Source organism: Pinus tabuliformis, chromosome 4_1, assembly GCF_031772625.1.
Source record: "Pinus tabuliformis cultivar Carrire ecotype Pingquan chromosome 4_1, CPIR1, whole genome shotgun sequence".
Classification (NCBI taxonomy): Eukaryota; Viridiplantae; Streptophyta; class Pinopsida; order Pinales; family Pinaceae; genus Pinus; species Pinus tabuliformis.
Genome location: NC_142303.1, coordinates 654314669 through 654386757, shown reverse-complemented (window position 1 = coordinate 654386757; position 72089 = coordinate 654314669).

The following is a 72089-nucleotide window of genomic DNA, read 5'->3' as shown; positions in this document are numbered from 1 at the left end:
TCATATTACACTTGTTTATGTGAACATTTTTGAATTAATCAAAATAATTAAAAGGGTATAAATGACATAAGTATTTTGGAGATAAATCTCAACCTTTAATTTGTGTGTACTATTAAAAATATCCTAGAATATTTTGCAAAGGTAAAATGTCTACCATCCACCTAATAATGATTGGTAATTAAATTGAAATATTAAAACTCTATTTGAAAATGAACACTCAATCTAATAACATAAACTAATTGTTAATAAACTATTAGATAATTGATTTTTTTTCCTTTACTGTGATAATAGTTAGGCTATTGTGGTTAAAAAATAATGTAAACTAGTTCAATATCATTTAATTGGAGGGGGAGTTGACCTAGATGGTGGACTCCAAGTCTGCAAGCTTTTTGCAAGCAGAATGAACTTTTCATCCTGTTTTCTCAAGTGTAAAAGAACATTTTTCTATACATAGTGACATTTCTTATTGAGCCTCAAAGTGATCTATTATTATCTTCCTTATAATTGTTTTAGTTGCTAGTAAATGTCAATTATTCACATGTACCTAGTTTTCTTGGTCCTTGTGTTTCAGGTATTGGGGATCCATCCCCCAATCTCCTCCTCTCCCTCTAGATATGATATGAATCTTCTTTCTATTCAAGCTTCCCTCTTAGCATCATGAATTTCCCTTCCTATCCCATGAGGGGATAATTGGAAGTACATTGATGTTGAATGTTCTCTTCCTTGTTTTCCTATGGACATTGAGGGAAGCCATAAGCTTATTCTTCTACTTCTATCGGTAGATTCGAGAGTTCAAGGTATGGTGAAACATGTGCTTTTGAGAAGGAGAAAGGAGATATATAGTGGTATAAAAGCCCATAAGAAGGTGACTCTACTAATTGGGAAGTACCATGGGATGAGAACAAAGGGGTTGATTGAGACATCCACAAAGGATAATAGAAAATAGTGAGAAACAAGACAAGTTATAGCACCATAAATTCCTAGAATCCATAACTAAAATAAGAATGGATACTTGATACCAATAACACGAGGATGAACTACCCTACTAGAGAGAATCTCAAACACTTGTAAGATTAAGAATTTGTCTAGATGCATGAACCATTTAACAATGAGCATAGAAAGCTAGTAGAATTAGAGAAACAATACTAGATCAACAGGACCTTGTATGCTAACCACACAAAAGAAACCAAGATAAAAATTCCGGACCAGAGTGAAAACCCATAAAGAATTCTATTTCTATAAGAGAAATTTAAAAATAAAAAAACCCTAATAAATTTTTCCTACAAAACTTTTTTACATTCACTTTTATAAAATCCACCATTAAAATAAATTAAAATCCATTTTTTTTTGTTAAAACCAAAATTGCACTAAAATTGTAACCTATAAATACAATAATAAACATACCCATATATCGTGAACACTACCATTAGATTAAGCTAATTTTCTTATCCTCACTATGAATGTTGGGATATCAAATAGTTAGCATGCCCTCTCATTTCATGAGGTGATGCAGCTGACTAACCACATATCTTAGAACAATCTAGAAACCATTGCCTTGAACATACATTTCACATGTGATCTTGTATAGGTTGGCTGCCACATGGGGATCTCTCTTATCTAATTCTTTAAATTTCAACATTCTCATACTAATGGTATGCCTATTAAATTTTGAAAAATTAATTTAATTTAAAAGAAATATATCTTAAATTGAAATTTGGTAAATGTTTTGGAGAAATCAAATTTGTTTAAATAATAGAAATATAAATTATTTATTTATTAAATATTATTTTAATATTTCATATCAATTCTTAAATTAAAATTTAAGAATCGCTCATAAATTAAAAACACCAAAGAACCATTGAATATCAATGAAGATAAGGCACATGATTCAAAGGAGATAAATACTTCCATGAAAACAATGTGAAACGAAATTTCCAAGATAGACATGTTTTTACATAAGGACGAGCGACTGTCATGTTATTAAATTAGAAAAAGAGATGGTCCATTAATTTAGAAATGCAAAGGCTGTTACAGACGAAGGCGCATAATTGAAAGAGATAAATGGTCTGCGAATTAAATTAAATTTGAAAAATTACAACTAAGAATTTGTAAATTTTGAAATTAGTATAAGATTTTATTATTTAATATGTAAATTTGTTATATATATATTTAATGTTTAAAAAATATTTAAATTAGATATTTTATATTATAATTATATATATATATATAAATAAATAATTTGGTGTTAAATTTTTTAAGGTAATTGTAATTTTTTTATTGTTTTAAATGTATTTTAAATATATAAATGAATTCAATGTACGTGGAAAATTTAGGTTACTCTACTGCATTATTTATATTTGTGATTCTAATTATTCTATGTGAAATTTTAAGTAAATTTAATTAAAAAAATTGGATGACTAAAAGTCTATTTTAATTTTAAAATATTGATTTATTTGTCTTTGGTTAGTTAATACTTTGTACCTATTTATATAAAAAAATATATTGTTTTATTTTTGTTAGTTGGTTTGTCATTATGGAAAATCAAACTAGTAGTACACTAGTACAAAAATAAAATCTTAATTATTTAAATCTATTTATATAGTCATAAAATTAATTAAACTAGTGCAGCCATATAAAATTAAATGTTTGGTAAACATTTATAGACACCAATAAATGATAAACATAAAAACACTTCATAATGCATCTTAAATTACTAAAGTTCAAAAAATTCCAAAAAAATAACTAAATTATAACTTTATTATTATTATTATTAAAAGAATTAATATATAAATTAACTAGTACCTTCCTCATAAAGTTATCTATTAGTACCTTCCTCATAATTGTTTTAGTTGCTAGTAAATGTTAATTATTTACATGTACCTAGTTTTCTTGGTCCTTGTGTTTCAAGTATCTCCTCGTCTCCCTGTAGATATGAAATGAATCTTCTTTCTATTCAAGTTTCCCTCTTAGCATCATGAATTTCCCTTCTTATACCATGAGGGGTTAATTGGAAGTACATTGATGTTGAATGTTCTCCTCCTTGTTTTTCTTTGGACATTGAGGGAAAGGTAGATCCCAAAGCTTGAGGTATGGTGAAACATGTGGTTTTGAGAAAGAGAAAGGAGAGATATAATGGTAGAAAGACACATAAGAGCATGACTTTGCTAACTGGGAAGTACCATGGGAGGAGAATAGAAGAGTCGACTGAAACATCCACAAAGAATAATAAAAATAGTGAGAAACAACACAAGTAATGATACCATAAATTCCTAAAATCCATAACCACAATAGAAATAGATACTCAATACCAATAACACAAGGATGCACTCGTATGTACTATAAAGAATCTCAAACATCAAAATTAAGAATCCGTCTAAATGCATGAACCATTCAACCATGAGCATAAATATCTAATGAAATTAGAAAGACAAGACTAAAACAACAAGACCTTGTATGCTAGCCACACAAAAGAGACTAAGATAAAAATTCCCCATTCTAAAGAAAGCCCATAAAAATTCTAATTCTATAAGAAAAAATGGAAAATAAAAAACACATAAAAAAATCTCCACCAAGACTTTCGATTCACTTTTATGAAATCCACCATTAAAAAGAATATCAAATTTTTGTTAAAACCAAAATTGTAGTTAAATCGTGGCCTATAAATACCATAATAAACATATCCATCTTAGAATAATCTAGAAACAATTGTCTTGAACATACCCTTCACGTGTGATCTCCTGTGTGGGTTGGCTAGAACATACCCTTCACGTGTGATCTCCTGTGTGGGTTGGCTACCGTGTGGGAATCTCTTATCTAATTCTTCAAATTTCCACATTCTCATAATGATGGCATTCTTATTAAATTTTGAAAATTTAACCTTGGCATTCTTATTAAATTTTGAAAATTTAACATATTATATATATATATATATATATATTAAATGTTTAGAGAAATTAAATTTATTTAAATATATTTCTTTACGATTTAAAATTAATTGAAATTTAATATTTTAGTCATTTAAATAAATTTAAATTAAAATAAAAAATAATAATAACTTTTAATAAATATTATAATTACTATATTTCTATTTTTTATAAAAAAAATATTTATTTGTTAAATACTATTTTAATATTTTATATAGATTTTTATGTTAAAACTTATAAATCGCTCGCAAATTAAAAACACTAAAGAACCATTCATAGGGTCTTGGATCAATTGTTGTGTTAAGGCACTCCTTGATGTGAAGTCATTGGATCAATTTTTGATCGTGGTTATATTAGATAGATGAAGATATAATCCCACCAAGCTTACAAAAAAACACTAAAGAAACCACTATATATCAATGAACCTAAAGCACATGATTCAGAGGAGATAAATAATTCCATGAAAACAATGTGACATGAAAAAAAACCTATACCTAAATTATGATGTTTTAGTTTAATTGACTGTTTTTTAATTTAACTTAAAAACATGAACTTTAAATTAAATTTATCAACTACTTAGAGATATATATATTTTTAATTTAATATATATTAGATATCGTTTTTTGGGATTCAACTGTGTTAAGTAAGTCATTCATCTATGACCATTTCCATGAGAGGTAGTCGTAACTGACTAATTTCTCATGATTTTTGAATAGTCCATTTAGCAATCATTGCATTGGGTATGACCATTTCCATGAGAGATAGTCATAACTAACTAATTTCTCATGATTTTTGAATAGTCCATTTAGCAATCATTGCATCGGGTGATGCTCACAGGGGTGAAGAAGTGGGATTGAAACTAGTGAAATAAATCACATAGTGTCAATCATCACTTCTAGGGCTTGCACCCGGTAACCAGGATTTCTTAGGAGGTCACCCATCCTAGATCGCCTTTGACTCAAGTGCGCTTCACTATGGATTTTTCCCCACAATCAAACCCACTTAGATTGCTACCCCATTTGCAAAACCTTGGCAAGAATTGTACCTCATGAACCATTCAAGTAGAGTTTCCTTCACTCTTTTGAATTAAGTATTGAGGGTTTCTATAGTGCATTATATTAGATTTCATTTTTTGGAATTCAAATGCTTTAAGTAAGTCATTCATCTATGACCATTTCCATGAGAGGTAGTCGTAACTGACTAATTTCTCATTATTTTTGAATAGTTCACTTAGCACTCACTAGTGAAATAAATCAAATAGTGTCAATCATCACTTCCGGTTTTTGAATAGTCCACTTAGCACTCATTGCATCAGGTAATGTTCACAGGGGTGAAGAAGTTGGATTGAAACTAGTGAAATAAATCACATAGTGTCAATCATCACTTCGAAGGCTTGCACCCGGTAACCAGGACTTCCTGGGAGGTCACCCATCCCAGATCGCCTCTGGCTCAAGCACACTTAACTATGGATTTTTCCCCAAAATCAAACCCACTTAGCTTGCTACCCCATTTGCAAAACCTTAGCAAGTATTGTGCCTCATGAACCATTCAAGTAGAGGTCCCTTCACTCTTTTGAATTAAGTGTTGGGGGTTTCCGCAGTGCATTATATTATATATCATTTTTTGGGATTCAATTGTGTTAAGTAAGTAATTCATCTATGACCATTTCCATGAGAGGTAGTCGTAACTGACTACTTTCTCATGATTTTTGGATAGTCCAGTTGGCACTCATTGCATCGGGTTATGCTCACAGGGGTGAAGAAGTGGGACTGAAACTAGTGAAATAAATCACATAGTGTCAATCATCACTTCCGGGGCTTGCACCCGGTAACCAGGACTTCCTGGGAGGTCACCCATCCCAGATCGCCTCTAGCTCAAGCGCGCTTAACTGTGGAGCTTTCCCCACAATCAAACCCACTTAGCTTGCTACCCCATTTGCAAAACCTTAGCAAGTATTATGCCTCATGAACCATTCAAGTAGAGTTCCCTTCACTCTTTTGAATTAACTATTGGGGGTTTTCGCAGTGCATTATATTAGATATCATTTTTGGGATTCAATTTCATTAAGTAAGTCATTCATCTATGACCATTTCCATGAGAGGTAGTCATAACTGACTAATTTCTCATGATTTTTGAATAGTCCACTTAGCACTCATTGCATCAGGTGATGCTTATAGGGGTGAAGAAGTGGGATTGTAACTAGTGAAATAAATCACATTGTGTCAATCATCACTTCAGGGGCTTGCACCTGGTAACCAAGACTTCCCAGGAGGTCACCCATCCCAGATCGCCTCTAGCTCAATCATGCTTAATTGTGGAGTTTTCCCCACAATTAAACCCACTTAGCTTGCTACTCCATTTGCAAAACCTTAGCAAGTATTGTACCTCATGAACCATTCAGGTAGATTTCCCTTCACTCTTTTGAATTAACTAATGCAGGTTTCCGCAGTGCATTATATTAGATATAATTTTTGGGGATTCAACTACATTAAGTAAGTCATTCATCTATGACCATTTCCATGAGAGGCAGTCGTAACTGAATAATTTCTCATGATTTTTTAATAGTCCACTTAGCACTCATTGCATCGGGTGATGCTCATAGGGGTGAAGAAGTGGGATTGAAACTAGTGAAATAAATGACATAGTGTCAATCATCACTTCTAGGGCTTGCACCATATATTTTATTAAATCATAGCCGACCTAGATCTATTTTAACTTTGAATGATATATTTTAACTATGAATCTACCAAGGGTCAAGAGAGATCAAATATTTTTGCATCTTAAGATATTTATGTTTCTATAGATTTGATTCCCCGCTTTAAATAGCCTATATTCCACATGAATACCATGGATAATACCATGGGTTCCCATAAGCCTGGAGCTAAAAAAACCACTAGGAACTTGACGAGGTCAAATACAAATTAATAAAAAATATTAATAAGATTGAATATTTATTTTAACGTAGAGTTATATTTATTTTATTTTCACGACTCTAAAATGTTTATATTAAATTAAGTTAAATTAATACTTTTATTTTATTTTTATTTTTATATATTTTGACGATGTTGGATTATTAACTAAATAATGTAAATTTATAAGTTCCAAAATTAAAGTATTTACATAAAAATTATGAAGAGTATTAACAATAGAGTTAACAAACTTACAGAGGGAGGAGACAAAATACCATAAACTCTAACATATTACAATTTTACACAAATCAATTAATTTAGACTTATAAGTGCATTATATTATGAATGAATTAAATACTCAAACATTATTTTAATATGTGAAAAACTAAATTTAATATTGTAACAAACAAAATTATATTATTTAAAATTAATATAACATTGTTTTGATATGTGAGATGAAGAAAAAGGGGACGCGATGGGAGCTGTATGGTTTTCGGGTTTTCTATAGTTGACATCTTTTGGGGTTTCAAATTTACACTATGGTTAGTAGCTGAAGCAAATTCTGCGAGAAACGATAGTTCCTAAGGCGTCGATATGACCGATAGGGTGAAATATCTTGTCGGATTGAAGGATGACTTGGTCGACTATTCTAAAGACCCAATTGTTTTGGAGCCTGGTTTCACCATTCGGGCACCTCAAATGGCCACCTCATAGCCAAAAAACAAAGCCCAAATCGATTGTATGGCTAACCATTAATACCCTTAAAATCATGGACAGAAATTGTTATCTCCTTGGTTCCCTCATCTGAATCCCATACCCTAGCCATTGAGCACATCCCACGTTTCACATTGTAACTCTATCGACTATCCTACCGTAGACGAAGAGGAGGTTGCAAAAATTATGAATATGACCCCCAAAGTGCAATGACATGCAACCCATCTACAACTGACATCTCAAGAGCAAGGAAGTGGAGGCAGCATCCCTAAGCCTATTTGACCTTAGGAGGTATCTCAATAGCCCAACCCACTCATTCATGGAAACCCTAATGTGGAGGAAATACCTACGGAAGTGGAGAATACTCGAGTTTTGATTGACGAAGACACAAAAACCCTAAGTGGGTTTGGCAGTCCGAGTTTAGGGGAAAATTCAGCTTCCAAAAAGACAAAAGGAAAGACTCTCAAACAAAAGGAGGCAGACCACAACTTGGTTGTAGGAGATTCGGTTCCACTTGAGAGGGTTATGGAAACATCTAAAACAATGATGGTGGGCATTCGAGAAGTCATAAATAGCCCCAAGAGTTCTTGCAAGAATGGGATAATGTAGCTTGGAAAGACCTAGTGAACTCCACTCCAAATGTTACAACTCTAACTCATAGATGATTCATGGCAATTTTACACTCTAGCATGCGTGCTTGTAGGGTTTTAAATAAGGTATGGTGCATAAATTTTATCTCTGATATTTTGAAGAAGTAGCATCCATTATTTGATGCCTCATGCGGAAAACTAGACCTGGTCTGAGTATGGGTCAGGCTGTCCAATCTCCTCCCACAATTGTGAACTCTAAAATTTAAATGAATGAGTGACAAGCTTGTCAATTACCTTGAAGCATATATGTCCTTCAAACAAACCGTGACCTGTATTTTGGGTAAATTGAACCCTAGTGAGGGTTTCCCGGATTATCTACACATCAGCTTTACGGGATTCCAATGCATTCAAACCCTTGAGTATGAGGTATTTCCCTTCCATTACCACTGGTAGCATAGGATTGGGCACCTGCTCAAAGAATGTCCCTCCACTTTCATGGGAAAGTAGGGCCATAAGATTATTGACGGAATGGGTATGTCAAGGTCTGAAAAAGGCTATCAAATTTTTTCTACTAGGGAGATGGATAAGGGGGAAACTACAAGCCCAAAGGTAAAAGGGTCATGCATAATGCGACAGTTATAGTGGCCTCGACTGATCTAGAATCACATGGATCAGACTTGATGGAGTTGGATTGTTCATTGCCAAATCCTGGAGCCAAAGACCTCAAGGGCACGTCGATAGCAAACAAGACCTATCTCTTGGGTATTATTTCTTCTCCTCCTTTGGTTTCCAATGTTATTAACTCATTATCCTCTCTTGAAATGAATGAATCAATTATGCATCACAATTATCTGCATGGACCAAAAATTGACAGTGCCACCTCCCCAATCCCTCAAACTGAGATCCACAATTCAACCCATGGTAAACCTGTGTGCTAACCTCCCAATCTTTCTTCTCAGGGAAACTCCTATTTTTCAGGATTTATATCAATCCCATTGACCTCAGTTAAACCCTACAACCTTCAATCTAGGGGTGGGAAGGGGGACACTCTTGAGGGTTCGATAGTATTGGAAAGATTTCCCCTCCTAAGGTCAAGAAGAAAACACAGGAGCATAAATCCTCAATTTTAAATCCAAGCACATGGAAAATTTGGAGGTGGAAGAAGGGAAATAAGAACAAATACAATGGGTGCTTAGAGAATAATATGTTGTCGAGGATGTTGCACCATGACGGTTCTATCGTTCAGTTGTAGGGGCGTACCCAACCTATCCGAAAAAAATGGCTCTTAAAAGCCCCATTCACTCTACAAAACCTGATATCATCTTTCTACAATAAACCCTAGGGGACAATTAATTGATATCCAAAGTACTCGAATCTATGTTCCTTCTATGGAATTTCACTGCCTCAGATGCCAAGGGATTCTCTAGGGGATTGGCTATGGGTTTTAATATGAATACTTTAAAAGTTCTTAACTTATGGGGCACTGACTTGATGATGGGAGCAGAAATCTCTGCCATTGACTGTAACATGACTCTAACCATAATCAATATTTATGACCCTTGTCTAGAAAGGCCCCTTTTCTGGAACAACTTATTGAATAAATATTTTATGTAGAACGAAAAACTGGTTATCAGAGGAGACCTAAATTTCTCTATTGGCCCATATGAGATATAGGACCCTCACTCACATCCTGATTGCTTGGTTTGTTTATTCAAACACTTATTGGATACAAACAAGCTTTGTGATTTTGATTTGTAAAATTTTCACCCCACATAGAGAAACCGATGAACTAGTGATCACTTGGTTGCCCAAAAAATCGATCGGTTCTTGCTTGTAAAAATACTAGAGAAGTTCCTTTGTTCTCTCAATGGAGTAGCTTCGATGGGGAGTCAAACCACCACCCCATATTCTTGGAAGTCCTAGGGGCACAAAACAAGCGTGAAAATCCCTTCAAGTTGTGCTCTACATGGTTAAAATATGAATAATACATGCAACTTATATTTGATAACTGGTCTCACTTCGACTAAACATTGTGGGACTCAAAAGCGGCCTAGTTCGCTGCCAATATTAAAAAGATAAAGAAGGCCTCAATTCAATGCCGGCCTCACAAAATTTTAAGGATGATGAATCTCTTATACAAGTGGAAGGATATATCTGTAGGCTAGAGGATGCAGATAGTGGGGAATATGCAACTGATGATGCTCGATTTAGGATTTATGCCCTCGTTAAGGAGAGAAAGTGAATTCTCAATGAAAGAGGAGAAGAATGGAGGCTAAAAAGTAGGGCCACTTGGCTTCAGGGTGGAGATGACAACAAATTTTTTTTCAAATTTTTTCCAAGGGATGCAAAGTTCTTAAGACAACTTGGGAGTTGGATAATCCTTCTGGAGGAAAGGTCTCCATTTTTGGTGATTTAACCAAGCTTTAGGTAAACCATTTCAAAAATATATTTTAGGCCCAACAAAACTTGTCTATTGTCAAGATCACTAGAGTTGCACTTAATTTCCCCTAGTTTGTTGACCTCAAGGAAAGTAAGGATCTCATGGATCCTGTGACATAATATGAGGATTAAGGTCTCCTACATCGATTTCAGAAGAAAAAACTCCCTAGACCTGATAGTTTCTTGATATAATTCTTCACGATATTCTATGAATTAGCTGAGATATGACCTTTTGGGGATTGTTGAAGAATCTCTATCTGCTAGTCACCACCCCTCTTTCAAATCCACCTTCATTTCCCTCATTCCCAAAACTTATGACCCTCAATATTTCAATGAATTCAGACCTATTTCCATTTGTAACTATATTTACAAACCAAAATCATTGTAAATCACTTGAAACCAATTATTTCTAGACACATCTCGAGCAAACAGTTTTCCTTTATTGATGACAAACAAATCCATGAGGCCATAAGAGTCACACACGAAATCATGCATAGTCTAAAAATTGGAAGAAGAAGGGTATGATCATCAAAATTGATCTATCCAAGGCTTTTGAGCATGCAAGCTAGTGTTACATCGAGCTGCTACTCACCCACTTGGGCTTCAAAATTCCCTTCATCAATTGGCTTATGAGTTGTATCAGCTATGCTTATTTTGAAATATTTATAAATGGTGTGGCCTCCCATTTCTTCCATGCACAAAGGGGACTAAGATAAGGATGCCCCCTCTCACCTGCTCTCTTCTTACTAGTGGTGGAAGGTCTCAGCAGGTTTCTCAAGGAGGCCAAGAGGAGTGGAGGCATTTAGGGTATCTAGGTTGCTGAGAATTTAACCATGACACATTTATTGTTTGTGGATAATGTATTATTGTTCAACAAATTACGGTTCTATGAGGGATACATCAAAAATTAAGGATATCCTATCTTTGTTTCAGTAAGTCAATGGTATGATAATAAATGATCTAAAACCATCTCTTTCTTACTAGGGTCTTTCTAGGGATGAAAGGAACCAAGCTCAATTACTCTTCCCATACCATCTTCTCAATTTAGAATCTGGACTTAAGTATCTTGGATTTTGTCTAAAGCCCAAAGGATTACAAGCGAGTAGATCGGTAGTGGTTTATTGCCATAATTGAGAAAAGGATAAGCGCCTTCCATTGGATTTCTAGGGCAGGAAGAATGGTACTTATCAAATATGTATTTGAAGCCATCTCAATTTTCTAGATGTCCTTGGCCTGGATTCTTGTGGGGTTCCTCAAAATCATTCACAAGTTATGCAGTCTTTTTCTGTGGTTGGGAAGTATAGAGAGTAGGGTCTTTGCATGTGTCAAATAGGACAAAATATCCTTGCCCAAACTATGGGGTGGTTGGGGGCTAGAGAGCTTCCCTTATTTCACAAAATTCCTTGTAGCAAAGGTTGGTTGGAGGATCCTCACTATTAACATCTTGTGGTCTATGGTTGATTTTCAAAAATGCATCTTCCCTCAATATTTATATTATTGGATCAGATCACCAGACAAGAAAAGGTTAAAAATGTCAATCATTTGGAAATATGTTCTCTCCTCCTTCCATTTAATTGAAAATGGGCTTGTGTGGAAGGTAGGCAATGGTCACAAAGTTAAGGTTGGCAAAGACCCTTGGGTTTGGTGTAGGGATGGATTTCACCTCCCAGATAATATGTTACATTTCCTTAACAATAGAGGACACTTTACCCTTGATTAGGTGCCTAATCATCACAAATATTATATTTGGTCTCAAGGTTAAGTTTGAGCTCAGGCTCTCAACATCCCCCCTGAATTCCGAATTTTGTGTAGTAACTTCACTATTGCACTTACAACCCATGTTAGAGTCAAAGATGAGGACCAAGATACAATCAGATGGATTCACCCTCCATGGGGAATATATGGGCCAAAAGAAGGCTATGCTCATATCTCAAGTTACATACAGCCCTCGGTGGAGCTTTGATGGTGGAGGAAAAGTTGGAAGCTAAAGAGTCTCCTCAAAACTCATATTTTTATATGGTGCATAATGGAAAGTAAAATTCCCATCTGGGACCTTCTTCAACATCAAAATATACACTACCTCGGATGGTTTTCCCTATGAAAAAACACAACATGAGCCATAAATCATCTCTTCCTATAGTTCCCTTTCTCTAAGGGTGTTTGGATCCATATTAGGCATAAATTCGGTAGTGTATTGATATGGGTTGGAGCATCTCTTAGGGATGCTTTGAAGGAATGGTGGGACAAAATCGGCCAAAATAAATATAGAACTTTACCTCCCTTAGTATGTTATGGCCTATGGAAAATGCGTAACCAAGCTATATTCAAGGACAAATGCTCCAGCCCTAATTTGGTGGTAGCAAAATTTTTTGTTGACCTCAATATTCCCATCGTGAAAGAGACATCCCCTCTCCCACCCCCACATAATGTTATGGTCAAGAAGTATGATAGCTCTCTCCCCTGGGTATATTTTGATGGTGCTGCCTCTGCAAATGGTTCCTATGGGGAGGTGCAATATTATACATGCATGAGAACCATTCTTTCAAGCCTTAGAGTGGTATTGGAAGAGGACCTAACAATTATGCAGAGTTGCTAAGTCTAAAGATTTTCCTCTAGTTTTCCATTGAAAAAAGGATCCTTTCTATTCAAATATTTGGTGATTCAATGATTGTTATTAATTTTCTCAAAGAGGTGCATCACTGTCATATTCACACTTTATGTCTCATTCTTAAGGAGGATCGCCATCTTAAACATCATTTAGATGATCTCTTGCAAACATGTCTAAAGGGAAAGGAAACACAAATGAGACCAACTCTCTAAGGAGGGTACTACGTAGGTTTTGGGTAGTTGGAAGATCAAAGCAGATAAACGGGGTCACAATTGAATATTTCCACCACCCTTTCATTGATGGTATAGCAGATAAACAATTTTCTTATTCAAAACTAGCTTTATGATTTTCATATATTTTGGCTCAAACAATATTACATGTCTATTATATTTTATACAGGACTGGTTTTTGGATGACATTTCACAAGTAGGATATTCTAATGCACTCTTTGAAATAGAACTCTTATTGTATATATGCAACATGAATAAGACTTATTTTTTAATAACATATCTTTACAAGACTACGAACAGGTAAACATCTTTCAGTGTGCAATGCAAGCAATATATAAATTTGTTTATCTTAATGAAATTACGATTTTTTTCTTCGGAAAAAAATATTGTTTTGATATGTAAACAATTAAATAGAGCCACAATAAATATATCATTAGAGTTCATATAACCTTGTTTTATGTAAAAGACTAATGTTACCTTCATAATTCATATATATATATATATAATTCAAAATCATATAAATATTATATACAATAACTTTATTTAATATTAATGTATTTTTTTTTTTATGAAGTTGATATTATGATGGATGTTAATTAAACATTATATTAATATATAATTGATATTTTATCTATTATATGTTTTAGAGGGTTTCCATTATATTTTCTAGCTGTAGTTTAATTTATAGATGAAGTAGACATTCTATAAAACAATTTCAAGAAAGAATGTGATTTTTTGTTGTTTAAAATACATTTTTAAATGAATAAATGGATTTGGCACCTTAAAAAACTTCCTGAGGCATTCTAATTTTACAAATTAAACAATTTAAACTTGAGTTTTTTATTTTACATATTAAACAATTTAAATTCGAGTCTTTTAAAAATCTCTATCAGATTTTTTGTTAAAAGCACAAGGAAAATAGTATAAAACTTATCATTAGTATATTAATAACAATTTTATAAAATAATATTTATTTAAAATATTTTCTTAATTATTAGAAAATAAAAATGTTAAATTTTAATAATAAATTTTGAATATAATATTTAAGGTTGAAAATTATAAAATATAAAATATATTTATTTATTATTTTAAATATTTTTTATAACCATTAGTTAAAATTTTTAATAATAAATTAAAGATTCAAATTTAATCTTATTAAATGATTTTATTTATTAAGAAGAAATATTATGTACTAAATAAGTAGCATACATCATTCAAGTGATGTCCCCAACTTCATATCACCATACGTCACGTCAATGGCTTCATATTCCATGACTCTGAGATCCCCTCTCACCAACTTTGCTTTTGAATGTGTCAAGATTCATTGTTGTAAATGTGATGAGTTCACAAAATCAATGATTAACTATAATATTTACCTATTTTGAAATGATTAGGTGACAAGGAAGGTTGGTTCAGCGTGACATTCCCCGGTAACCTCACATGAAAATGCAAGGAGTTAGATTTTTTTTTACACAAATTACCCACAGGTAATTATCCAAATCACTATTCCACATTCCTCATTAACCATTAGATAGAATGTTCACTAGTACATAAAGTAACTTTCAATAAAAGACAGTAAGTTGCATAACTATTAACAACCATTGTTGTAGCATATTAACATAACCATTAACAACCACTGTTGTAGTATATTAACATAAATTGTTTGATGAACCTTGCATCCATTTCATAATTCCCTTAACCAAATTAATTAATCACATACTTAACATTGTGAATATCATATCAAATAAGGAATCAACGCCATCAAACTCACATGATAAGCAATCACATCATTGAACAATGATATACCCTAGAAACCTCGTACAGTGAAAACCAACAAATGTTTAATTTTATTATTAAATGCTCGTGAGGGTGTTCATCCCTCACTCAATGGCTTATAAGGGAGTCCATCCCTTAACCATTGTCACAAATACAATGAAATATCAATTAAAATACAACATAGCTAGCTAAAAAGTATTACAATGATCATGAAACCATTTACCCACAAATGACCACTCTTTATATGCTTGTGGCATAATTGTCACATCAGTGGACCATCTTACAACTCGTACTCATCACCATGGACCATTAGTTCTTATTTGCCATAATGTTGAAAATAATTTGTCTTTTGCACAAATTACAATCCTTTCCACTTATCTATAGAGTTACTCGATAAGGAGTAATAGGATTGTAAAGGAACTTGTGAAAGATTCTTATTTTAAAAAATTATTAAATGAAAAATCATGATAGAACAGATGAAACAAGAAGATCCCTATTGGGCTAACCACCTGGGAAGCTAGAAGAAAATTCATACAAACGGTAGAAATGTTTAGACATTTGAATTTTGATACAAAAATTGCAACAATTCAAGTCGCAAGACACTTCAAAGGGTAATAAGGATCTGAGTGTTTTCCAAAGGATAATTGATATTATATATCTCTCTCTCTTTCTCTCTCTTTATATATATATATGTGTGTGTGTGTGTGTGTGTGTGTGTGTGTGTGTAAATTGATTTTAAATAACTTGGAACAAAGTAGCATAGCTTGGGTAGGCTAGGAAATCTCGCTACAGGACTCAGAAAACTTAATACTCAACAAAAACAACTATGGATGCCACCAAGGGCAAGAATCCAAATAAGCTACAAAATAAATTTAAGGCATAATTTAAAAAACCCTTAGAAAACTGACTTTAAATGTCATGTTTTGAATGACACAGAACTATGTTATCAAAAATGGAACGATAGTTATAAAAAATGCAACGATTGCCACCGTTCCCCATAAAAAACGTGTTAAAACGAGACCAGATGGAAACGTCGTTTTCTACAGTCGTTTTAGTTAACGAGTGCATATATTTTATGGGAAATCTTTTACAGGTCATAGTTCGCTCTTTTGCAAGTCATTCTAAGCCCTGTATTTTCACTCATTATTGTAGATTTCATGCATGTATTCATTCAATAATCTAGAGGCTTATGCAAAGTATGCAGAAAGTTGATCATTTCTGTACTATTGTCCCTTTTTTTAGTTGATTTGTTTTCCTTTAACATGTATATTGTTAAAATTCATAGTTTTATTAAATTCTATTTATTGTTTATATATATATATATATATATAGATATATTTGTGGATTTTTTTAAGGAAATAATAATTAGCCGAAGGCGCAAAATGCATAAGAATGTATAAACTTAATTGACTAGGAGGCATAAGAATGCATATATTTAATAGTCAATTTGGTAATCATGAGTTTGGTATTCAAATTAATTAGCTTTTTAATAAAATTTGGGCTGGAAATTTAGTTGAAACTATATTGAAAATTGAAATTAACTCTGTATTTTTCATTTCTATTTTCATTTTCTCTCTCCTCGTTTCTTGAGTACGAAACCTCCAAAACTCTATTTCTCGTATCATTGTCGTTTCTCATTTTGTTTCCCATTTCTTGTTTCTCGTAACATAGAGACACAAAATACCCAATAGAGTCACAAAAATGTTGATGATGGCCTTATTGGACGAATATTGAATAAAAACATATTTGTTTCGAGGCAGTGCAAAATGAGGAACACAGGTATTGCAAGGAATCATGCAAGGTAAATCAAAAACCAACTCTAACATGAAATATATGGGTAATTAGAAGTGAAACAAGAATGTGCAAAGCAAAAACCTGTTAGGAAAAGTTGGAACTTAAACGGTATCAATATCTTTAACAAAACGTTTGGTGTAATTGTGCTTGGATATAGGTAAGCTAGCAAAGCTATGAAACCTACACCCTAAGGCTAAGGATTTGTCCCTAGATGATAACCAATATACTCTTCGAGTAGGTAGGTCAAGGTAGAAAATCAATGCAGTCGGACTTGGAAGCTACTATTGTTATGATAAATTGCACACTGAATAGTGATTTGGGGAAATACTGTAAGATCTAACCTATGTAATTTTCGAAATAAACTATAGGAAAACAATAATCTAGTTATATGAATTTCCACTGTTAATCTAAATAAGAAATAAACATTATTCTTTAAGCAAAGAAAAATACATATTGCATAACAGAAGAAAAGCTTTTCAGGACGTAGAGGTCCCACTTATATGCAAACTGAGAAATTAACTGAAAACATGGTATTTGTAATATGAACAATATTCATGAAAACAACCTTTAATCTCAGCATCTAATGGGGATTCCAAGAACTCATGATTAAGACAAGTGTAACTATCAACAAAAAACAAAGTCATTATATATAAAGTTTGAACCGTTGAAATAGAACAATCATATTGATATCTAAATCTATACAGTATCTATAATTGAGGCTCTATCAATAATGGTTTTGAAAATAAACAATCTTCTAAGTACCCTCCTCAAATCGACATATTATACAATCATAAAACCTCTTACAACAAATCTATCTCTTAAATTATGTAAACCCTCAACGAGAGATTTCATGATAAGCACCTTAAGGTATCATGTAAACCCTCACGAGAGATTTCGTGATAAGCACCTTAAGGTTTTGGATAAGGTGGCCATGCCATGAAGGAAGTTAGTGATTCTGAACAAAATTGGGTAGATCCCACGAACTGGAGCCAAACTCTTATCACCAACCTCGCACAAAAAAGGGAGAGACAATCACAGTAACGGAAGAGTAAAAAATGTTCATATGCAGAAAACATTTCAGAAAAATATACATATAGAAAAATCTCGACCTTTTACCTTGAGAAAATAATGAAATGTTCATGACCCATACATGCAACTGAGTTAAAGCAGGGTTGTTGTGTTAGACAAATTGGAGATGAATAGAAAACTAAACACACACATATATAAACAATCTTTATAACATTATCTTCAAGCCTGGTGAGAAACGCAAAGCCATTACCTTGTTGCAGGCACCAAGATGTGGCTGGCCTATCCTGGCCAAAGTGAAGAAAAACAAGCAATAAGTTTGCAAACAAGCAGTCAATAGAAAGCATCGATTGGAAAGCATAGCATACCTCTGTAATGGCGATGGTAAACTTGTTGTGGCTAGGGTTTGGCAAAGAAAACACCTCCCAATGGCGGAAACCCAAATGAATGGAGGGGGCAAGACAAAACTCGGTGGCTACCCCAACCCACCACTGAACCCTTATCACCGTTGGACTGTGAGATCAACGGTCTTCAAAGAGTTAGGTGTTAGTGAATATTTAGAAGATTCTCAACATGGGATAGCTGGCAAGAGGTACTGCCTGGTCGTTTCCACCTTTCAAACCTTAATACGATAACCCCTAACCACAATCATCCTAACCGAAGTCAAAAGCAAACATTCTGTTCTCAGTTTGTGGAGAGTCGTGACTAAAGGAGTATAAAACATTTGCAGTATGCATGCTTAATTTTTTGGTGTATATTTACACCTTTACAGACAATTGATGCTAATTAAATAAAAATAATTTTTGCTAATTAAATAAAACTAGAATTTTGGTGGTTAAAATAAAATAATACTATGAGGATAAATTTCAATAATAAATTTATTTACAAGAATAAAATACCACTTAATAATTTTATAAATAGTTAAATAAAATAATATGGTAAAGTAATAAATTTATTTACCAAAAAAATTATTTAAAAAATAAAATACTACCTAATAATTCCATAAATCGATAATAAAATAATACGGTAAAGTAATAAATCTATTTATTACCCAAAAAACAAAACAACAAAAACTATAGTTCCATTCCAATTGAGTTCGAAAATGCTAGAGAAACACACTTACATTTAATACCGTTGTAGCAACGAGAAAAGAGAAACATATTATGATCATTTATATGGTTACATCCCTCCCACCTACATATATTGAGATTCCTTAGAAGATAACACTACAAAGAGAAATAAACTATATATATATATATATAAATAATATGAAGAACAAGCGTATAGCCAAATCTAGTTGTTTTTATATATATATATAAATAATATGAAGAACAAGCGTATAGCCAAATCTAGTTACAACTGATAAATCTAGTTACAACTGATAAAAGTATAAGGCAAGAACATTTTTCACAAACTCTGCTGGTTTGAAAAATTAACTTCTGCCCTCCATGAGGGGCTATTTTTATGCAACATTGACTCATCAAAGGAAACGGATGTAGGAAAGCCAACCTTTTGTGGAGATTCCATCGATAGATTTTCAAATTTCTTCAACCGAAAAGCATCCGAAAGATTCCAAAAAGGAAATTGAAATTTACTTTACACTTTAAAAAACCATGGCCTCTGATGGAGTCATGGTATGAACTTCTATACCCAGAAGGAGGGTTTTTAGCACGGAGACCTTTCCTGGAACTTCGAAAATCATGGCAAATTCAAGATGGAAAACGGATCTGTATACTTCTGGTTCAATGCATAAACTAAACCCAGAACCTGTAACAAAACATATCATAGTAGTTAATTAAATACCAGTTGCCAGAGTTAGTTGCAAGAAAAAGAAATATATATATATATATATATATAAAAAGAGAGAATGAGGGAGAAAGAAATAAAGTACTTCAAATATCAGCGAATTAGGAAAAATGGATAGTAATCATTTATATTTATATTTATATCACACTAGAGACGGTCCAACAAAGGATTACTATATATATTGTATATTACAGGAGCAATGGAGTAAAAGAATTTAGAAATGAAAATTTGGCCTTGCGTTCCCGGGAAAAATGACCCAGGAAACCACTACTGCTAAAAGAAATTGATTTCTCTTGTACAGCAAGAAGGGAGGATAAGAAATTAAAGAAAAACCCTCCTAAACAGTCACACTGGAAATAACAACTATCGAATTCTTAAGGAGCTAGGAAAGTATTACCTGGAAAAAAATATATAGAATGCATCTCTGAACTTCACCTGAAAGAATGGAGAAAACCCTTCTCCAGCGTCTCTACAGAAACGTGAAAATAAAAAATATAAGAATTTATACATTAAGAAAAAAAATAAAGAACAACAGGGCAATACTTAAATTCCCAAATAACTGAGTAAGGTGAAACAACATAATACGTGGAATAGCCTCTGTGAGGCATCTTGAGAGGAATATGTATTGAACCAAAAACGAAAAACCCTGCTATGATAACAAGTGGCATGGCGTTCGCCTCATGGAGGAAAACAATGACAATAGCGAAATGACAACAGGGTAGGGTTAGTCTTTTTGCTACCCTAAATCTTATCCACCATAGGATGTCTGTGTTAAATCTAGACCGTTGATATTGCGCTGCTAGGGTATCACGTGAATATAACGTGGTTGTGTCTGCAGTGGAATTAGTCCCGATTGCCCAGTATGCAAGAAGGATTACGTGGATTCAACCATTCCTGATTCAATACATTTAAACCAACAACCAATGTTTTATTAAATAGTGAACCAATCTCCATAGTATATTAATATTTTCATGATAGAATAGTCACCTCTTAATGATCGATATACATACAAGCGAATGATATAAAGAGACTAGTTATAAATCGGTTCCATTCATAATATTTGATAAAAATAAGTTTATTTAATACCATGTATTGGGGATCTAGGCCATTGTTTTTGGGTAATGGAATGAAGAGCAACAAGATAGAAGAGTACATAAAAAGCTACATGTAGTTTTATTAACAAAGTTAGGTATATAAATCTGTATATAAATAACTCCGTTGAAAGATAAGTGAGTTGTAATCATGCATTAAAAAATGTTCACTTTAATTTGAAGAAACTGAATTATAAGTGTAAGTGAATCAGAAGAATTAAAACAGTGAAAGCTAAAAAAAGACATAGACACATTACTTTTTTAGGAAAAAGAAGGAACCATTTTATTTCTGGAAAACAAATAAATCCCACCATGTTTTAGTAATAAAAGTACCAATCTTAATATATATAGCTTGAAGATAACAATACTAATAGGTTTCAAGAAAATACAGTAAATGGAAGTAGTAAAGATTAAAGAACTTGGACATATGTTACCACTCGTTAAGGCAAAAAAAAAAAATATGCATTTGAGGTTTTATAGAGGAGTTCACAGTTTCTTCTGGATGAGTAATGGAGTAGTTACAAAATTTATTTTGTCCAAACAAAGTAATAAATTAGGAGGTGTTGGGAAAAATTTATGGGAATATCATCATCTATAGTTATCATTTTTCTATGAAATTGATATTTAAATAAATTATTTAATGTGCATATCCAAATATTTTATTTAAGTTTTGAATTATAGAGAACCTTTCGTTTCTATTTTAAAAAAGACAAGTCACCTTTTAAGTAAAGTTGAGCATAGAATGAATTACAAGCATTAATGCACTTATAATTTTTATGAAATTAATTTTAATAATGAATATTAATTAAAAATTAATATAATACATCAGATGAATGAAATTTTTTTTACAATATATGATTAATAATTTTATAATTTTATGATTAAATTTAAATATAATATTATTACTATTAACTATTTATAAGATATAAAATAAATTAAATATCATTTATTATTATTATTATAATTAGTTTTTTATAATAATTAATTTAAAATTGGTAGAGCTTTTTTAATGAGCGATGGTTTTGAAAATAAAATGTTATGTATTAGGAAGTTTAAGGTTCAAGTCCCTTAATTTAATTGCCATAAAAAGGAATATATATAAACATCTAGAAATGATTATGATAGATTATTCTAAATATAAAAACACATCATTTTATTTTTTCAATCATGATAAAAAACATAATTTTACCAAATTAATCTATCTATGAATAAGAAACCAAATAGATTAAATAAAAGCATACATCTAGAGTTGGAATTTTAAAACCAAATCACCATTCAAGTTAAATTAAACATTTTCACATTTTCCCAACTAATTTGCTAATATCAAATAAAAATATTGAGAGATTTATAAAATTTTACACTCACTACATAATAAACAAATTAACAAACAAATTCTATCTCTCCATACACCATTCAAGTGGTCTCACTAACTTACACCATTCAAGTGGTCTCACTAACTTACAGCATTCAAGTCGTCCCACCAAATTATTTATTGATAAGAAACATATTGTACTGAATAAGTACTCTACAGCATTCAAGTCGTATCACTAACCTACAGCATTCAAGTCGTATATCTACTTCATCTCACTCTACATCATTCAAGTGATGTCATTAACTTCATCTTGCATGACTGGGAGATCCAATCTCACCGACCACAATTGTGAGTGCAACAGAATTCTTTACCGATTCATTTTTGTTAATCTGAGAAGTTCACAAAAACACATGGTTAACTATCTTATTTACTCGCAGAAGCACAGTACAGAAATATATAACAATATATGAGAGTGAAATATTTTTAAGAAAAAATTATTTCATTTTTTATTTTATTTTATATAACAATATATGAGAGTGAAATATTTTTAAGAAAAATTATTTCATTTTTTATTTTATTTTATTTTAGATTTAAATGTGTGAGAGGAGATATATTATTAGATTTAAGATTTTTGTGATTTATAATGTAAAAAATGTTTTTTGGATTAATCATATTGTAAGGATTGGGTGACGTTTTAATCATCTAATGTGATTCATCTTCAGGATAAAAATGAATCACATTAATTGATTGGAAACGTCACCCAATCTCCAACGTCACCCAATCCTTACAATGTGATTAATCCAAAAAATTATTACTAAAATCTTGTTTCTATCATTTTATTTTATTTTAAATTTAGATATATGAGAGGAAATGAACAAATTGGTACCTGATCCCGCAGTGCTTTGGCTTTTCCAGTAATAAAAATTGCATGATATGTCTCTCCGTCGTTGCCCTCCTCTGCCCATTTATTGCATTTTTCTATTAGCGCCTTGCCTAACTCGTGTACAAAACAGGCATGAATAACATATGCCAATTTGATTTGTAATTCGGCCACCTTCTTCTGAGATTTTTCGGCCACCTCATCCTCCTCAGATTTTTCGGCCACCTGCTCCTTCTGAGATTTTTCGTCCACCTGCTCCTGAGGTTTTTTAGACAGCTGATCTTTCCCAGATTTCATGTACAATTTCTTGTACCGGTTACAATCCAGAGTCAACCTCATCCAGTCCTTGGATCCGCGCCAATTCTCCAATGCGCCTTGCCATTCCTCCGATGTGCGTTGCGAAGGCTTCTACGGCCCTTTTGAGATTCCCCAGGTTGCTGAAATGTTTCTGCCACACGTTCTTCACATTGTCGAACTCTATGTCTGCTCTAACATTGTCGGAACTGTCAACAAAGTCGAACAAATCCCATGCGTCGGAGCAGGCTTCCATAGCATCATTAATAACACTCGCTATTTTAAAGGCCGAAATGACATACTTTTGGATATCACTATTATCAAAATTACTGGTGTCCTCGTAGACGTGGACCATACAATACATTAAGGAGACTCCTTTCCTCTTCCAAGACATTTTATTAAAATAATCATCTTCATTCTTTGGCCTGTTCAATGATGCAGGGTTTTGCTGTTTTATTAATTTGATCAACTCTGCACAATCCTCCTCGCCCCTTTTAATGCCTTGTTCCATTTTACCCCGTGCCCTTTTAAATGCAACTTCGTTAGCCGTCCACAAGTCGCTTGCTTTTTCTCCAGGCATTCGTATGTAATCCAAAGCTTTTTTAAACTTGTGAAATTCAGTCCCCTCTTCCCTCCGCACCCGGCCGTACAACCACCGGATGATTCCCACTAACATCTGAGAGGAACCCCAACAAGCTTTACTTAAGCAGACCATGACAATCTGCAGCCAAAACCTCATAGGCAGTAATATGTAATGGAGCCGAACTTTCGTGATGATATCAAGGATAACCCTTTGCTCTGGCCTTCTTTGTTTAATTTTTTTCTCCTTGTACAATTTGCAGGTTAGCTGTGCATCCAATTCACCTTTTAGGTCAATAATGCTCTGTGTCCAAAAATCCTCCAGGTATCTCAAGAACTCATCCTTTCTTGGAAAATATAGAACGGCTGTTAACCATCTGAATGAGACTACTATCCATCCTAATACTATAAATGCAAACTGAATAAGAAAGGTTATTTGACGGCCGATACCTCGATCGAGTGGAGGTCGAAGGCATCCCCATTTGACAACCAAGATGACAACTGCCATTGTGACTATCACGCCGGCTAACGAACTGAAAACTGATCTGGCCATTATATATTCAGGTTGGGAAACACGAGCCACGATCCAGCATTTGAGGACGTGATCCTCAGTGTTTTCACACCTTTCAAGGTTATAAGTACAACACCAGTTCTTACACGGGCCACCGGTATTAGAACAACACAGGCTGTTACACTCTGGACGTGAATTGAAGTGGAAGGGGCATGACGTGTATTACAATCTGGACTCTAAGTTGAAGTGGAAGGAGCAAGTCGACCATAACAACAAGAGAGTACCCAATGAACCTTTCCTGAAAGGAGAGATCGAATGCTTTTGCCTGCCAAGACCGCGCAGCTCAAGAGAAGACTCAACACTAAACTCGCAATGAATAGGGTAGTGTTCGACACAACAAACCAGGGAGATTGGTGGTGAGCGCGCATCCTCCAAACGAAGTAAAGCTCAAAGGCCAAACGGGACAAGACGGTCAGTATCAGGCCTCCAATATCTCTCCACACGTTAGTCCAGCTAGCACGGACCATGGCAGGAAGCAAATAGCCTGTGAATACACACATCATAAGCCTTCCGCAATCAAATGACAACTGATGTTTTTCCATTAATTGGGTCACTTGACTTTCTCTTTCATCTTTTTTGCCGACAAAGCTGATATCCGACACAGCGGATACCCAACTAAGCATTTGTATAGTCAGAGCGGTGAGAACAAGAGCTTGACAGGGAACCCAGCGAGCCCTCCTCCAGAACGCCATAGCCACATCCCATAGAAGCAACAACAAGAATACAATTGCACAAAGGCACGATGGCCACAATTCTTGGAATTCATGATAAACAGACGATAAGCTTTCCATCTTGGAACAGCCAATGCTTCACTATTGGTTCTCTGTGATGAAATGAAAGTATCCAACCAATATATAAAAAGATCGAAAAAGGAACGAATCATTAATTTTGATTATTAAGTGACGAGTCGACGCACTACCTAATTAGTGGATACATGTCGCTCTCATCACATTAAATTGGCAACAAATATAAAAGCCGTAGTCTAAGGAGGTTTTAAATTTGGCTCGAAAATTAGGTAAAGTTAGGAATGAATTTGAAAAAACGGGTCAGAAATTTTTGTAAATTTATTTTATAAATTGAGATTTTAAGATTCGGAGTGTTCTAAAATTTTTGATGATATTGAATTTAAGTAATGGGGTTTTTGCCATGTAATTAATTTTTCATGATTTTTAAATAGTTTACTTAGTATTCATTGTATTGTGTATTTTTTGGGAGCCATTCGAGATCACCTCTGGCAAGCGTAGTTATGGAGTTTTCTCCACAATCAAACCCACTTAGTTTGCTACCCCATTTGCAAAACCTTAACAAGTATTGTGCTTCATAAACCATTCAAATAGTGTTCTCTTCACTCCTTTGAATTAAGATAATAAGAATTTTGACAGTGCATTATATTAAATATCATATCCATGACTATTAAAGCTATATTTAAGTAAACCCTTTAAACATTCTTCCTTTAAACATTCTTCTAATAATTTTGTAAAAAATTTACCCCGATTCTTGCTCTACAAAGAAAACGTTCATCATTTAGATACATTAAATTCAACCGAAAATTAAGTTCGATTTTAAAATATGTGAAGTACGAGTAAGAGAAAGTTCACCTAAAATTATAGGTTTCAATCAAAAGTATTAAATTTCCAAGATAGAGGTGTCCTTACAGAAGGACGCGCGACTGTCAAGCTATTAAATTAGAAAAAGAGATGGGCTCTAAATTAGAAATGCAAAGGTATATAGAGGACAAGGCCCATATAATTGAAAAGAGAAAAATGGTATGTGAACTAAAGTAAATTTGAAAAATTACAACTCAGGATTTGAATATTTTTTATTATTTAAAATCTAATTTTGTTATTTATATATATATATATAAATAATGTTTAAAAAATATTTAAATTATATATATAAAATTTAGTGATAAAAATTTTAAAGTTATTGTTATCTTTTATTGTTTTAAATGTATTTTAAATATATAAATGAATTTAACGTATGTGGAATATTTAGATTACTTAATTATATTATTTAAATTTATGATTTTAATTAATTTATGTAAAATTCTAAGTAAATTTAACTAAAAAAATTGGATAACTAAAAGTTTGTGTTAATTTTAAAATATTGATTTATTTATGTATTTAGTCGGTTAATACTTTGTATCTATTTATATGAAAAAAGTATAGTGTTCTATTTGTGTTAGTTGGTTTGTGAGTAGGGAGAATCAAACTAGTAGTAGATTAGTACAAAAATAAAATCTTAATTATTTAAATCTAATTATATATAGTCATAAAATTAATTAAATTAGTGCAACTATATAAATTATGTCTGGTAAACATCTACAGGCACTAGTGGATGATAAGCATCAAAACACTTCATAATTAATTTCAAATTGCTAAGATATTAAAAATTCCATAAAAATTAACTAAATTATAACTTCTTTATTATTATTATTATAAAAAGAATTAATATATAAATTAAACATATATACATTTTAAAAAAGCATGCAAAAAGATTCTTAACCACCGAGATTCATCCCCACTTTTATCATCGAGGTTTTTAATCCAAGTTCCTAAAAACCATAATGTAGTTCATATTACAGTTGTTTATGTGACCATTTTTCAATGATCAAATTAATTAAAAGGGTATAAATGACATAAGTATTTTGGAGATAAATCTCAACCTTTAATTCATGTATACTATTAAGAATATCCTAGAATATTTTGGGAAGGTCAAATATCTACTAGCCACCTAATAATGAATGGTAATTAAATTGAAATATTAAGACTCTATTAGAAAATAAACACTTAGCATAATAAAATAAACTAATTGCCTAATAAACTATTACATAATTTATTTAATTTTCCTTTACTGTGTTAATAGTTAGGCTATTGTCGTTAAAAAATAATGTAAACTAGTTCAATATCATTTAATTGGAGGGGGAGTTGACCTAGATGGTGGACTCCAAGTCTACAAGCTTTTAGCAAGTAGAGCTATTGTGGTTAAAAAATAATGTAAACTAGTTCAATATCATTTAATTGGAGGGGGAGTTGACCTAGATGGTGGACTCCAAGTCTACAAGCTTCTAGCAAGCAGAGCGAGGTTTTCATCCAGTTTTCTCAAGTGTAAAATAACATTTTTCTATACATAGTGACATTCTTATTGAGCCTCTAAGTGCTTTATTAGTATCTTCCTTATAATTGTTTTAGTTGCTAGCAAAATGCCAATTATTCACATGTACCTAGTTTTCTTGTTCCTTGTGCTTCAAGTATCAGGGATCCATCCCCCAATCTCCCGATCCTCTCCCTCTAGATATGAAACGAATCTTATTTTTATTCAAGCTTCTCAGCTTCCCTCTTAGCATCATGAGTTTCCCTTCTTATCCCAAGAGGGGTTAATTGGAAGTACCTTGATCTTCAATGTTCTCCTACTTGTTTTTTGATGGATATTGAGGGAAGCCATGAGCTTATTCTTATGCTTCTAGTGATAGATCCCAGAGCTTGAAGTATGGTGAAACATGTGGTTTTGAGAAGGAGAAACTAGAGATAGAGTGGTTGAAAGGCCCATAAGAGGGTGACTTTACTAATTGGGAAGTACCATGGGAGGAGAAAAGAGGAGTTGAATGAGACATCCACAAAGGATAATAGAAAATAGTGGGAAACAAGACAAGTAATAGCACCATAAATTCCTAGAATCCATAATCACAATAGGAATGGATACTTGATACCAATAACACGAGGATGCACTACCCTACTACAGAGAATCTCAAACACTAGGATTAAGAATCTGTCTAGATGCATGAACCATTTAACAATGAGCATAGAAAGCTAATAAAATTAGAGAGACAAAACTAAAGCAACAGGACATTGTAGGCTAACTACAGAAAAGAAACCAAAATAAGAATTCCCTGCAAAAAAGAAAGCCCATAAAGAATTCTAATTCTATAAGAACAATTTAAAGATAAAAAAACCATAATAAATTTTTCCTACAAAACTTTTACATTCACTTTTATGAAATCCACCATTAAAAAAAATTAAAATCCAAATCCTTATTAAAACCAAAATTGCACTTAAATTGTAACCTATAAATACAATAATAAGCATACCCATGTCTCGTGAGCACTACCATTAGATTAAGCTAATTTTATTATCTTCCCTATGAATGTTGGGATATGTAATAGTTGGCATGCCTCAGATTTCATGAGGTGATGTAGCTGACTAACCACATATCTTAGAACAATTCAAAAACCATTCCCTTGAACATATGCTAAAATTATCTTCCCTATGAATGTTGGGATATGTAATAGTTGGCATGCCTCAGATTTCATGAGGTGATGTAGCTGACTAACCACATATCTTAGAACAATTCAAAAACCATTCCCTTGAACATATGCTTCACATGTGATCTCATGTGGGTTGGCTACCAGAAGGAGATCTCTCTCTTATCTAATTCTTTAAATTTCAACATTCTCATAATAATGGCATACTTATTAAATTTTGAAAAATGAAATTAATTTAAAAGATATATATCTTGAATTGAAATTTATTAAATTAGAAAAATCAAATTTGTACAAATATGTTTTTTATAATTTAAAATTAATTGAAATAATTTTTTTAAATAAAAATTTTAACCATTTAAAATAAATTTAAATTAAAATAAAAAAAAATAACAATAATCTTTTAATAAATATTATATTTAGTGTATTTTTATTTTTTTTAAAATATAAATTATTTATTTATTAAATATTATTTTAATATTTCATATCCATTCCTATATTAAAATTTACAAATCGCTCACAAAATAAAAACACCAAAGAACCATTAAATATCAATGAAGATAAGGCACATGATTGAAAGGAGATAAATAATTCCATGAAAGAAAATGTGAAACGAAAACAAAACCTATCCTTAAATTATGAGGGTTTAGTTTAATTTAAAAATCTTATTTTATTGATTTTTAATTTAATGTAAAATTATTTATTTTAAATTAAATTTACCAAATATTTAGAGATATTTTTTTTAAATTTAATATATATATTTTTAAATCATAATCAGTTTAGATTTATTTTAATTATGAATCTATCAAGGGTCTAGAGTGATTAATTTTTTTTGCATCTTAAGATATTTCTATTTCAAGAGATTTGATTCTCCCTTTAAATAGCTTATATTCCACATGAATACCATGAGTTTTCATAAGTCTAGAGCTCAAAAACCACTCACCAGGTCAAATTTACCTTAACTACTTGACAAAAAATAATAAAAATTAATAATAAGGCTGGCTTTTTATTTTGACATAGCATTATTTTTATTTTATTTTGACGAAGTTAAAATGTTTACCTTAATATTTTTTTTTAATTTAAATTTTATTTTTATTTTTATATATTTTGATAGAGTCAAAATCTTTAGCGGACAAGACATTACAATATCTCTTCCATATTGGTTAAAAAGAGCCTCTCGATGTAATAAAAAAATATTATATTAACCAAAATTTATATTTCAATACACAACATTGTTTTAAAAATAGAAATAAAATTTTTAGCTTCTAACTTTTCAAAAATAGATGTAGGATTATTGACTAAGTCGTGTAAATTTATAAGTTCCAAAATTAAAGTATCTACATTAAAATGATGAAGACTATTAACAAGAGAGTTAACAAAGTTATAGAAGGAGGAGACAATACCCTAAACTATAACATATTACAATTGAACACAAATCAATTAATTTTCACTTATAGATGCATTATATTATGAATGAATTAAATACTCAAACATTATTTTAATACGTGAAAAACTAAATGTAATATGGTAAGGAACAAAATTATATTATTTAAAATTAATATAACATTGTTTTGATATGTGAGATGAAGGAAAAGGGGACCCGATGGGAGCTCTGTGGTTTTCGAGTTTTTTGTGGTAGACATATTCAGAGGTTTCAAGTTTACAGTATAGTTGGCAGCTAAAGCAAAGTCTGCCAGAAACGATAGTTCGTAGTGCATCGCTATGACCGACATGGCAACATATCTTGTCAACCCGGAGGATGACCTCAAATGGCCACCTGGTAACCGAAAAACACTTGGCACTCCAAATGGCCACTTGGAAACCAAAAAACACAACCGAGATCGATGATATGGCTAAACATTAATACCCTTAGAATCATGGCCGGAAACTATTATCCCCTTTATGCCCTCTTCTGAAGCCCATATTGTGGCTGTTGAGCACATCCCATTCGCTGTAGATTCTAACTCTATCGACTATCTGACTGTAGACGAAGAGGAGATTGCAAAGTTTATGAATGTGACCCCCAAAGTGCAGCCACATCCAACCCATCTACAACCAGCATTTGAAGAGAAAGGAAGCAAAGGCATTGTCCCTTAGCCCCTCTGGCCTTAGGAGGTATCTCAATAGCCCAACCCACTCATTCATGGAAACCCTAATGTGGAGGAAATACCTGCGAAGTGGAGAATGCTTGAGTTTTGATTGACAAAGACACAAAAACCCTAAGTGGGTCTCGCAGTGTGGGTTAAGGGGAAAATTCAGATTCCAAAAATACAAAGGGAAAGGCCCTCAAACAAAAGGAGGCAGACCACAACTTGGTTGTAGGAGATTCGGTTTCGCTTAACTGGTTTATGGCAACCTCCGAAAAATTGATCAGAAGCCATAAAAACCCCCAAGATTTCTTGCAAGAATGGGAGAACAAGCTTGGAAATACCTAGTGAACTCCCCTCCAAAAGCTACAATTCTAACTCACAAATGATTCATGCAAATTTTCCACTCTAGAAAGAAAGTTTGCAAGGTTTTTAATAAGGCAAGAAATGACATCCATTATTTCATGCCTTGCGTGGAAAACTTGACCTGGGTCGAGTATGGGTCACGTTGTCCAGTCTCCTCCCATAATTGTTGACTCCAAAAATGTTGAAATGAATCAACAAAAACCTTTTCACTTATGTGGAAGCAGATATGTTCTTCACATAGACCAGAAGAAGGTCCCTAGCCTATATTTTGGGTAAATTGAACCCTAAGGAGGGTTTCTTGGATGAGCTCAACATTAGCTTTTTAGGGGATTCCAATGCATTCAAACCCTCGACTATGAGGGATTTCCCTTCTGTTATCATTGGTACCATAATATTGAGCACCTACTCAAAGAATTCCCCACCACTTTCATGGGAAAGTAGGGCCAGAAGAGTATTGATGGAATGGGTAGGTTGAGGTCCGAAAAAGGTTATGAAACTTCTGCTACTAGGGAGATTGTTAAGGAGGAAGCCACAGGACCGCAAGTAAAAAGGGTCATGCGTAATTCAATAATTATAATGACCTCGATTGATATAGAATCACAGGGAGAAGCCTTGATGGAGCTAGACTCTTTGTTGCAAAACCATGGAGCTAGAGACCTCAAGGGGACATTGAAAACAAACAAGACCTCTCTCTCAGGTATTGTTTCTTATACTCCTTTGGTTACCAATCTTATTAACTCCTTTTATTATCTTGAAATGAATGAATCAATTATGCATCAAGATTCTTTGTATGCACCAAAAATTGTCAGCACCAGCTCCCTAATCCTTCGAACTGAGATCCACAATTTAACCCATAACTCCTTTGTTTCAGGATCTCTTTCAATCCCATTGACCTCAGTTAAACCCTAGAACGTTTGATCCAGGGGTGGAAAGGGATACACTCTTAAGGGTTTCTATAGTCTTAGAAAGCTTTCCCCCGCTAAGGCTAGCAGGAAAACATGTGGGCGTAAATCCTCAATTTTGAAATCCAAGCACATTGAAAGTTTCGAGGTGAAAGAAGGGAAACAAAAACAAATAGAATGGGTCCTTAGAGCATAATTCCTTGTTGAGGATGTTGCACCATGATGGTTCTATCATTTAGTTGCAGGGGCCTATCCCACCTGTCCAAAAAAATGGCTCTTAAAACCCCCATTCACTCTACAAAACCTAATATCATCCTTCTACAAGAAACCCTAGGGGACAATTAATTGATATCCAAAGTATTTGAATCTAGGTTCCCTAGATGGAATTTCACTGCCTTGGATGCCAAGGGCTTCTCTGGGGGCTTGGTTATGGGTTTTAATCTAAATACTTTAAAAATCCTTAATATGGGGCACCGACTTGATGATGGGAGCATAAATCTCCTCCATTGACCTTAAGATGACTCTCACCATAATCAATATTTATGGCCCTTTTCTGGAAAGGCCCCTTTTCTAGAACAACTTAATGAAGAAATATTTTATGCAAAACGAAAATCTAGTTATCGAAGTAGACCTAAATTTCTCTCTTGGTCCATCTGAGATATAGGTGCCTCACTCACATCATGATTGCTTGTTCGGTTTCTTGAAACACTTGTTGGATACAAACAAGCTCTGTGATGTTGATTTGTTAAATGTTTGCCCCATGGAGAAACCGATGAGCTAGTGATCACTTGGTTACCTCCATAATCGATCGAATATTGCATCTAAAAACTCTTACCGGAGAGGTTTCTTTGTTCCCTCAGTGGAGTAGCTCCAATGGGGGATCAAATCACCACCTAATATTTTTGGAGCTTCGAGGGGCACAAAACAAACCTGAAAGTCCCTTCAAGTTTTGCTCCACATGGTTAAAAGACGAAGAATACATGCAGCTTATATCTGAAAACTGGTCTCACTTCGACCAAACATTGTGGGACTCAAAAGCGGCCCAATTCGCTGCCAATATTAAAAAGATAAAGAAGGCCTCGATTCAATGGGCGCCTCAGAAAAATATTAAGGATGATGAATCTCTTAGAAAAGTGTAAGGATATCTCTGTAGGTTGGAGGATGCAGACGATGGTGGATATGCAATCAGTGATATTAGATAGAGGATTTATGCCCTCGAGAAGGAGAGAAAGTGAATTCTCAGTGATAGAGGAGAAGAATGGAGGCTAAAAACCAAGGCCACTTGGCTTCAGGGTAGTGATGAAAACATAATTTTTTTTCAAAAATTTTCCAAGGGATGCAAAGTTCTTAACACAATCTTGGAGTTGGATAATCCTTCTTGAGGAACGGTTTCCACTTTTGGTGATTTAACTAAGCTTTGGGTAAATCATTTCAAAAATATGTTTCAAGCCCAAGAAAACTTGTCTATTATCGAGATCATCAGAGTTGCACTTTCTTTCCCCTAGTTCGTTGACCTTCAGGAAAATAGGGAGCTTATGGATCCTGTGACATAATTTGAACTTTAGGGTGTCCTACATGGATTTTAGAAGAAAAAATGCCCCGAGCCTGATAGTTTATCAATAAAATTCTCTGCAATATTCTATGAATTAGCTTAAATATGACCTTTTGGTAATTATTGAAGAATCTCGATCTATTGGTCACATCCACCTCTCTTTCAACTCCACTTTCATTGCCCTCATTCCCAAAACTGATGACCATCAATCTTTTAATGAATTCAAACCTATTTCCCTTTGTAACTATATTCACAAACCAAAATCATTTCAAATCACTTTGTTTTCGCACAAAGTGTCTAGGCATTGTGACAATCCTTAGAGTTAGGGTTGTTACTCTAATCCTTACTCACTTTGTTTAGAGTCTCTCCTAGACAAGTCAAGGGACTAACTCCCTTAACTTAAGGATATATAGTCCTTACTACAACATATGTGCCATGGATTTGAAGAAAATCGAAGTTCATGGGTTAATTAAGGACATACAAGTCCATTTATCTGTGTACCCCGATATTATGACTATCATGGACATAGTTGTGGTTGATGTGCCTGATGCTTTTGGGATATATTGTTGTCTAGGAAATGGGCCGATGATTTAGGAGGAAGCATACAAATGAACTCGTCATATGCTATGATTCCTTCCCCTAATGGTCAAGGATTTCTTAAATTAAACAGAGAGCTCGAAAGGAGATTCCATGTCGAAGATCCTAAAAGTCCCCATGATGAGATAATATGTGAACAATATAACTCTGGGAATCATGATATTTTATCTAATTCAATCATTCCTATAGAGGTCAAGGTTCATAAAAAACAGGGTTACTTAAAAAATAAAGTTTGGCATTTCTACTTTTATGGTGTAGCATCTAGGCATGGTAAAGGTGCGGGAATTGTCTTGAATCTCCACTTGGGAATATTTTCAAATTTGTCTATCGATTAGAATTTGAAAAAAACTAGCAATGTGGCTGAATATGAAGCCTTTTTGTTGGGTATTGAAATGGAAAAAACTTTGAAAGTTAAATTGTTGAGTATCAAGGGTGATTCGGATTTAGTTATCAATGCAAATAGAAAATACATTTACATGTAAAATCAAATATTAAGAAATTATAGTAATGTTGTGGGATACCATGGAGTATTTTGATGCCATCAATCTTGAGGTTATCCCAAGAGATCAAAATTGCTTAGCTGATGAGTTAGTTGCTTCCGCATCTACCATGCAGTTGTCTAATAAATTAATTGAAGATAAAACTAAGACGAATGTCATTTTTAAGCCTTCTATCTCAGATAAATATGAATATGGGTGGGCCTTTGATAATGAAACACATGTTATTCACTTTCTAAATAATTTGGATAAGTTTCAAGGTTTTCAGGTAAATTCTGTTGAAGACTAATCCAAACAACTTAATTTTCAGAAAAGGAAGAGTCCTACCATATGCACGATTGAACATTGCACATCTGAAAAGTAGCCTACAGATTTTCCTAAAAGCAAGAAAATACTCAGCATGCACTACATTGAGGGAATATGATGCCATTGGGCATCCTTTGTATTGTATTCCTAACCCTACACCCTTTTATTTCTGTATTTTATTTTGTAGGTAGATTTATGCTTTTCATGTTATTAGGATAGTTAATGAATGAAAAGCTTATATCTTTTCGATGCTTAATATTATATGATGATCTTTGTATGGATGCTACTTATGTTATCTTGTGTATTGCGTGGATGCGGATTCTGGATTCTGACATTCCCCCGATGCAACAACGTGTCCCCAAGTAGAGCCAGATGTTGACCACTACGTGTCAACAACCCATAGCAGTACACCCCATTTTCTCGCAAAAGGGATAACACCTGATCGATGTGTCTATGCCATCCAACTATCATCATTATCTTGACTTCCAAGATGTTATGGAAATGCATACTGCATGTGTATAATGTAAATAATCTTAGCAGACCCGTGTCATGTATGTAACAACCTAGGTAAACCTACCTTTCTAGTGACAATCTCCATTCTGGGAAGTTTTTTGTCTCACTGATCCATTCTCGGATGATCAGAAGAGTTTTCCCCTCCAGTCTTACCCCAAAACTGGAATGGATTTTGTTGCTAGGATCTTAAGCGAGTCCTAGTGTTCTAGATCGAGTTTATGTAAAAGTGATTTGGGAATAATCCTAAATATTTGGTTAGGTTGTTTTATTACAAATTGCTTGGTCTACTGGATTATACTTGTGTCGCAGAAATGAGTAATCTATGAGGGTCTATTATAAATGGGTTTCCCCCCTTATGATGTAAAAAATATGAAAATCATGATGTAAAGTGTCTTGAGGGTTGGAAAAATAATTTATCCCCTCATAGGTTAATTAATTAAATTTTCTAGCCTAAAATCAATCAAAATCCTAAACCATAAATTTAATTAATTTTAAGTCCTAGGTAAATTTAAATTTTCCAAAGGCAAAATCCGTCAGTCCTAGAAAAATTAAATTTTAAGAGGTCCACGGACTAAGGTAAATTAATTATTTTGATACATTTTAAACCTTTGATCCCTGAGGTTAAGTCAAAGTCAAATTTTTGGGGAAATTAACTCAACATTTTAATTTTTGAGTTAATTAAAATGTATTTAAATGAAAATTTCAAATTTCCTCAAATATTAAATATTTCGATGGATGAGATTAAAAGAAAGTTTGATCTTCATCAACAGTCGAGATTACTTTGACGAGGATCACTCGAACTAGTCGTTGGATGATTAATTTTTAAATAGGAATGGTTTGTTAGCCGATCCATCCAATGTGTGAGTCATGTGCTTAATAAAAAGCTCTTATGTAATCTTTCTCTGGATAACTTGTTTGTATCTAGTTTATGGTTAATTGAATATAAAGGCATTGGTCTAAAATCATTTTTATCTTGTGGTTGTGTCTTATTTTATTAGATCTATCCATTTTGGTTAACCAGGACTCATTTGCATTCATCAAATTGTTCATCTTTAAGTCTCCTAGAGCCTATGTTCCACAGGCTATCCTCATTCATTCACCTTAGGGACTACCCCCCTTGAGTTTTCTAGGAGAGATTCTAAATGGAGTGAGTAAGGATTAGAGTGACAACCCTTACTCTAAGCATTGTCGTGGAGCCTAGACACTTTGTGTGATAACACACTGGAAACCAATTATTTCCAGAAACATCTCGAGGAAACAATTTTCCTTTATTGACGACAGGCAAATCCATGTGACCATAGGAGTCACACAGGAAATCATGCACAATTTAAAAACCTGGAAGAAGAAGGGTATGATCATCAAAATCAATTTATCCAAGGATTTTGAGTGTGAAATATAGTGCTACATGAAGTTTCTTCTCCCCCACTTGGGCTTCGAGATTCCCTTCATCAATTGGGTTATGAGTTGTATCACCTTTTCTTATTTTGCAATCTTTATAAATGGTGTGGCCTCCCATTTATTCCATGCAGAAAGGTGACTAAGACGAGGATGCCCCTTGTCACCTTCTCTCTTCTTACTGGTGGTGGAATGTCTTAGCAGGTTCCTCAAGTAGGCCAAGAGGAGTGGAGGTATTCAGGGTATTTGGGTTGTTGAGAATTTAACCGTGATACATTTATTGTTTGTGGATGATGTATTATTTTTCAACAATGGTTCTCAGAGGGATACATCAATAATTAAAGATATCATGTCTTTGTTCCAGTAAGCCACTGGTATGATAATCAATGATCTAAAATCATCTCTTTCTTACTAGGGGATTTCAAGGGATGAAAGCAACTAGGCCCAATTACTCTTCCCATACTATCTTCTCAATTCAAAATCTGGTCTTAAATCCCTAATGATTACAAGCGAGTTGATCGGCAGTGGCTTATTGCCATAATTGAGAGAAGGATAAGCGCCTTGAGCTTCCATTGGATTTCTAAGGCAGGAAGAGTGGTACTTATCAAATCTATATTTGAAGCCATCTCGGTTTTCTAGATGTCCTTGGCCTGGATTCCTGTGGGGTTCCTCAACATCATTCACAAGTTATGCAATAATTTTTAGTGGTTGGGTAGTAAAGAGGGTAGGGTCTTTGCATGTGTCAACTGGGACAAAATCTCCCTACCCAAACTATGGGGTGGTTGGGGCGTAAAGAGCCTCCCCTCTTTCACAAAAGCCCTTGTAGCCAAGGTTGGTTGGAGGATCCTCAATACTAACATCCTATGGTCTATGGTGGATTATAGAAAATGCATCTTCCCTCAATCTTTGGATGATTGGATCAAATCACAAGACAAGAAAAGGTCAAAAATATCAATCATTTGGAAAGATGTGCTTTCCTCCTACCCTTTAATTGAAAATGGGCTTGTGTAGAAGGTAGGCAATGGTCACAAAGTTAAGGTTGGAAGAGACCCTTGGGTTGGGTGTAGGGAGGGCTTTGACCTCCCAGATAATATGGTACACTTTCTTAACAATAGAGGAAATTTTACCCTTGATTAGGTGGTTAATCATCATGGATATTTGATCTCGTCTCAAGGTTATGTCTTAGCTTAGGCTCTCAGCTTCCCCCCTGAATTCTGGATTTTGTGGAACAACTTCACTACTGCACTCACAACCCATGTTAGAACCAGAGATGAGGACCGAGATACAATAAGATGGATTCACTCTACATGGGGAATATATGGGCCAAAAGAAGGCTATGCTCATATCTCAAGTTACATACAACCCCTGGTGGAGCTTTGGTGATGGAGGAAAAATTCGAAAGAGAGTCCCCTGAAAAATCATCTTTTTATATGGTGCATAATGGAAAGTAAAATTCCCACCTTTGACCTTCTTCAACATCGAAATATGCATGACCTTGGATGGTGTTCCATATGAAAAAACACAACATGACCAATAAATCATCTCTTCCTATAGTGCACTATCTCAAAGGGTGCCTGGAGCCATATTAAGGATAAATTGGGTGGTGTCTTAATCTAGGTTGGGGCAATTTTTTTACGGATGTTTGGAAGGAATGGTACCAAAAGTTTTGGTTGACTTCAATCTTCTCTCTGTGGAAGAAACATCCCCCTGGCATAATATTGTGATTGAGCAATATGATAGCTCTCTTTCCTTGGTATATTTTGATGTCACAGCCTCTGCAAATGGTTCCTATGGGGGAGGTGCATTATTATACATGCATGAAAACCATTCTTTCAAGCCCTAGAGTGGACTTGGAAGAGGATCTAACAATTATGTAGAGTTGTTGAGTCTAAAGCTTTTCCTCTATTTTTCCATTGAAAAAAGGATCTTTTTTATTCATATATTTAATGATTCCATGATTGCTATTAATTTTCTCAAGAAGGTGCAACATTGTCATAATCACACTTTATGTCTCATTCTTGAGGAGGATCACCATCTTAAACATCATTTTAAGATGATTTCTAGCAAACAAATCTACAGGGAAAGGAACCACACATCAGACCAACTCTCTAAGGAGGGCGTTATGCAGCTTTTGGGCAGTTGGAAGATCAATTAGCAGATGAAAGGGGTCACAATCAAATATTTTCGCCACCCTTTCTTTGATGGCATAGCAGATGAACAATTTTATTAGTTATTACTAGCTTTATAATTTTCATATATTTTAGCTCAAACAATAGTGCATGTATATTATATTTCATATAGGACCGGTTTTTGGACGACAGTTCAGAAGTAGGATATTCTGATGCACTCTTTGAAATATAACTCTTATTGTATATATGCAACATGAAAAAGACTTTGTTTTTGACAACATATCTTTACAAGATCACCAATAGGTGAACATCTCTCAGGGCGCAATTCACAAACAACATGTAAATTTGTTTATCTTAATGAAATTACATATTTTTCTTAAAAAACCACATTATTTTGATATGTAAACGATTGAATGTAGCTAATATATATATATCTATATATATATATATATATATATATATATATATATATATATATATATATATATATATATATAATTCAAAATTCATATAAATATTATATATAATAACTTTATTTAATATTAATATGATGGACGTTAATTAAACATTATAATAATACGTAAGTGATAGTTTATCTATTAGAGGGTTTTCCATTATATTTTCCAGGTGTAGTCTAACTTATAGATGAAATAGACATTCAATAAAACAATTTCAAGAAAGAATGTGACTTTTTGTTGTTTAAAATGCATTTTTGAATGCATAAATGGATTATGCACCTTGAAAACCCCCAAAAGCACTCAAATTCTACAGATTAAACAATTTAAACTCAAGTCTTTTATAAATCATTCAGCACCTTGAATACCCCATAAGCACTCGAATTCTACAGATTAAACAAGTTAAACTCAAGTCTTTAAAAATATCTGTTAGATTTTTTATTAAAATCACATGTAAGATATGTATAAAACTTGATCATTAATATATGAATAACAATTTTATAAAATAATATTTATTTAAAATATTTTCTAAATTAATACAAATATAAATAATAAATTTTGAATATAATATTTTTAAGATTAAAATTTATAAAATATAAAATATATTGAATATAATTATTTATTATTTTAAATATTTTTTATAACCATTAATTAAAATTTTTAATAATAAATTAAAAATTCAAATTTAGTCTTATTGAATGATCTTATTTTTTTTTAACCACATGGTGAATCGGTAACTGCCAGTCCTAATCTATGGGAGACCTGGGATCAATCCTCCTAGCTGCCACTATAACACCAAGAGTACATCCAACTACCAAGTAGCCGCCACCATAACAGGTCATGTACTCAATGAGATTTGAACCGCGGTCTCTTGAGGTTCGCCCAAATAGACTTACCGTTAAACCACACATCACTATACAAATGATTTTGTTTATTAAGAAGAAATATCATATACCAAATAAGTACCTGTTGAAGCCCCAAAAATCGGGTCTACAACAAAGGGGATACCCACCCGGTTCGGACCTTGGTTAGCAGCTCATTTTCCGTTTGGTATAGTGGGTGCGACTAGGGATATGGGACCAGTGTCTGTTATAGACATTTTTGTGCCTTACAGCACTAAGCATGAAATGTCCAAAATCCAAGGGATCCAAAGTCCCTAAAAGTGTTGTTCTTGCCCCTAAAGGAACAAAGTCAACCAATTACAGCTTCTCCTAGAAGTTCTCCACCAGAAACTGCTCATAAACAGTCAAATCAGGATCATTTCAGCTGCTACACTAGCCACCTGCGTTGCATAGCACCCCAATACACTAGCTAGGTGCATTGCAACGCACCTAAATGCACTACCAGGGTGCGCTGAGCGGGAAATGACAAATGGCAGTGTCATTCTGCGAGGTGGACAGACAATGGAATCTTCCAGAATCTTCCCCAATGACACTTGCCTCACTGAGTTCGACCAAGGATGAGTAAGAGGCTCTCAGTCTCCAAGTGGAAGCAAGAACTGACAGAGAGAAGCCACAAGTCAAATCATAAGCTGACTCATCCTCTTTGCATACATCTATATATGGATCCCTCATCCCAGAGATCCAGAGGCTGGAATTTTGTACTTTGCAGAGAATTGCTGTTGGTTTTGAGATTGAGATTAGTGCATTGGGTGATGTATGCTTTGTTGGAGGTGAAGAAGGGATTCCTTTGCTGGGAGGTAGATGCTGGATCGGGACTCACTTGGTTGTATCTCCTCCTGGATCTTCTTGTTATATCAATAAAACTATTTGAGTTTCTCCTACATGCTTGTGTATCAATGATGTTTTGTTATATTTGCATGTTTAGCTTAAATCTGATCCTAAGCTATTTATGAATGTAAATCTATGTCTTTGTGTAGTTTTCCTCTTCTGTGATCTTGCAGGAACTTGGTGAAGCTGGGCAAGTAAGGGAGCAGGTAGTTGGAAGTTGTCAAACAGAAGAGAGATTGGATCAAAGGACTAGCGAAAGACACAGGTTGGTTCATCCTATTCCTCTTCGTTTATAATTCATAAAGAAGAATACAAAAGTAGTTTTCCTTGTTTGTTGCTAAGGCACTGTCACACCTTAGTGGGATAGGGGCGTTCTGAGTAGATACTTTTCCCAACAAAAAAATGGCGACTCCGCTGGGGATCATGTCTAGTTAGTTTATTTGTGTTTCTCTTGTTGTTTGTTTCATAAACACAGAAGTAGCAATCGAACTGCATTTGCCATTATCAAATGCAAAGTAGCTGCTACTTCAATCCACTCACTGGATTTGTTTATGATTTGAACAGCTGATCCAAAAATTATCTGATTGCCCTTTGTGATAGCTCTTAGTCCTCCTTTAAATCATCCCTCTGATTGTACCTTACTGATTGCTTTTACTCGGCCAAAAACCATAGATTAAACTGCAAACCGTGACCCAGAACCCGGATAGAAGTCTCGTTTCTGCCCCAGCGCAGGCTCTGTGAAGAGGTTCTGCATTTCAACGCAGGTCCCGAGAGGGCTACCTGCGCTGCAATTCAGTTTCTCTATGCAACAGGTGCGCTGATCAGCCTTTGCCCTGTGCAGCTGAGGTTCTTTGCTTCATTTTGTCCAGTTTTATCTCTGATTTTTGCAGCCTGTGATCAGTGTGTGTACCTGTCTGAAAACCCCTTTTCTTTGCCTTAATTCCGCCTCCTTTGTACAAAAAGACTGTAGATGTTCTTTGTGTGTTTGTTACATCATTTACAGTTTTCCATTGAAAAGTAGAATAGTCATACTGTCGTCCTTGGATTTAGATCTGTCGTAAGTGTCGATTTTGATCTTAGGAGAAAGGTTGTTTGCTGTTGACAGTTGATTATACCTTTTACTTTTACCTTTGGTTTGAATTTGTCACTTTCTAGTGTCGAAACAAGTGTTTATTTCAAAATCATAAAGTGTCGTAATCTTCTCTACCTTTTGATTTCGAAAAGAAGCTTGTTTGTGTTTGTCACTTGAAAGAAAATTCAGATTTGTACATCAACTTTAGTTTTAGGCATCAATATTAAGAAAGTGAAAACAAATACATGCATATGTGCATTTGCATATTGATAGTTTGTATGGCTTGATTTAGGAAAAGTGCATTTACAGTGTGCTCTTTGCTCTTTGAGAAAAGATTGTGTCTTTCTTTTCCCCTTGTAGCTAGGATTTTCATTGCTGAAAAGAGATAAAAGCTTGCTTATCATCTTTAGATTGCATTTAGGAATTATATCTACATCTCGTGGTGATCCCAAAAGGAAAACTTCTAAGAAAGATCAACTTAAAATAAATTGAATGAATCTAACAACGCTTTGGAACTTAACGCACAACATAGAGGTCTAGGCTAGAGACGTGTTCCGGCGTCGTAAAGCCTGGTAACTGTTGTCCTCACTGATGGTTGGGTGATTCCTCCACTGTGAGACGATAAGTGCCAGTACGGATTGTGCTCCCACGTACCGTCGAGTATATATTGGGAGATCCCTATAGGCTTAAAACCTTTTATCTATAGGAGGCCGTGTCGGCCGCCCTACTGATCGCAATGCACCGAACACAGCATTCGGGAAGATTGACTGCTGTACCGTAAAAAGTATTCTGCAGTTTTGTGATTGGTTTGGCACACCCTCTACCTAGATCTCCAGAGCAGTCCCTTTCATTCCTTTTCAGACTCCTTAACGGAAAAGGTCCATCTGAGCACTTGTCACTTCAGGCTCATTAAAAATCGAAGGAGACCAGAGTCATCTTTTGTTTTTTCTCGACTCTTAAAAACTGAAAAAACAAGTTGTGTCCAAGCGTCTTAAAATTTATTTTAAACGGAATATTCATACCCTTTTCCTACGTTGATCTTAGGTTGAGAAAATGGAGTCTACCAACCAAGGAATTCCCCTTGGTGGAAATCCTAGTCCCTTCTCCTCTTGGGGAGATGTTGGTGCACCCCATATGACCACATTGTCGCTTCCAGGACTGACAATTGGCTTGCCAGTCTGGCTCTTCTCAACCAATGTCGTTCAGAACACCACTATTCCTGAACAATCGAATCAGCAGTTAGACCAGTCCAGAGTTACCCACCAACCTTCTACTTCCTCTAATTCTTCCTCTCCTCCTTCCTCTTCGCTTGATGGGGCTGGCAAAGCCAAAAGTCAAGTTCCTAAGGAGAAGAAGGAAAAGAAGAAGAAAGAGAAGAAGAAGAAGGAGCCAAAAGTGAATGGGGGCAAACAAATGTCATCTAACGAAAATCCACACACTGCACCGACTAGGCCTAAATCGCCATGTGTCATTTGCAAGGGAGACCACTTTCACAGAGATTGTCCTTGCATCCCTCGGATACTAAGGGACTGGTCTCCCTGTTTGCACAATCTGGTGTCGTCAACCTTTGATGGCCATGTTGAAAGCACACCGTCAACTAGCGAAAGTGAAGCCCCAGGACAAAAAGGGAGAGCTAGATCTCCCTGTAAACTGTGCGAAGGCGATCACGCCATCCACCGTTGTCCCTTCTTAGACGAAGCTAAAAGAGTTTTGGATGATCGTCCGGTTTCACCGTTACGACTTCCTCCTGGATATAAAAAACTCTTGCCGAGTCCTTCGTTAGTTGAGAATCCAGCTAGCCCGCTCAAGTGGCCAGCTGAAGCGCCTGTCATTGAAGATGAACCAGCTGAATCCATACCCGACGAAAGTCAAAAGGTCGAGGCAGCAGTTGACCCGGTCTTGCCTTCAGAGATTTCATCTTCGAATGACACAGTCACTGGAGAGAACAAGGATGACACCGTCCAAATTCTCTTCATCAACACAGACTTCGACGAACATGGGAGCAACCTACCCATTCCTTTACCGCAGGAAGGAAGTTCGTCAGAGCCGTACCCGGCCGTCTACTCGGTCCCACCTACAAGCAACCTAGTTGTCTCCTTCGACTGGATTCAACTAGGAAGACCCCATTTACCAGCAAGCATACCATTCCGAATTATCGTCCAAATATATAGAATGGTCATGGCTGGTACCATCATAGATGAGGGGGCTTCTGTGAGTATCCTTTCCTCTACTGCTTGGAAAGTGCTTGGTTCGCCATCGCTTTTGCCTGAGATGAGAAATCTGACAGGCTTTGATAAAGGAACCAGTCGACCTTTAGGGATCCTCCCCAATGTGCCCATAACATTGAAAGGGAAGACAGTTCAAATGAACGTAATGGTCGTTCAAGGACCCTTGGATTATAACCTACTCCTTGGACGAGACTATATTTATTGCATGGGAGCCATCGTCTCCTCACTCTTTAGAGTAATGTGTTTTCCGCACGAAGGAAGAGTTGTCAAGCTCGTGGACCAGCTTTCATTTCCCGGATCACGCATCGCAAATGGTCATATACCATCCCTAAATGGTCTATTCACGCAATGAATGTCTCAACCCATGGTCCGTCCTCCCGATGAGCGCGAGTAATTCGGAGGGATATGACTGGAACCCAGGGGGCATGCGTCCTGGTCTGCTTCGGCAGGAAAACTTCGGGTATAGGGTAGGTTTCCGCGGGAGAATATGACTAGTCTGTACCCCGTCCGTCAGTGGAAGAGGGGTTATTCTAGAATAAGATTCTCTTGTCAAAGTTATGTGTGTGGCGCTCGTTGTCACTCACCTTTGTTTATCTCGGTAGACATCGCCGAGGAAGTGTTTCATTTGTAACGCGAATGAGACAATCTTTGGTAACCTGAAAGAGGTAGGCCTTTCCTGATAGAACAAATGTTTTGTCTGCAAATTGAGGGGTAACCTTGAAATCGTATTTTATACCTAGGGGCATGCAAACCTTTTGGAATGCAAGCAAGGGGCGGCTATTTATTTTTTAAATTTTTAGGTCCTCCCTTTAAACCCGTAGGCTAACCCTTTAAACTCGTAGGATTAGTCGTTTCCTAACTCGCATAAAGAAAGGATGTGGGGCAAAAATCTAAATGTTGCCGTTTTATATGAGACATTCTTATCATATGACTGGATTATCGAGTAGTTTTTTACATAGTTCATGCTCGTTAAAAAATAAACATAAGACTGAGCAAGTGTTTCAATCCGCATTTAAGCTCGTTAAAAAATGAACTATCCTCCGGTAAATAACCACCGTGAATGTAACATTATCAGCCATTAAAGCCTTGGTCGTGTTTGCACCGTCACCTCCACTTTTCCATTGGCTGATCATTCACCTCCATTTGATTGTTTACCCATTTTGAGGAACAGCTGCGAAGAGTGATTTCACTAGCCATCCTTGTGACACTGCCGTGATTGGAAAATTCCAACCCTTACCTGGAATTAGCTGCTACCCATTTTATCACTCGTTCCTCAAAAGACGAGTCTTCTTTAAGCTCTTTTCATCTGACTCGTAAAATATGAAAAGATTGCCGAGTTTTGGCCTTCCAGCTCGTTAAAGCGACCGGAAGTGCTATCCCTCCTCTAGATTTTAATCTTTTTGGACCTGAGGGATTATTGCACAAAAAGATCGAGCGCTTGTGTTGTTCGGCTCGTTAAAACTATCGAAAATTCATCCCTTTTGTATTGTTTTATACTTTTTCGGACTTAAGGGATTAGATGACGAAAAAGGAATTTCGGAGTTACCTTTACGTACCTTTTCAGACTCTCTAAAAATGAAAAGGACCGAGTTATCTTTGTCGTTAGACTCGTTAAAAAGATTAATAGCGACAAACTTGTCTTTAGACGAGAACGAGTTTCACTATCGCTAGGCTCGTTAAAACATAGCGATGGGTTTGCCCGAAGGGCAAATTATAGAACAAGCATATGTTATCCTCCTCAAGCTTGACAAAAATAAAGAGGTACTGGTCAGCAATGACTGGGGAAAAATTGGGAAAAACTCAAAGAATCTTTATTGGTAGCAAGTCGCTCTTGAACATGACACTTCCACTCCGTGCCTGAGTCGGGTTGGGTTGTTTCATTCACCGGTCACATCACCATGGTCACGCCATACCATCCACATTGGGGTAAATGCTACCGATCCATCACATAAGTGTCGCCGACATGTTCAAGAGAAGTCATCCAGAGAAGTCACCCGTGTCCCATCCACTACCATACATTATACTTCATTCTTTCATGGCCGCCACCCTGAACCATATATAATCAGATCGTTTTCACCTCCATCAAAATCATTTGCTCCGTTCCATGTCATTGATGTGGGATTCATTAAGGCCCTCCTTTGACGGATCACTTCTTGTCGACATCAGCTCATTATCCAAGAAGTTGATCTAGGAACACCCCATTCAGTACTTTGAAGCTTGCATGCCTCAATGGCAAGTTTCTCACTTCCGGCGACAGGTATACATCAATGACCTTCGACCGAAAGATTTTGCGTGGTGTTCGACGCTAAGTCCTTTATTCACACCACGTGAATTGTACTGCAGTACCTTGAGGGTCATCATCCTTATCGGTGATTCCTCTCGCGCTTGTTAACAGTTTACATCATTGACTGGTAATCAAGCGATGTCTTTCCATGTTCGACTTCAAAACATTTTTCACATGGATCGACTTGTACTTCGAGTGAAGATCGGACGAGATTGAAGACCCCGGATCTAGTTTCATCCATCCGGGCTGCGATATATATTCAGGAAAAATAAAGACATTGACATGTACAGCATTACAGCACAGATAATCATCCTACCAAAAGGATGATGACTTCATCAAAATCATCAGTCTACCATCAGACGATTGTCTGTCCTGTGTACATAAAAATGAATTTATAAAGCTGAGCATGGGAATGCCCGCCTCAGCTAGATCATGAAAACAGTATGAAAATAATGTATTGTATTGTATCTTATTACAGGTCTCCTCCCAGCATTGAAAGAACTTCGGATCCTCCTAATAAAGCATTTCACCCGATAAACGGCCTCATACTTTAGGGGGCAACTGTTATAGACATTTTTGTGCCTTACAGCTCTAAGCATGAAATTTCCATAATCCAAGGGATCCAAAGTCCCTAAAAGTGTTGTTCCTGCCCCTAAAGGAACAAGGTCAACCAATTACAGCTTCTCCCAGAAGTTCTCCACCAAAAACTGCTCAGAAACAGTGAAATCAGGATCATTTCAGCTGCTCCACTAGCCACCTGCGTTGCATCGCACCCCAGTACACTAGCTAGGTGCATTGAAATGCACCTAAATGCACTACCAGGGTGCGCTGAGCGGGAAATGACAAATGGCAGTGTCATTCTGCGAGGTGGACAGACAATGGAAGCTTCCAGAATCTTCCCCAATGACACTTGCCTCACTGAGTTCGACCAAGGATGAGTAAGAGGCTCTCAGTCTCCAAGTGGAAGCAAGAAGTGATAGAGAGAAGCCACAAGTCAAATCATAAGCTGACTCATCCTCTTTGCATACATCTATATATGGATCCCTCATCCCAGAGATCCAGAGGCTGGAATTTTGTACTTTGCAGAGAATTGTTGTTGGTTTTGAGATTGAGATTAGTGCATTGGGTGATGTATGCTTTGTTGGAGGTGAAGAAGGGATTCCTTTGCTGAGAGGTAGATGCTGGATCGGGACTCACTTGGTTGTATCTCCTCTTGGATCTTCTTGTTATATCAATAAAACTATTTGAGTTTCTCCTACATGCTTGTGTATCAATGATGTTTTGTTATATTTTCATGTTTAGCTTAAATCTGATCCTAAGCTATTTATGAATGTAAATCTATGTCTTTGTGTAGTTTTCCTCTTCTGTGATCTTGCAAGAACTTGGTGAAGCTGGGCAGGTAAGGGAGCAGGTAGCTGGAAGCTGTCAAAGAGAAGAGAGATTGGATCAAAGGACTAGCGAAAGACATAGGTTGGTTCATCCTATTCCTCTTCGTTTATAATTCATAAAGAAGAATACGAAAGTAGTTTTCCTTGTTTGTTGCTAAGGCACTGTCACACCTTAGTGGGATAGGGGCGTTCTGAGTAGATACGTTTCCCAAAAACAGTGTCCCAATTTATGTGTGTGTGTGTGTTGAGAATTGATACTTCCTTTCTAAAAGTTCCTAAGTGAATTGCTTTTATTCTAACTCTAATCTAATAACATGCAATCGTATTCTAATAAACAGGAATATCTAATTCTACACTAACCCAGGATGTAATCTTTCCGTTATGCGATCTAAAATGATTTCAAATAACAATTGGTAATAAAGATCATTCAACTGTTATGAGAAAAGAATTCAATAGAGATAAACCACTTCGTATAAAAAGTTAGACGAAATAGTTGTGAAAAACATATTGCATAATAAGCTACTCATTAAGCATAAATAAATAGCTATCATCGTACATAAGTGCCAAGTGATAACTCAAGCATTCACGCATCAATATATAAACAACTGAACATAAATATCACTTTAACAGAAAGGCAGAAATAGTTAAGAGATAAAAGTACCATTTATAACTAGTTCTCCTCATGAGCTTCAAGCGATAATGATTTATCACTTCTTAATCCAACATCCACTAAGAGTACAGAAGTGCAACATCAGTAGTAGATATTAAATGTAGATATCAATAAATCATGTTCCATTCATTCATCAAAACCTCCTCGGAGGGCGCAAAAGTGCATGTTCTAAGGACAGGTTTTTGACAAATTTCAGGACCCTTCTCTAAATGCATGAGAAGGGTTTAAATACTACTAACTAAATCTAAAAATAATTTATTACAAAAAAGTAGGATACGGTTTAAATGACCATTCTCATTTCAAGCAAAAATAAATCAAAATTAATGCTAACATTGAATCTAAAACTAAAACTAACAACTAACTATTTGTGTATCTGTTCCTTGAAATCGCAAGCGTTCAACATTTGTTTGAGAAGAGTCGGCTGGCCAACTTCTGACTTTAACTGTCCTGCGAAAATGGAATCGGCAAGAGCTGGCGCCATCTTCTCGGCAGAATTGATGATACATTTGAGATTCATGCCCTGGCTGTGTGGTTTTACCAAATATGCCTAGTAAGAATCCCAATTCAACTTAGTTAATCTTTTGATTGATTCTACCTTTTCTTGAGCCTTCTGTCTCCAGCCTGTCTGCAGTTGCTGTGCATATATACATACCATTTTGAAGATATTTCTGACAAATACTATTGGTTTTAGGATTCAAGTTTTACTTTTTTGCCTCTAGCATTCTTTCCTACAAATTTCTAAGCTTACAGGTGACTGAGCAATTAGAGGCTTTCCTCTTCAAGAGGTTTTGCCCAAAACACTCTTCGTTCCTTGATCCAGGTTTCCCTGGTGCAATTTTTTGCCTCTTGCGCGCTTTTTGTTAGTGGATATAAAGCTTAAATTTTGTGAAAATAACGATTCCGTAAGTTCTTGACCCTGAGTCTTAAATTGTCTATTTTTTATGTTAGCGCTGTCCAATACCCATTTAACCATGTACATGTATGGAAGAATTTTGGGCCTCGCCACTATCCGGTGCAAGAATGAGCAAGCTAGCTCTGTAATAGATGCCTTAGAAGACCCATGTGACCTTGCAGTGGCTGTAACCTCCATCATTTTGGGATTATCTTCCTCAGGTAGACTTTACATGCATTCCCAAGTAGTAATACCAACATCTCTGTTATAGGCGGTGTCTGTATATTTCTTTGTCTTCAGAACTCGGAGATTTGACTTTCTTTCCCATAATACCCTGAATATTGCTTTGTATAGTTCTCTGTTCTTCGTTCCTATAGTTTACAAATGAGGTGAGAATAATGATAAGGAAAAGGTGACAGGAAAGCTTTAAATGTTGAAGACATATAAAGTATACCACCTTACGTGAAATGGCTCTTCGATCAGCACAAAACCATATTTCATTAATGATTGGAAACTAACTCATTGATTATCATTAAAGTGCATAACCATGTCTCGATTTATGGAAAAAGCTTCTCGAACAACGAGCCTTAAGGATCTACGATGAAGTGATGAAGCAATTTTCTTCGCAATATCGTAGATCACCGTGTCGCAGATCACAACATCACAACATCGCTATATCGCTCTATTGCAATATCGTAGTATTCAATATCGCAATATCGCTGGAGCGTAGCATATGACAATCATCCGTTAATGTGTTTTCTGCAAAATTCGATTTGTGATATGCGCCATCGCATATTGGTGGTTTAGGCTTTTCAGCGTAAGTGATATTTGAGGCATGCGATGCAATGAATGTTTTTTAATGCGTAGTTTCGCATCGCGATCTCGCAATCTTAGAATTCCGCTTGTAAGGAGGTATCCATTATCTTATTTGCGATGCGATATTTCTTAAGGAGTGATTTTATCCTACCTTATCATAAAACTTTAAGCTTTTTAAAATTTTTCAAGGGTATTCTCCTAATTTTATGATGGTAAGTTTTACTGAGAAAAGAAATACAAGCACTAATTGATTTTTAAATTTTTTGACTGAGGGCCCCCACTTATTTAGTATTAGTAATAACACTAAATAAGAAGGGGGGTTGTTGCTGGCCACAACAATTGGCGATTCACTTGGAAGAACCAATTATCTATGCTTTTCTTTTGAATTTTCTAAACTTCCAAAACAGAAAATTTTCCAGAAAATCAAACTTTATTATAGAAAGTCAAAGTACATCATGCTTTTACCTATCAATGATATTTCGTTTCTTCTATTTTTAACTTTGATTATTTAATCCCTCAAGCTAGTCCTTGTATCTACATCAGGCACTACTTGGTTTATAAAGATAAAAACAAAGCCTTCTTTGTAAATCAGTTTTTAATATGCTCATTTGTCGTAGGTAGAGCCTCTGCTGCCAGCAGGCGTTTATAGCCTCGACAGGGTTACCTGTTACCCAGTAATGATCCTATATCCTACTTAGAGAAATATACAATTTTCAAAGAGAAATCCATATCCAACTTATTGCTTTCATTTTCTTTTTACCCTTAAATAACAATGTCTTGGTTAGGTAGCCAATTTATGACAGTGGCAGTCACTTTATTTATAACTTTTGCTGAACAAGCTGGCTCGTGATGAGACCCGTTGTCTTTTGATTGCAACAATCTTGAGTCATTGCCCTGTTGTGGTATGCAGTATTGGCAAAGTCAGCAAGCTATAATATCTATGATCATGATAAGTCGGCTCATGATGAGACCTCTTACTCTTTAAGTTAAAGTGTACATTGGATTGTTCTCTGAATGTTGTAGTTCCGTAGGTGGGGAGGAAGTCATTGTTTCCTTAAGATAGCTCTAGACGACAATGGAAGAGTTTTTGAAAAGAGCTTTTCTATAGAGAATCTTCGTTTTGTTATTGATACCTTTCATTGGACTGATACAAAACAATTTCCCACTAAAGGTCGCTTTTCATCAAAATTTACAAGGATGAAACTACTATCGTTTCTAGGCCTAGAGCCTTTAACTGTATCTTTCAATAATAATGATCAATTTTCTAGAAAGAATTCTATTTATACAAGTGAAAAAACAAAATCTAAAAGAGAAAATTTTTCTTTTTCGTGAATTCAAAATGTAACCATTTACAACTGGTTTATTATGAAAATAAAAAAACTAATCTACAAAATAGAAGAATGATCTCCTATGGAAAATATTTTTTGAGGATTTGTACGTTAACAGGTAAAGACTCTCTTTTTCCTGTTAAATCCTGTAACATAAAAGTAGATGGACCTATGACTTCTGCGATTTGGAAAGGGCCAAGCCACATTCGTTGAAATTTCGTATGTTTCCCTTTTTCCTCATGAGCCTTGTCCCATTTTAGAACTAGATCTCCCATCTGAAAGTCCTTTCTAGATATCATGTTTGAATCAAAAGAATCTTTTACTAATGGTTGGTGATGAGCATGAGTTATTTTGGCCTGTTCTCGTTGCTCTTCTAACTTAATTATTTCCAGCTGCCTTAGTTATAAGGAAGAAGTTGGTGCTTCATCAATATATTGAACTAAGGCCAAAGAGGGAATTGCTAAATGAGTTGGAAGAACCACTTCTTTCGAATAAACTAAATTAAAGGGAGAAGTTCCAATGGAGGCTATTTGCATTATTTGATCTTCCCATAAAGCATATATTAAAGACTTATGCCAATTCTTGTGATTTTGATCAATGGTTCGCTTAATGATTCTAATTAAATTTTTATTTGTAGATTCAGCTAACCCATTCCCTTGTGGGTAATAATTGGCAGAGTATTTAAGCTTGAAACCCCCTTTGAGTGCAAATTCAGTCATAGCATAACCAGAAAAATATGATGCATTATCAAACATTAAAGCAGAAGGCAAACCAAACCTGGTGATTATGAACTGATCTATGAACTCGATGATGTGATCGGCATTAGCCGTTTTGAGGGGAACCGCTTCTACCCATTTAGTAAAATAATCTGTTGCTGTAAGGATATATCTATGCTGTTTAGAAGAGTGAGGAATGATATCACCTATTATGTCCAATCCCCATTGATCAAAAGGCTGCTCAATGTTGACTGGTTGCAGCGGAAATGATGGTTTCTTTTGTCTCCCAGGAGTGGTCGAAAAACTTGACATTTCCTTACGTAGTTATGCGAGTCTTTTAATAATGTGGGCTAGTAATAGCCTACGCGTAGGATTTTATGTGCAGTAGTGTCTCCAGCATAGTGTCCGCCTGCTGGCCCATCGTGGAGTTCTTGCAAGAATTTTTCAGCTTCAGATTTCTCAAGACATATAAGGAGAATAGAATCATAATTTATTTTAAAAAGAACATCGTTCACGAGCTGATATTGTTTGGCCTTTAACCTTAAAGCTCTTTTCTTGGTGTAATCGAGGTTTGAAGGAGCATATCCATTCTTTAGATAAAATATGATATCAGAGTATAATGATTCAACATCGTTTAGGTTTACCTCGTACATTTGTATCTCTGCAGATGGTATTTCGGAAATAAGCGATGCTTCAGCCAACATTTTACAAAAGCCTTGACCTTTTACAATACTTGTTGGTTTGATTTCTACGTCATATTCCTGTAAGGCAGTAACCCAATTGGCTCTTTTCTCACCCACATCTTTTTGTACTAAGAGATTTCTTATCGCTGGAAACGGTACTATGATTTTTGTATGGGTTTTAAGTAGAAAGGGTCTGAAATATTTAATTGCTTTGAAAACAACATAAGCTTGCTTCTCTACATCTGAATAATTTATCTCAGCCCCCTGTAAATTTGAAGTGAAAAAAGAAATTGGAGCTTCTGCCTTGTCTTGATTTGCTTGAGTGAGTATCGCAGCATATGATCTATCAGAGGCAAATGTATATAAAATAAAAGGATCGGAAAAATTTGGAGTTGCTAAAGATGGAGCGTTAACAATTGCTTGTTTGATCAGATTGAACGCCTCATATTCATCTTGGCCCCATTTGAAGTTTGAGTTCTTTTTAATCATTGCTTGTAAAGGAGACACGATTCTTGAAAAATCTGGAACAAATCTCTTTACAAAATTAATCTGGCCAAGGAAAGATTGCATAGCTTTCTTGTTGTGAGGTAGGGGTATTTCGGAAATCTCCTTGATTCTGTCAAGATCAATATGAATTCCAGATTTTGACACTATGAATCCAAGAAGTTTTCCTTCACTTAATGCAAAAAAAGGATTTTCGGGTTAAGTGAAATTCCATACCTTTGACAACGTTGGAAGATTTGTTTTAAATCTCTAATATGATTGCCTCGTTTCTTGGAATATACAATTATATCATCCAAGTAGATTACCATTGATTTGTTAACTAATCCCTTGAATGCGATGTCCATGGCTCTCTGAAATGTGGCACCAGTGTTGATCAGACCAAAGGGCATCTTTTGATATGCGTAAGTGCCCCATTTGGTTCTGAATGTGGTTTTTAATTGATCATCGGGATGGACCAACACTTGGTTATAGCCAGAGGAACCATCCAAGAAGGACATTAATTCTGATCCTGTGACTGCCTGCAGTATTTGCTCCATGGGAAGCAAAGGAAAATTATCTTTTTGGCAGGCTTTGTTAAGATTTCGAAAGTCAATGCAAATTCTAATGTCTCCATTTTTCTTTCTAAGGAGGGCCATATTGGAAACCCATTTGGAATGTCGAATGGGAAAAATGATTTTGGCTTTCAATAACTTATTGAGTTCAGATTTGATCTGGTTTTCTAGATTGGGATGGATCTTTCTCAGCTTTTGCTAGACAAGTTTTTCATCGTTTATCATTGGGATAGTGTGTTGGATGATAGAAGTGTCATAAGTTTTGAGTTCATCCTAGTTCCAAGCAAAGACACTTTTGTATTGTCTCAAGAGACGAATATACGCTAATTTTTCTTCAAGAGCTAGGCCAAGGCCTAGGTTGATATTCTGTGGTTTGGTATCAGTTCCTAGATTTACTAATTCATAGTTCAAAGTTGAACTTTGCAATTTTGAATTGGTAGATCTTTTGAATCGATCTTTCAAATCATAAAGGTTTTCTAAATTGACTACTAACTTTGGCATAACATTATTAGTGTTATCTTGTTGCAATTGTCTGTCATGTTGGTCCTCATCAATTATCTGATTGGTGTAAGATCCTTCAGATGTGAGGAAGCTCACAATATCAGGATCATCGTTGAAAATCCTCCAATTGGTAATGTTATCAGGAATTGAGGGTCTAAAGATTAATTCGATTGAAAATCGATCAGGGCTATAGTCTTCTGAAGGAATGAGCTTGGAAGCTATGTTAGCTAGGAGGTCTGCACTAACATTCTGGAGTCTGGGGATTGATGAAATATTAAATGCTATAAAGTGTTCAGTCAGATCTTGAACTAAATATTGGTAATGTTTTAAATGACCTGATAAACAATGTATAGTATTGCGTACCTGTCTGATTACAATTTCAGAATCTCCGAAAACTTGAAGATATTTGATGTCTAATCCGATTGCTTTGTATAATCCTTGGACTAAAGCCTCATATTCTGCGGTATTATTGGTGCAATCGAATTCGAGTCTTCAAGTTAGCATAGTTTTATTTCCCTCTGGACTGATTAACACGCATCCTGCTCTTGCTCCTTCGTTAAACTTAGAACTGCCAAAAAATAACTTCCAAAATAAAGATTTATTTATAGGACTATCTATAAAATTAATACATTTAGAACTATCTGTTTGAGAGAAATTTTCTACTTGAGATAAAATAGAATGTTCTAAGTAAGGTGAAGTATGAGCATTAAAATTTCCTAAGAAAGAATCTACTGAGTAGTTGACAATGATATTATTGCTGTATGTTACCAGTTCATTCTCTCCTTCCAGTTCTGTTACTATGTATTTCTGATGTCTTTCTCGCTCAACCTTTATCTGATTTGGTTTACCATTGTAAGGGAGCCACATGTGCGACCAATCACATGTATCCATGAAGTTTTTCTAACCAATCTCTGCTAAGAATTAAGCCATAAAATTCCGGAATATCAGCAACTAAAATGTCGATAACTTGACATACCTTTGGATTAGATGACAACCTTATGGTAACCTGATTTAATTCGCCGATCACTTCAACTTGTGATCGATCTACCTAAACTATGCACACAACAGATTTTTGCGGTTGAACGTTCAACTTTGCACATATTGATTTTGGTAAAATATTAGATGAAGCTCCAGAATCCACTAAACAATTATGCAAATTTTTATTGAAAACTTCATAAGTAAGAAGAAATGGGGGAGTATGAGATCTCGAACTTCCTCCAATTAAAGCGATATTGTTTGGATCAACTTTATTAATCACATTAGTCAGAGGTCTTCCCATTTCATGGGAAGCTTGAGAGATTACAGTGGTGGGCAAAGGTGCAACTGGTATAGCATGTAATTCTTTCAAAAGTACCTTTTTCTGGTGTTTTAACTTGCTCAATTCGTAAAAAGTGATGTTAGCCCTAGTCTTTTTCATGTCTTCTATGATATTATACTCCATTTCATCCGAAACGATCAGCTTTTTTGATGGAGTTGATGAATCTGTTTGGACTGGGCTGGTTTGAGTCGCTTTAGGTGTCATTTTCTTGGCTGCGACTTTATCCTTAGTCATTGAGCTTGCGCTCTTTGGCTTAGGAGTAGGTTGAGGAGGATCAAGTTGATTTCTACTTCGAGTACTAACCAGGGATGCCTCTTGATCCTCTTCATCTGGGAGGATGAAATCCCACATACCTTGTACCTCTACAACTTCTTCTTCATCGATATGTTCTTCAGTAGCAATCTCCTCTTCTTCTTCTTCTGATTTAGCACTTGTGATAGCATTTGGCGGCTTTGAATTGGTCGAAGGGTTTCTTCTATAAGGCTTGTACGACTTTTTAGAAGAAGTTTCTGCCACTTGTTTCTTAATGTCAACCATTTCGTTAGACATGGTTTTCAAAACTTTCAACAATCCTTCTAAATCGAACGGATCTTTCGATTGTTTTTTCTTGGGATCTTCCTTAAAAGTAACCTTCTTAGATTTTCGTTTAGCTATCGCGTTTTTCTTTTCTAGGGCTATGATACATTTCTCTACCACTATTGCTTCCTTCATATTGTCAGCTAAAGTTGTTTTGTTAGCCCTATCAACAAAGATTGCTATGTTTGATGGTAAAGAAGAGATGTACCATTCACTTCGCACTTCTTCGCTAGGCTTGGAAGCAGTAGGAATTTTATTTATCAGTTTATTGAAACGTGAATTAAAATCTTTGATAGGTTCCTTTGACTCGGCCCTAAGGTTAGACAGGTCATTGATCAATGTCGCAGTAAACTTGTCATCACCGAATTTAGTTAGGAATTGTTCTTGGAAGATATCCCAACTAGTGATAGATCCAGACGGTAATGAGAAATACCATGATCTGGCTGCTCCTTGCAGAGTATAAGGAAAAATTCGGACGACAATTTCTTTGTTGGTAACTCCATTGAGATTTATGGATAACATAAAGTTATTTATATGTTCTTCTGCTAGCATGCCTACTTTAGGATTAAACTTAGGCAACCATTTTTCAAGATGGGCTAGTATGTGACTCAAGGGTGCAGGCATTAAGATTGCCCCTTGGGTTATTCCATGGAGATTGGGCCATCGCTGAACTACCAACAGAGGAAAGTGTAGAAGGTGATCCCTGCGGTTGGGAAGATGAGGATATTACGACCCTAGATGATTGAGAAGTAGATGTGGAAGTTGCAGTGGACTGGTGGACAATAATTTGAAGTAGAGGGGTGAATGTTTGACTTCGTGGTGGAGAGGTTGAGATGGATGATGATGATGAAAGAGTCTCGCTATCAGACCCTTTAGGTGATTTCCTTGCTCTCTTCCTTGTAGGTAGAGGTAACTCGGTTGGCTGAACACTAAAATTTTCACTCTTTAATCTGGTAAGAGGATGAGTAGGGTTATATTACGAAGTCACACTGCCTTGAGATTTATCAGATCTTTGAGGTGATATAGAAAATCACTGAAGTTTATGGATCAAAGATTCAACTTCAGGAGGTTCAATAGTAGATTGTTCTGAAATGTCAGGGTTTGTAGCAGTGGCTGTTGTTCTTTCGACTTCTGGCTCTAGATTTAAAGATTCTAAGTGCGATGGAGAAGTTGGGGGAGATGGTGAGGGTGATTTACTCTCAGAATGGTATTTAGATTTATACTTACTTTCCATTCACAGTTCGGGGCCCTCCTTCTAGCACCAAATATGTTGAAGCCTCGAAAATCGAGTCTACAACAAGGGGGATACCCACCCGTTCCGGACCTTGGTTAGCAGCTCCTTTTCCGTTTGGTATAGTGGGTCTGACTGGGGATATGAGACCAGTTTCCCAATTTATGTGTGTGTGTGTGTGTTGAGAATTGATATTTCCTTTCTAAAAGTTCCTAAGTGAAATGCTTTTATTCTAACTCTAATCTAATAACATGCAATTGTATTCTAATAAACAGAAATCTCTAATTCTATACTAACCCGAGATGTAATCTTTCTGTTATGTGATCTAAAATGATTTCAAATAACAATTGGTAATAAATATCATTCCACTGTTATGAGAAAATAATTCAATAGAGATAAACCACTTTGTATAAAAAGTTAGACGAAAGAGTTGTGAAAAACATATCGCATAATAAGCTACTCATATATTAAGCATAAATAAATAGCTATCACCGTACAGAAGTGAAAAATGATAACTCAAGCATTCACGCATCAATATATAAACAACTGAACATAAATATCACTTTAACACAAAGGCATAAATAGTTAAGAGATAAAAGTACCATTTATAACTAGTTCTACTCATGAGCTTCAAGCGATAATGATTTATCTCTTCTTAATCCAACATCCACTAAGAGTATAGAAGTGCAACATCAGTAGTAGATATTAAATGCAGATATCAATAAATCTTGTTCCATTCATTCATCAAAACCTCCTCGGAGGGTGCAAAAGTGCATGTTCTGAGGACAAGTTTTTGACAAATTTCAGGACCCTTCTCTAAATGCATGAGAAGGGTTTAAATACTACTAACTAAATCTAAAAATAATTTATTACAAAAATGTAGGATACGGTTTAAATGACCGTCCTTATTTCAGGAAAAAATAAAGCAAAATTAATACTAACATTGAATCTAAAACTAAAACTAACAACTAACTATTTGTGTATCTGTTCCTTGAAATTGCAAGCGTTCAACATTTGTTTATGAAGAGTCAGCTAGCCGACTTCCGACTTTAACTATCTTGCGAAAATGGAATCAGCAAGAGCTAGTGCCATCTTCTCAGCAGAATTAATGATACATTTGAGAGTCATGCACTGGCTGTGTGGTTTTACCAAATATGCCTAGTAAGAATCCCAATTCAACTTAGTTAATCTTTTGATTGATTCTGCCTTTTCTTGAGCCTTCTGTCTCCAGCATGTGTGCAGTTGTTGTGCATATATACATACCATTTTGAAGATATTTCTGACAAATACTACTGGTTTTAGGATTCAAGTTTTACTTTTTTTCCTCTAGCGTTCTTTCTTACAAATTTCTGAGCTTACAGGTGACTGAGCAATTAGAGGCTTTCCTCTTCAAGAGGTTTTGCCCAAAACTACCTCTGTTTCTTGATCTGGGCTTCCCCCGTGCGATTTTTTGCCTCTTGTGTGCTTTTTGTTAGCAGATATAAAGCCTAAATTTTGTAAAAATAACGATTCCGTAAGTTCTTGATGCTGAGTCTTAAATTGTCTATTTGTGATGTCAATGTTGTCCAGTACCCATTTAACCATGTCCATGTATGGAAGAATTTTGGGCGTCGCCGCTATTCGGTGTAAGAACAAGCAAGCTAGCTCTGTAATAGATGCCTCAGAAGACCCCTGTGAGCTTGCAGTAGCTGTAACCTCCATCATTTTTGGATTCTCTTCCTCAATTAGACTGTACATGCCTTTCCAAGTAGTAATACCAGCATCTCTGTTACAGGCGGTGTCTATATACAAGGGCGTCATTTCTTTGTCTTTAGAACTCGAAGATTTGCCTTTCTTTACCATAATATCCTGAATACTGCTTTGTATAGTTCTCTGTTCTTCATTATTGTAGTTTACAAATGAGGTGAGAATAATGATAAGGAAAAGGTGACGCGAAAGCTTTAAATGCTGAAGACATATAAAGTATGCCACCTTACGTGAAATGGCTCTTCGATCAGCACAAAACCATATTTCATTAATGATTGGTAACTAACTGATTGATTATCATTAGAGTGCATAACCAGGTTTCGGTTTATGGAAAAAGATTTTTCGAACAACGAGCCTGAAGGATCTGCGATGAAGCGATTTGTGATTTTCTTCACAATATCGTAGATTGCAACATCGCAACATCGCTATATCGCTCTATCGCAATATCGCAGTATCGCAATATCACAATATCACTGGAGCGTAGCATATGACAATCATCCGTTAATGTGTTTTCTGCAAAATGCGATTTGCGATATGCGCCATCGCATATCGGCGGTTTGAGGCTTTTTAGCGTAAGTGATATTTGAGGCATGTGATGCGATGAATGTTTTTTAATGCGTAGTTTCACATCGCGATCTCGCAATCTTAGAATTCCACTTGTAAGAAGTATCCATTATCTTATTTGTGATGCGATATTTCTTAAGGAGTGATTTTATCCTACCTTATCATAAAACTTTAAGCTTTTTAAAAATTTTCAAGGGTATTCTCCTAATTTTATGATGGTAAGTTTTATTGAAAAAGGAAATACAAGCACTAATTGATTTTTAATTTTTTTTACTAAGGGCACCCACTTATTTAGTATTAATAATAAAACTAAATAAGAAGGGGGATTGTTGCTGGCCACAACAGTACCATACACCATTCAATGTACTAAATAAGTATCATACATCATTCAATGTACTAAATAAGTACCATACATCATACGTCACGTCAGTGGCTTCAAATTCCATGACTCTCACCAACTGTAATTTTGAATGTGTTCATATTCATCGTTGTAAACGAGTTCACAAAATCACATTGTTAACTATCATATTTACCTATCTTGAAATGATTAAATTTCAAGGAAGGTTGGTTTGGTTTTAAAATATGTCAGGTAAGAGTAGTGTAAATTGACCCAAAGATTCCAGGTTTCAATCAAAACTATTAAATTTGAAAGTGAGAGGTTTCCTTACCCAAGGACAATGCAGGTTTTAGTCAAAACTATCAAATTTGAAAGGGAGAGGTTTCCTTACCCAAGGACGACACAGAATCAAGTTATTGAATTGGAGTAGTCTAACAAGGCAGAGGAATTGCCACATTTCCATCGTTGCCTGGAAAAACGTCTGGCTCTGGCCGCCAGTGATTCCTCCACCCTCCGCCACCCTCTGCGAGCTTCGCCACCCTCCGCCACCCTTCGCATTAAAGTTGATGTCTAATAGGAATTATTGATTTCCATCGCATTCTTGCTGTCGGGGAGTTAATGCACCTTTCAACTCAAATTCAAAAATAACCATGGGCTGCTCCTTGACAAATTCAACCCGGCACTTCCCTGCAGCTCACCAGGTCACCAGAACAAGGCGGGAAACTCACTCCCGGGCTCACTTCGGCACCTGTAGCTCACCAAAACAAGGCGGAAAACTCACTTCCGGGCTCTACATCTCACCACCTAGGCGACAAACAAGTAGGTTCATTCATCAAACCCACTCCCTGATTATATATGTATTAACGGATGCCCACAAATTCTCTATGCCAAAGCCGGTGTGGAATATTTGTCATTCAATATTTATCTCCCACCCAATTTCTTCGCTGATGGGTTTATAAGATAATGACATGTATTTATGAGCACTTCTCCATCCTTGAAACTAGGAAATTTGACTTGCTTACGATGATGTGATCTACAGTCTGTTGTTTCATGTCAAAATATAAATTCAATGATTGAGCGATGGATGGTTTAAATTGTAAATTCTCATGGGGTTGTTTACACGCAGTCTTCCACAAAGTCTACTAACCCTATTCATGACTAGACGGTCATATTTGTGTGAAGCCTTCTTAAAATTATGGAATGCTAAAGTATTGATTACAAATGACCTCACATCATCCATAAGGTTTAAATGGGGCATCAAGTAACTACGACGGCAATTATACTTGAAAATGTGCTAATTAAAAAATTATCTACTTAATAGTGAGGAACATGCATCCTAGGTTTTCTTCTACAAGTAAAAAAAACAACCACTACCTACATATGCCTCGTTCCACCATTAGTGGTTTTGATGTGACAGTAGGTTGTCTCCTACTGTGTCATTGCTTAGTAAGAAATCCTTTTTTATGTAGCATTAAGGAGCTGATCAGTTGAACTTGGAACATAAGGCTAATCTTAGATATAAGTAAATTGGTTTCTCAGATTTTGAACCGGTGAGAGTCATGGTCACAACATAACTCCAGTGTTATTTTCATGTTCTCTCTGTAGCTAGAGAGGTAGGGGATGTGTCCTTATTTCCTCCTGATAATGCAATTTTTACAAAGGAAAGCATTGAAGAAGAGGAAATTCATATTGTGGTATGTGAAGAAGATGAAGCATGTAGCATTACCCATGCTATCCCTAAAGAACAACTGTATGGAGGATATTCTAGGGAGAATTTTGAAGTAATTCAAGAAGATTTTAAAGATTTGGAAGGATAGGTTTTTGTTTCAAATTGTAGGGATGCCCTATTTTTGGAGGAAAGTGACCTACACAACTATATGTCTAGCGGAGAAAAGATAAATGTTGAGGTTTTAAGTAGAAAAGGGGACCTAGATATGGATGTGCACAAAGAATATTGCAACATAGAGTAGAGTTTAATTTCGAAAGTTTTGGACAACGATATCCTTGCTACCCTAGATTGCAATGATAAAGTAATTGATGGGCAAAAACCAATTTTTGAACTATCACCAACCAATTGGGATGAATTCATTTTATCCAATTCAAGAAGAGGCCTCTTCTTCGTCTCATTCCATAATGACCCTAATTTTTATGAGGGAAGGGATACCCTTGGTCTTATTTTAGAATATGATAATACATCAGCTGTTCAGGATGATGACAAGGACAAGTTTTTGGAAATGCCATGTGATAACATCTGTGTTCATGATGAAAGGATAAAAATTGATGACTATTTTTTCCAGGGTAATGAGGCCATTAATAAAAGGAGCATATCAGATCAAGCTTTTGATGATGAGCTGAACTCCGTCTTTAAATTTTGTGATGGTGACCTTCAGATTGATTTGCTCCATGAACCTGTGCTTGAATCTGATATGAAGGATATAGAACTTGTTATTAATAACTGTGGTACAGATGATGACATTCCTAAGACAAAATGGATTAGTTCTATTGCACAATTTTTTAGTTTTCCATATGGCGTGCACCCTCTACCAAATGAGATCTACATTCAACGGACTAATATAATCAATTTTCAGGCTCGAATGCAGGAAATAACCAAACTGGCATGCATATTGATAGTTGAGCATGAAGGCAAACCAGCTCTATTGTTTGCTCTATCTCAGAAACATGCACAACTAAATTCTATCGATATGGTCATAAAGGATATTTTTAAAAATTTTGACATGATCATTAATAGATATGTCAATTAGCTAATGAGCTATCTGAACTTTGAAGACAAACCTTTCTTATAGGAAATTTAGAAGATGCACAAAAGGAGAGGTTGATGATGCTTTACAGAAGAAAAAAAATGAAAATACAATAAGGATCCCATGTTACTTATCTGATTTAAAAGAACATCCTAGAGAGTTTATCCTTTCCTATATCATGAGTACAAATCTGCACCATGAATATGTGGGTTTATATCCTAAGGGGTTTTAAGTTTAGAAAAAAAAAATCACAAAAGTTCTAGCACATGACCACTTTGGCTTTAATGTGTCTATGTTATTTACCATGATCAAACATACAGGAGAGGGTCATTGTGCCAACGAACTCATGAGGTGGTTGCATTGGCACGCTGATTTCACTTTGCACTACTTTCTCACACATATTTTATTTTGATGAGACTCTGGGTTCTCAAATGTTCCCAAGAAGAACACTAGTCCCCACATTGGAGCCAAATGTCCTAGGGGTATTTTGTGAAACAAGGCATTCGAACGAGGGTAATTGTATTAAAAATTTTTGTAATTATTCATGATGGAGGTAGTATGCCTGCTCAAATTCATGGTAAACAGAGATGATGAAATGTGTATATACTAGATGTTTGAAGGACCTGGGCGCATATATTTGAGTATACAAAAGTTTGCTTTGAAAACATATAAATCTGAATGATTTCCTTGACATTTTCACCTACAAACAGTCTTGTAGCATGCCTCCTTATATAAACAATAGTTTGAGGGTTGAAAGCGTGATAGAGGGGTCAAATTTAGAAATAAATGAAGATACAAGAAGGCTCAAAACAAAGGAATCTGGCAGATTCATACAACAAAGTTCAAATGGTGGTCCGTAGATTCCTGAGGATACACATGCATAGCAGGTGCTTTCGTTGAACTAGGGCATGGAATGTAGCACAGCGTTCAAGGAATGATTGTGACTGGAAATCAGTCAGTGCATGGTGCTATGATACTCTGGTATCTCTCAATTATAAACATGAATGAACAAAACAAGGATTAGGCTTTTTCTCATTAAGTAGTAAGAACAAGAGGTACAAATCTACATAGTTTTTCTTTTTTAATGCATAAATAGATTTGGCTCCATGAAAAACCCCTAAAACACTGGAACTATGTGGATTCATCAGTTGAAAGCTGCAATTCCAACAATTTCCAACTAGATTTAGGCAAACTTTGCTAATAAATATGACCAAATATGGTTTAGAACATTAAATGTTTGTACTTTGAATCTATGACTCAAGATCATTGTATCATCCCCAAAAGCAGACCACTATGCCTGCATGATTGACCTTCTTGGCCGTTCTGGGTGCTTGGGTGAGGCCAAGAAAGGAGGCCATGAAGCTTTTGTATTGTGGGGACCTTCAGGTAGGGTATGTCACCTATGCCAGTCTCTTGCAGGGATGTGTTGACACAAAAGCCTTGGCAGAGGGTAAGTGGATCCATACCCATATGATAAAAAGTGGGTTAGAGCCAAATGTATTTGTAGAAAACAATCTCATCAACATGTATGCTAAATGTGAAAGTGTCAATGATGTGTGCCAAGTTTTTAACAAAAAGTATGAGCAGAATGTTATTACAGGATATGTTAAATAGGGCGCAATTGGGTTTGCTTGCCAAATGTTTGACGAAATGCCTAAGAAGGTCTTGGTTTCTTGGAATTCAATCATTGCAGGATATGCAAACACTAGGGATGGGGAGAAGGCACTTGGTTATTTTGTCCGAATGTTGAGGGCAGGGATGAGGTCGGACCGGATCACTTTCACTAGTGCTCTTGGTGTTTGTGTTGGTATTGAAGATTTCATTGCCTTTCCTTTGTTCTAATACATCTCTTTTGCCATGGGTAGTGGAATGTGAGCGTAATGATTGCTTGCTATAAATTTCACATATATTATGGCACCACCGATAATCTTTGAGGACATACTACGAGTAGAGTTGTGATGTAAACATACATTGTAGAAAGCCCTTTCATTCAAGTCTAGCCTTGCTTAGCAAATGGTCACCCTAAAAAAACATGGCCAACATTCATTGGATTGCATCTGTTCATGTTGTCAAAGGAATCTTTCCTTTTAGGAATGCCATGTTCAAAGTGAATGAGGCAAGAAGCAACATCTTAAAGGAAATGCTTGCATCCCAAATTTTTTGCATCCTTTTGTGCTATTTATTTTTGTCATTATTGAGTGATTGATATTTTAGACCTCAAAAAAAGCATAAAATAGGTTTTATATTTATATATATGTTGGATAAATTTCTAAGATTGAAATTTCGGTTTTGATGTCCTAGCATATTGTTTGACCATATTAGTTCAAAATGGGCAAGTGAAGTAAATGGAAATATATCATGGATCTTGAGGTGCAAGACCTCAAAGGCAAAATGACGTTCTCTAGTAAAGACTTGGTTTGGACGGAAATAAATAAAAAAAACAATAGTATTGATCGAGTTATTGTAATCCCATTACGACGAGTTGCTGACTTTATCAAAGGAGAGGAAGAAAATCCTATTGCTCCATGTAAATTCATACGAAAAACAAGAAAAGAAACAAAAGAAAGAGCTACTGCTGCATTGCAATATGATATGTGAGTATTTAAAATATATATTCTTCAGATCTTTTGAAACCACGATTATCTTTCTTTGTATGTACTAACAATTTAAATCTTTGGTGTAGTTATCATTGTTCATTTGGCCCAGAGGACAAAAGAGGAAATCTTTCAGCTAAACGAAGGACCTCATTTGTGCAGAAGAGGGGTTGCCAATACTACTTTATTGTGAAAGTTATGCATGAAATTCCTGATAGGGAAATATCAACTTTCAATATATATGAACATGAAGATAGGGAAGGTTGGGCTTGTTATGGTTAATGTGACACTTCAGGTGAGACCAAGGCCTTCCATAGGCCAAATATTTTAAGGGACGTTGTTGCATATGTAGAGAGTTGTTTCTTTTTGGGAGTGCCTATCGATGTAGTGTATAGAACCCACATTAAGAGACATGTTGACATTGATGTGGTAGCTCGAGATAGAGATTTCTTCTTATGGAGGAAAGATATTGTAAACATCTATAATAGGTTGGCAAAGGGAAATTATCAACTTCACAAAAAGGATAAAATGAGTGTAAACCTTTGGTATCAAAAGCATCGGGAAGATTTTTTCTTTTACCAAAAGCCCAATGGTGTAGAGGTCCCTTTTATAATGAGGATTTAAACAAAGTGGATGTTGGAGACAATGGTCAAGCTATCGCACAATATCTTAATAGCCATGGATTCAACATTTAACACAAATAAATACGGCGTAAGTCAGATGCCAATGATTTATTGAATATATTTATTTAAGTTGTATACATTCAGAATGATTAATAACTTGTATTTGAATTTATGTAATGTTGAAAATGACAGTATCAGTTGTATACACTCGTGGCATTTGATGAACAACAAAGCGGGGTGCCTATTGCATAGGTCGTGGCATCACGAAACACATAAGATGATATTGCAATATGGCTAGAGTAGCTCATGCGCAACTGTTTCTAAGCCCATCCTGATTGGAAAGTCAATGCTTTCATGGTTGATGATCCACCAACTGAAATCAGTGCATTGAGGTAACTTTAACATTGTCATGATATAGCCAAACTTGCATTTTTTATAAAAATACCACACTAAAATGCATTGAATATGGCAGTAGGATCATAGGTTGTGATGTGATCTTATGCGTTTGGCATGTACGGAGGGCTTGGTTGAAAAATGTCAATCGGTTGGCCACTAGTTCCATAAAATCCAAGGAGATGTTCAGTGAGTTAAGTTTCATCATGAAACACACTCTCAATTATGAAGAAGAAGATGCAATCAATCAATTTTTTATCACGTTTGTAGATGAAAATAAGTTCTTAGACTATTTCAACAAGAATTGGGTCACTAGAGATAAGATTTGTAAGTAAACATTGTTTTTTGTATTATATGCATTTTTTCTTTTATAAAGGTGATATAGTGAGACTGACATCATTCTATTTGAAATTAGGTATGTGGGTGAAAGGTTGTCGGGAGTTTCCTCATGCAAATCAAGAGACCAATAATGTTGTTGAGTCATACGATTGTTACCTAAAAACAACATTTCTATCTGACAGAAGGAAAAAATGTGCCCGGAGGATGGATTGGTTATTGCATATGCTACTAACAACAGTTGAACCTTGTTATCGGTTCAAGGAAATCTTAAAATAAGAAGGATTTCTAGAAAACTACAACAGAGAAAAGCAGCTAGAATCATCAGTGGAACAAGCAAGAAAAATTGTGGATATTGATTGTTGTCCTCATCAGGGCATAACCCGTGCTTATTGGGTGAGAATTCAAACAAATAGAGGTAAAAAATACCTTGTCACTTGGTATGATAAGGATTTTATAACATGTGAATGTCCATGGTCTATCCGTGGAAACATTTGCAAGCATGCCATAAAGGTTAATTGGTTGTATTTCCACTCAGATAATTTAAATCCATTGCTTCATCAGCATGTGGAGGATAACATATGCAATGACCCACCTGAGATCAATATAGAACCTCAAAACCATGATGTATATGTCGATGCTACTCTTATGGCCACAAATGTTGTTGATGCAGATGTTGAGGCACTTCATTTGGAAAGGGAAGAGTTGTTTAGCTATACACATCTCATTTTAGATAACACTCCTACTACTTTGATGAAGACAATCTAGTTGACTGGTATGCTTAAACAAATGTTGGATGAAGCCAATAATTTGCATGTTACTGATTTTGAATTCACACCTAGATTGGTTCTCTTGATCCATCTTTGAAGAGGAAGAAGAGTTTCCTTAGCCCCACAAAGAAAAGAAGAAGCAGCAGAAAAAACAATGGTTTGGAAATTGATTTAAATGTTGATCCATCAGAATATGAACCATTTGAGTTTTGATACATCAATAAGCGAGGATGTCATCGATCAAATAATGTCGTGTCTATGGTTCCAGGTTAGTTTCATGTGTTGAATAGAGTCATGGTTTTAGATTTAAGTATTTAATCATCAAAATTCTTTAACATGTGGTATGTTTATTTTTACAACAATGCAACAATCCCCGTCCATGGTGATAACCCAAGACCAAAGGGAGATGCAAAACCATCTAATATTACCTACCATGCCAGGTACATTTGACACTCTTTCATTGTGTGTGTACATATACCTTGATGCTCTAGAAAATTTCTTTGCAATAATGTTTGACAAAACTCTATAACAGGTCATTACTTATCTATAAAATGTTTGACACTTTTCTAGGTAACTATAGAATAAGTGGAGAAGCATCATCTTCTACCATGACTGATCATGTATGGAACGACTTCAACTCTAGTGGGAACCAATGAGGTATGCACAAAGAATAGATAAGCTAGGTTTTCATGGCATCGTCAGGTGGCCATTTTTCATATGATAAGTATATTTATGTTTTCCTATTGTTATGTTGTTATGAAAATACCTTTTTCATAATTTGTTCATGCTCATGCTGTTATTTTTTCCCTATCCATCACGCTGTCTGTCAAATAGAATCTCTTTACTTATTTATGTTCATGCAACATGTTTGATTTTTATACTTAAACATGTAGTTGCTATGTTCTCATGCCTATGTTCATGGTTCGATGTTTATTAGATTTATATATCTTTATATTTTACATCTTTATAAAGTTATGGTTAGATGGTCAAAGGCTAATGAGGTTTGAACCTTATCATTGTGTTTTTGTTGTTGTTGGATTTTTGATTCCTTGCCTCTAGTCAGAGATCTCATTGGATTTTCATGACTTCATCAAGCTGATCTTGTCTTCATGGAATAGTATATGATAGCGTAGTAGATTGTTATGTTATTTTGAACATGCCCTCTTCATGATTTGTTGATATTCGCTGAACGATGTTCTATCCTTTTATGCTTGTGGTAAAGTGTTAGCTGTCTTATTGCCCAAATCAACGTCGGTTGTTATCTTTTAGTTGTGTGTTTGGTGAAAGTGTTTATTTTGATCTTGTGTGCTCGTGTATATATGCGTGTTGATGTTCCAGGTCACATATATTTTATGGTCTGCTAGGATAATGATGGTGTTGATTAATATTCAAAATTTTAACGTGGATGCTCTTTTTTCTTAGGTTGTTCTACAGTTCTGCTTCTAACCAAGATTGTTCATGCATTGAACCTCAATGTGGAAGACATAAATTCATAGACAAGAACACAATGTGGTATTTTTCCAAGCATGCAATTCTCATCCAAGCACACAATGTGGTCTTTTGCCAAGCACACAATGTTTATCTATACAAATATTTTTTTTTGTAAAATGCATCATGGAAGTGGTGGTCATGGTTGAAGGCTTGTCTTTTATCTAGTCCATGGTTTTCCAACTTCTAGTTGTACAGCAAGTGAAAAAGCTGTGATAGATTAATTTACCTTTTGTATAAGCATCATTACAAGAAATGATGCTCTGGAAGAACAAGGAAAGTATTATTCAATACTGTGGCAATTTCCACGCTCTTGAGGAAACAGTTCTAGCATTTTGTAATAAATTGAATATAATGAAATCCATTGCAGTGAATTTTTTGCTAGCAATCTGTTATATTTCTAAACTCCTGATGTTCAGCTCCACTCTATTTGGTAATCAATAAAATACAAGTTTAGGAGTTATTTTATGGAACCTCAGAAAAAGGCACTATTGTGAGTAATTTGCATCTGTTTGTAAATCAAATTGTTGAGACGATTGTAGGATTAGGAGCTAGAACAACTATGAAGAATTCATGACATTGAGGTTTTTGCTCAAATTTTCACTGAACAACAAGGTTTCTTAGCTGCAGGTGTTTAGGGATTCTAGATTGTTAATCAGTTGGATGAATGGCAGAGGACAACTGCACAAGATTTCTTTAAGACTTTGGATGATCATTTAAAATAAGTTATAAATTCATTTTAGCCTATTACTGACACTGATGTCTTTAGAGACCGAAATATGACAGCAGCCACATCATCAAAGAGGGAGTACAAGTAGTTGCAGGGAAAATTATAATCAAAGAGAACAGGATATAGTGTTATATGCTACAAATATTTTTGTCTCTATTGACTGGCTTCGTCGTCCCATTTGTTTTCCATCCTGTTTAAGTTTTCAAGTCCTGCCTTCCTTGCAGATTATATAACACGTGGTTTACTAATCTTTTTCTATAACACAACAACATTGTGTTTCAGATTCTCTTTCAGACTAATCACAAATACAACAACATTGTATTTCACAAATACATCCATTTGTATACTAGTAAAGTCCTACTGAAAGATTCCATCTTCTATAGTAACCAACTACCATATTTTTACTTTCAAACCCAGGACTAAACCAGTCTTAACAAAGAGTTGTCTACACTCTAGAACAGAATCCCTACGTAATAGCTATTACATTTATTTGCATTGGAGCATAACACTCCAACGAAAGGTGATAGTATTAGTAGTTGGGAGCTGAAAACTTCCTACTCAAATGTTAAGCTGGGGGAGAGGAATCAACTGGGAAGGTTAAGGAAGTTAACGACAACCAGTTTATTCTAATTTGGAAACTTGTGGAAGTTGGAGCCAAGGTTGGAATTGTACACGGAAGTTATAACATAAACCATGGCATCAATTGTAACAACAACTACTACAATAACATCAGTTTTAAGAAGCAGTTCAAGACATTGCCATCCTTGGAAATGCTCCCTAGAAATGAGATTCTCAATGGCTACATCTTTGTATGCAACATTGACACTATGAAAGAACTCAAGTAACAGCAGTTTGGTGAACCTCACCTGTCTTTCTTGTCACAGTTTTATTTCCATTTCTTTGCAATACAATAAACCTATTTGTTTTTTAGTTTGTAAATGGTTTTTTGTTAACAAAGAGCACTCCGTCTTTGGATTAGATGCCATTTTCTGTCATATTCATTTAAAATTTGTACTTTCCCTCATCTATTGAGATACACTACATCCTTGTGTTATCAAGGTCACCAAAACCTTCACTTTGCTTTGAATGGTGTAGTTAACTATGTTGGCTGCATGAACATAAGGTAGCATTTCTTGGGGAGACTTTGAACCTTTGTCTGAGCATTGAAAGTGGTTCAATTCACCACTTGATCACATCCTACTTCATACTTCACAATGCCATAAAGCCAATTATATCATGAGGTTATGTTGGAATTTTCTTCTTGACTTGCAAACAAACTATAAATAGTCCCACTTAGTGAGGTTGGCTATAGCCTATGAGATAACTGAGCCATGATAGTTAAGTTAGAACTTTTCCAGCGTAGACTACAGTGATAATACAATTTGTTTGAGACCCCCTTACAATGTAGAAAGCCAAATAATATTCAATTTCCAACCATGCAGGGATCTTAGTAGGAGGCATAAAACTTTTCATTAGGGCGCTAGGAAACAAGGTTTTCCTAGCTTTTTTTCTTTTGGCAGAAATTTCATTAGCATTGTCCTAGATAAATATGTATTTTTTACATGTTTTCCAATCTTTCTTGTGGATTGGATTTTCTGAAATCCCTCGAGTCATGTTTCCTCATTTTGTCACTGCTGTAAACTTTCAGTGGATTGCTTTGTT